Source organism: Ranitomeya variabilis, chromosome 1 (assembly GCF_051348905.1).
Source record: "Ranitomeya variabilis isolate aRanVar5 chromosome 1, aRanVar5.hap1, whole genome shotgun sequence".
NCBI classification, from domain to species: Eukaryota; Metazoa; Chordata; class Amphibia; order Anura; family Dendrobatidae; genus Ranitomeya; species Ranitomeya variabilis.
The window spans coordinates 521,127,476-521,199,564 of record NC_135232.1 but is presented as its reverse complement, the minus strand read 5'-3'; positions in this window follow the sequence as shown (position 1 = coordinate 521,199,564).

The following is a 72,089-nucleotide window of genomic DNA, read 5'->3' as shown; positions in this document are numbered from 1 at the left end:
GCCTAACATAATAAAATGGGCTGGCCGTAGTCACTTTATAATTGGTTCCAGGGGGACTCGGGCAGCAGTGGTCTGGTCATTGGAGGCCTAGTGGAAGGAGGGACCGCAGACAGGCTTCCAAGGCCTAACATAATAAAATGAGCTGGCTGTAGGCACTTTATAATTGGTTCCAGGGGTACACGGGCAGCAGTGGTCTGGTCATTGGAGGCCTAGTGGAAGGAGGGACCGCAGACAGGCTTCCAAGGCCTAACATAATAAAATGGGCTGGCTGTAGGCACTTTATAATTGGTTCCAGGGGTACACGGGCAGCAGTGGTCTGGTCATTGGAGGCCTAGTGGAAGGAGGGACCGCAGAAAGGCTTCCAAGGCCTAACATAATAAAATGGGCTGGCTGTAGGCACTTTATAATTGGTTCCAGGGGTACACGGGCAGCAGTGGTCTGGTCATTGGAGGCCTAGTGGAAGGAGGGACCGCAGACAGGCTTCGAAGGCCTAACATAATAAAATGGGCTGGCTGTAGGCACTTTATAATTGGTTCCAGGGGGACACGGGCAGCAGTGGTCAGGTCAGTGGAGGCCTAGTGGAAGGAGGGACCGCAGACAGGCTTCCAAGGCCTAACATAATAAAATGGGCTGGCTGTAGGCACTTTATAATTGGTTCCAGGGGGACACGGGCAGCAGTGGTCTGGTCATTGGAGGCCTAGTGGAAGGAGGGACCGCAGACAGGCTTCGAAGGCCTAACATAATAAAATGGGCTGGCTGTAGGCACTTTATAATTGGTTCCAGGGGGACACGGGCAGCAGTGGTCAGGTCAGTGGAGGCCTAGTGGAAGGAGGGACCGCAGACAGGCTTCCAAGGCCTAACATAATAAAATGGGCTGGCTGTAGGCACTTTATAATTGGTTCCAGGGGGACACGGGCAGCAGTGGTCTGGTCATTGGAGGCCTAGTGGAAGGAGGGACCGCAGACAGGCTTCCAAGGCCTAACATAATAAAATGGGCTGGCTGTAGGCACTTTATAATTGGTTCCAGGGGTACACGGGCAGCAGTGGTCTGGTCATTGGAGGCCTAGTGGAAGGAGGGACCGCAGACAGGCTTCCAAGGCCTAACATAATAAAATGGGCTGGCTGTAGGCACTTTATAATTGGTTCCAGGGGTACACGGGCAGCAGTGGTCTGGTCATTGGAGGCCTAGTGGAAGGAGGGACCGCAGACAGGCTTCCAAGGCCTAACATAATAAAATGGGCTGGCTGTAGGCACTTTATAATTGGTTCCAGGGGTACACGGGCAGCAGTGGTCTGGTCAACGGAGGCCGATTGTAATGAGTGTCTGCCAGTTAGTAGTCCAAAACAACAAATAAATGTGAATGTCTCGCATTAAAACAAAACAAAAACACTAAAGGGTGCAATCATTAGGTTCAGGGGTGGGATCCTCTGCGTTGTTTCAGACCTACTAATTTAGCGCAAAGTATTTACTGTGGTAAATAGAGGACACTGCCCCTGACTATGTTAAGTACCATCATACATGTCAACACAATGGTATTGTCAGTGGCAGGTATGGAAGGATGTCAGCGCATAGACTAAACATTGGTGGAAGTGTGAGAGATAACTGTGGAAGTGGTAGAGCAATGTTTGACCTGGGGGTGGGTGAACTCTCTTGTGGCCGGCGGTACAGGCCCAGGGCCCCTCATGTTACAACAGTGTGTCTGACGTTGGGTGCGCACCACCACCGCCAGAGACACTTTATTGTACTATGAGGGACCCAGTAGCAATGCCGTCGACCAAAAGCGAGCACACCCACCTCTTCAGACAAACAGCAGTCTCACGGGTGCTTGCGCCAAGTCGCGATACCACGGCCCCGTGTGGGGAGTTTGGCCATTTAGGGAGGTGTAAACATGTCGCATGCTGGACAATCAGCTGCAGCAAATTAGACATTAGAAAAGTAATTCACAGTAGTCCACAGGCAAGAGCTTTTCATAGGAAAGCTAGGTGTCGGCCGGGCAAGGTGGGGCAAAAGATTTCGAAATCCAGTTGTGGTTCATTTTAATGAATGTTAGATCATCAACATTTTGGGTAGCCAGACGAGTCCTTTTTTCGGTTAATATTGAACCTGCAGCACTGAATACTCTTTCTGATAGGACACTAGCTGCCGGGCAAGCAAGCTCCTGCAATGCATATTCTGCCAATTCTGGCCAGGTGTCTAATTTTGATGCCCAGTAATCAAATGGGAATGACGGTTGACCGAGAACATCGATAAGGGATGAAAAATAGTTAGTAACCATACTGGACAAATGTTGTGTCCTGTCACTTTCAATTGATGCAGCAGTACCTGTCCTGTCTGCGGTCATAGCAAAATCAGTCCACAACCTGGTCAGAAAACCCCTCTGTCCAACGCCAGTTCTGATGTGTGCACCCCTAACACTCCTAGTCTGCTGGCCCCTGGAGCTCGTGTGAGAACGATCATGTGCGCTGTGTGCTGGGAATGCCTGAAGCAAACGGTCAACAAGAGTTGATTGTTTGGTTGCTAATATTAGTTCCAAGTTCTCATGTGGCATAATATTTTGCAATTTGCCTTTATAGCGTGGATCAAGGAGGCAGGCCAACCAGTAATCGTCATCGTTCATCATTTTCGTAATGCGTGTGTCCCTTTTTAGGATACGTAAGGCATAATCCGCCATGTGGGCCAAAGTTCCAGTTGACAAATCTCCGGTTGTGATTGGTTGAGGGGCAGTTTCAGGCAAATCTACGTCCCTTGTGTCCCTCAAAAAACCAGAACCCGGCCTTGCCACGCAACCAATTTCCAGTGCCCCCGGGAAAGCTTCCTCATTAAAAATAAACTCATCCCCATCATCCTCGTCATCCTCCACCTCCTCTTCGCCCGCTACCTCGTCCTGTACACTGCCCTGACCAGACAATGGCTAACTGTCATCAAGGCTTTCCTCTTCCTCTGGTGCAGATGCCTGATCCTTTATGTGCGTCAAACTTTGCATCAGAAGACACACTAGGGGGATGCTCATGCTTATTATGGCGTTGTCTGCACTAACCAGCCGTGTGCATTCCTCAAAACACTGAAGGACTTGACACATGTCTTGTATCTTCGACCACTGCACACCAGACAACTCCATGTCTGCCATCCTACTGCCTGCCCGTGTATGTGTATCCTCCCACAAAAACATAACAGCCCGCCTCTGTTGGCACAGTCTCTGAAGCATGTGCAGTGTTGAGTTCCACCTTGTTGCAACGTCTATGATTAGGCGATGCTGGGGAAGGTTCAAAGACCGCTGATAGGTCTGCATACGGCTGGAGTGTACAGGCGAACGTCGGATATGTGAGCAAAGTCCACGCACTTTGAGGAGCAGGTCGGAGAACCCAGGATAAGTTTTCAATAAGCACTGCACCACCAGGTTTAAGGTGTGAGCCAGGCAAGGAATGTGTTTCAGTTGGGAAAGGGAGCTGGCAGCCATGAAATTCCTTCCGTTATCACTCACTACCTTGCCTGCCTCAAGATCTACTGTGCCCAGCCACGACTGCGTTTCTTGTTGAAAGAACTCGGACAGAACTTCCGCGGTGTGTCTGTTGTCGCCCAAACACTTCATAGCCAATACAGCCTGCTGACGCTTGCCAGTAGCTGGCCCATAATGGGACAACTGGTGTGCAACAGTGTCATCTGCCGATGGAGTGGTTGGCCGACTGCGGTCTGTGGAAGAGCTGTCGCTTCTGCAGGAGGACGAGGAGGAGGAGGAGGGGGTGCGACCGCCTACAGCCAACTGTTTCCTAGACCGTGGGCTAGGCACAACTGTCCCGAAATTGATGTCCCCTGTGGACCCTGCATCCACCACATTCACCCAGTGTGCCGTGATGGACACATAACGTCCCTGGCCATGCCTACTGGTCCATGTATCTGTAGTCAGATGCACCTTTGTACTCACAGATTGCCTGAGTGCATGGACGATGCGCTGTTTAACATGCTGGTGCAGGGCTGGGATGGCTTTTCTGGAAAAAAAGTGTCGACTGGGTAGCTCGTATCGTGGTTCAGCGTACTCCATCAGGGCTATGAAAGCTTCGCTTTCAACTAAACGGTAGGGCATCATCTCTAACGAGATTAATCTAGCTATGTGGGCGTTAAAACCCTGTGTACGCGGATGCGAGGATAAGTACTTCCTTTTTCTAACCAGAGTCTCATGTAGGGTGAGCTGGACTGGAGAGCTGGAGATCGTGGAACTTTCGGGTGTGCCGGTGGACATGGCAGACTGAGAGACGGTTGGAGACGGTATTGTTTCCGCCGGTGCCCTAGATGCAATATTTCCTCCTACAAAACTGGTGATTCCCTGACCCTGACTGCTTTTGGCTGGCAAAGAAACCTGCACAGATACTGCCGGTGGTGCGGAAAATGGTGGCCTTACAGTGACGGAAGGGATGTTGCGTTGCTGACTAGCTTCATTGGCCGAGGGTGCTACAACCTTAAGGGACGTTTGGTAGTTAGTCCAGGCTTGAAAATGCATGGTGGTTAAGTGTCTATGCATGCAACTAGTATTGAGACTTTTCAGATTCTGACCTCTGCTTAAGCTAGTTGAACATTTTTGACAGATGACTTTGCGCTGATCAATTGGATGTTGTTTAAAAAAATGCCAGACTGCACTCTTCCTAGCATCGGATCCCTTTTCAGGGATTGCAGACTGAGCTTGAACCGGATGGCCACGCTGTCCTCCAACAGGTTTTGGCTTTGACACGCGTTTTGGCCCAGATACGGGCCCGGCAGATGGAACCTGTTGCAATGTTGATGCCTGCTGCGGCCCCTCCTCCACCTCCGCTTCTGAACTACTGCCGCCTGCACCCTGTTCCCCCAATGGCTGCCAATCGGGGTCAACAACTGGGTCATCTATTACCTCCTCTTCGAGCTCGTGTGCAACTTCGTCTGTGTCACCGTGTCGGTCGGTGGTATAGCGTTCGTGGCGTGGCAACATAGTCTCATCAGGGTCTGATTGTGGATCAGTACCCTGAGAGGGCAATGTTGTGGTCTGAGTCAAAGGAGCCGCATAGTACTCTGGCTGTGGCTGTGCATCAGTGCACTCCATGTCAGAATCTACTTGTAATGGGCATGGCCTGTTAAGTGTTTCACTTTGTAAGCCAGGGACGGTATGTGTAAAGAGCTCCATGGAGTAACCCGTTGTGTCGCCTGCTGCATCCTTCTCTCTTGTTGTTGTTTTTGCTGAAGAGGACAAGGAAGCGACTTGTCCCTGACCGTGAACATCCACAAGCGACGCGCTGTTTTTACATTTACCAGCTTCAGAAGAGGAGGCAAAAGAGCTAGAGGCTGAGTCTGCAAGGTAAGCCAAAACTTGCTGTTGCTGCTCCGGCTTTAAAAGCGGTTTTCCTACTCCCAGAAAAGAGAGCGTTCGAGGCCTTGTGTAGCCAGACAACGAACCTGGCTCCACAGCTCCAGACTTAGGTGGAATATTTTTATCCCCACGACCACCTGATGCTCCACTACCACTACCATCATTACCAGCTGACAATGAACGCCCACGGCCACGACCTCTTGCACAAGACTTCCTCATTGTTTTAAAAACTTAACCAAAGTAACTTTATTTGTTGCTGTCAAACAACTTACACGGTGAGCTATAACTTCAGTATGATTTCAATATCCCTTCACAGGTTGGTGAGACCACAAGGAAAATCAGGCCCAATGTTACACACTCTGTTTTCTGTGGCACCAAATCACAGAGATGCCACACACGCAGGACTGTCACTCAAGCACAAATGTCAATATTAATCTCCCACTGTTTTAATTTTTTTTTTTTTTTCAGGGAGACTTTAGAAACCAAATAATATAAAATGATTTTTTCAGGGACAATTTAGAAACCAAATAATAATAAAAAAAGGCTTTCTATGGCCCACTGAGTGAGAGATGGCACACACAGGAGTCAGGAGTGGCACACAAGCCCTGAGGCCAATATTTTTCTCCCACTGATTGATGTAGTGATTTTTTTTCAGGTTTATTTTAGAACCCAAATCAAGCAAAAAAAAATAATAGGCTTTCTATGGCCCACTGAGTGAGAGATGGCACACACAGGAGTCAGGAGTGGCACACAAGCCCTAAGGCCAATATTTTTCTCCCACTGATTGATGTAGTGATTTTTTTTCAGGTAGATTTTAGAAACAAAATCAAGCAAAAAAAAATTAATAGGCTTTCTATGGCCCACTGAGTGAGAGATGGCACACACAGGAGTCAGGAGTGGCAAACAAGCCCTGAGGCCAATATTTTTCTCCCACTGATTGATGTAGTGATTTTTTTTCAGGTAGATTTTAGAACCCAAATCAAGCAAAAAAATGTATAGGCTTTCTATGGCCCACTGAGTGAGAGATGGCACACACAGGAGTCAGTAGTGGCACACAAGCCCTGAGGCCAATATTTTTCTCCCACTGATTGATTAAGTGATTTTTTTTCAGGTAGATTTTAGAACCCAAATCAAGCAAAAAAATTAATAGGCTTTCTATGGCCCACTGAGAGAGATGGCACACACAGGGATGGCACTCTAGCAGAAATGCCAATCTTAATCTCCCACAAAAAGAAAAAAAAACAGGGACTGTCCTACAATTACTATCTCCCTGCAGTAATCTCAGCCAGGTATGGCAGGCAGCAATAAGGAGTGGACTGATGCACAAATTAAATAAAAAGTGTGGACAAACAAAAAAGATAGCTGTGCAGAAAGGAAGGAACAAGAGGATTTGTGCTTTGAAAAAAGCAGTTGGTTTGCACAGTGGCGTACACACAGCAATGCAGCTATCAGGGAGCCTTCTAGGGCAGCCCAATGAGCTACAGCGCTGAGGAAAAAAAAAAAATGTAGCTTCCACTGTCCCTGCACACCGAAGGTGGTGTTGGACAGTGGAAATCGCTACAGCACAAGCGGTTTGGTGGTTAATGGACCCTGCCTAACGCTATCCCTGCTTCTGACGAAGCGGCAGCAACCTCTCCCTAAGCTCAGATCAGCAGCAGTGAGATGGCGGTCGGCGGGAACGCCCCTTTATAGCCCCTGTGACGCTGCAGACAGCAAGCCAATCACTGCAATGCCCTTCTCTAAGATGGTGGGGACCAGGACCTATGTCATCACGCTGCCCACACTCTGCGTTCACCTTCATTGGCTGAGAAATGGCGCTTTTCGCGTCATTGAAACGCGACTTTGGCGCGAAAGTCGCGTACCGCATGGCCGACCCCGCACAGGGGTCGGATCGGGTTTCATGAAACCCGACTTTGCCAAAAGTCGGTGACTTTTGAAAATGAACGACCCGTTTCGCTCAACCCTAATGACAACATCTGAACATACAGACTATGCTGCTAATGTTAATATCAAAACATGAACTGTATTTTTAGAGGCTGGGTTTGTAGTGGTTTATCGGTGGTAAGGATTAATGCATGTGGGGTTTAGACAGATAACCAGTGACTCGCATTTACATGTTTAGTATATAGAGTGACTTGCATTTTTTCTTATTTATATATTGGTTGGGAAACAATTTTTATAATATGTTTAGGTATCAAGTCAATGGATTTATTGGTATAATAATATTATGGAGTCATGAGTAAGTTATGTTTGAAAGGCACCTGATATATGGGTGAGTTTATTCACCCCTATTTTTGGGTAATAATTTTTAGTATGGTTCAATAGTAGAGTGGAAGTCATGATGTATATATAATTATTTAGTATATGGTCTTATTAAAAATATCACTATATGATATGCACTTTAACCTGTGGTTTACTGGTCACATTTTTTATTTATTTTTTTACTTTTATTCCTTACATATATTCTTTCACTATTGTAGTACAACCCTAGATCATACAAGGGGCCATTTGCCTCTATCCTGCAGGGGAGGTAGCGGTGGCTCTTCACTATCAGTTTTGATCTGGTGTTGGTAATAGTTTACTAATTTCACATATAATTTCATGCACTTATATTCTTATATAATTCAATATGCATTCATTATTTTTGATATCCCACTTTTGTCATTGGTTACAGTGGCATTTTCATAAGCACTTCCAAAATAATGGCACTTTTAGCTTTAGAATTTTGGAATATTTATTTCACTGATATTCATCACTTTTTTACTGTGACCTTATTATGGGTCAATGACACATTACACTTATATGAGTATCTATCTGTAAGATTTCTATAGGACTATATGTATCCTTGTGTTTGTTGCAGGTCGGTATCCCTTAAACCTATCACAGGTTTTTTCTGCTATGAATTAAGTCGTATGGCAGAGATTGGTTCCCCATTAGGATTATATGTTTCACTTAGATTGCAGCGGTATGTATGTTGTGAGGCTGTGGCCTCTGATACAGCTAGGGGGCGTTGGTTGATCTCCCCAGAATGTGCATGCAGACGGATGAAGTCCATAGGTGTGCATGAGAGTCACAGATTTCCGGTCCGGGTTTTCCATGTGGCTGAAGGCCACAGGTTTGTGTGTTTTTAAAAACCTTGCAGTAAGGGGTATGGGTGTGTCATGCCATGTCAGGTCGTGTCAGGTGTGCTAGGTGCACGTCAGTGTCAGTCTGGTGTGTGCTGGTCTGCAGAGTGCATGGAGGCAGAGGCCAGCAGAGCCAGCACCCAGGGCAGCTGAATAGCCTGGCACCCGCAGCGTACACAGAGATACAAGTCATCCATGGTACTGGTCTCAGATGTGGACAGTCCTGTGCCCGGAGGTGGATGTCCTGTGGATTGTGGATTATCCTGTATAACTAATTAGTTATGTGCGACGTGATTGGGATATTGAGGCATTGATATATGTTTTGCACTTTAAAATGTAAATTTAACTCACCCAATAGGGAATTCCGGTATAAATGTTAAGGATTTGTGAGAGTCTATTATGTATATCTTTTCCTGAATGTCCCAACCAGCATTTGCACATTTTTTTTTTTTAAGGAGCAAAAGGGGAGTTTATAAAATTTGTCTGTGTATTTGGATAATTTTCATCTATATTCTGTAGCTGGCCTCTTGTACACAATTGCTCTTGGTTAGAGGCACTATTTTAACTCTATGTATATAGTTTATGTATGTTTAAATAAAGTTGTATTTTTATAAAAAAAATACACTTTTTTGATTCGGAATAGTTTAATAACTATCTGGTCAGTATGTTTAAATACTTAGTGGAGTGTTGCCCACCCTTGGTGTAGGAGAATGGGCTTGGGTTGTATTATCACCATTTATAGTATTTTGAGTAGATATTCCAACATGTCTAAGATAAGAAGATCCATGTAACTCCTGTATAATGCAGTTAATTGTGACAGCAACTCCTTTAAGAAGTAGCTCTATGAGGCCTTGCTTTGTATGGAAAAGATTGTAGATTTTTAGGCACGAGCAGAGGAACATATACAAACATATGTAGTGCATAGAATCTATTGTTTAAAACAAATGATAGTAAAGAGTGCGGGACTGGAATTGTGGTCATGTTTGACGCAGATGACTTCTATTGAGTGAGAAATGAATTTTCTAAGGTAATTGCCTAATTGTAGAATGGCTCATTTTCTTATAAAATAGAATGGGATGTGTAAATTGGCCTGCACTTATAAACCTTGTCTTTATAAACACTTTTGTTAACAAGGATGTTTGCAGTTTTGTAAATTGCAAAGAGGGATTAATGAGGAAAGCAATGGGAGTGGAAAGAGTGCATGAACCATGGTTTAGAAGCTTTGACATTGGAGTAAACTGTATACGGTGCACTAATTATTACAGATACGAAAAGCTAACTTTAGCCCCAACCCTAGCCCTAACCCTAATTTTAGCCCCAACCCTAACCCTAACTTTAGCACCAACCCTAACCCTAGCCCTAACCCTAACTTTAGCCCTAACCCTAACTTTAGCACCAACCCTAAACCTAGCCCTAGCCCTAACTTTAGCCCCAACCCTAAACCTAACCTTAACCCTAACTATAGCCCCAACCCTAGCCCTAACTTTAGCAGCAACCCTAACCCTAACCGGAAAATAGAAATACATACATTTTTTTATTTTATCATTTTTCCTAACTAAAGGGGTGATAAAGGGGGGGTTATTTACATTTTTTTTTATTTTGATCACTGTAATAGGATCTCACAGTGACCAAAATAAAACAAGAGGAAGAATCTTCCTCTGCCGGCTGGCACATCACGGCGGGCGCCCGCCATTTTCTTCCCGGAGGAAGAAGCCGGCAGCCAGGAGGGGACGGAGGAGAACCCAGAGACACCGGTAAGTATGATAGGGTACCCGAATCCCCCTATTTCTCTGTCCTCTGTTCTCTGTCCTTTTTGTGGTCACCGGTAAACGGTTATTTACCAGCGATCACAAAACAGGGGTCAGTAAAAACCGCCCCCATTCATGTTCTTTGGGGTCTCGGGTACCCCCGGCAGCCGAGACCCCAAAGATCTTCCGGGTGCCGGCCGGCGGGCGCACTGCACATGCGCCCACCGTTTTTTTCCTGGAAAAAGATGGCAGCACCCATCGGGTGCCACGAGGAGCATCGGGGGAGATGGGTGAGTATCAAGGGGCCATCGAGGAAATCGAAAATCGCGTGTTTTTTTTTTGTTGCGGCCGCCGGTAAATGGTCATTTACCGGCGATCACAACTTGGGGGTCGGTAAAAACCAAACCAAATCATATTCTCTGGGATCTCGGCAACCCCCGGCAACCGAGACCCCAGAAAAATTCTGACTCAGGGGGCGCTATACACTTTTTCCACAGTGCCGTTAATTAACGGCGCAGTGGTTTAAGTACCTTTAACTGCCGCCGTTAAAAGGCCTATCAGCGGTCATTAACCCCTTCCCGACCTTTGACGCCACGTAGGCGTCATGAAAACCCGTGCCAATCTGACCCATGACGCCTATGTGGCGTCATGGAAAGATGGCGTCCCTGCAGATTGGGTGAAAGGGTTAACTCCATTTTCACCCGATCTGCAGAGACAGGGGGAGTGGTACTTCAGCCCAGGGGGGGTGGCTTCACCCCCCTGTGGCTACGATCGCTCTGATTGGCTGTTGAAAGTGAAACAGCCAATCAGAGCGATTTGTAATATTTCACCTATGAAAATGGTGAAATATTACAATCCAGCCATGGCCGATGCTGCAATAGCATCTGCCATGGCTGGAGACCCCGAACTAGGTTAGAACTAGGGTTAGAACTAGGGGTAGGGTTAGGGTTAGGGGTAGGGTTAGGGTTAGGGTTATGGCATGTGCACACAGTGCGGATTTGGCTGCGGATCCGCAGCGGATTGGCAGCAGATCCACAGCGGATTGGCCGCTGATCAGCAGCGGATTGGGCGCGGATCCGCAGCGGATCGGCAGTGGATCCGCAGCAGATCGGCCGCGGATCCGCAGGGGATCGGCAGCGGATCCGCAGCGGATCGGCCGCAGATCCGCAGCGGATCGGCCGCGGATCCGCAGCGGATCGCCCGCGGATCCGCAGCGGATCTGCCGCGGATCCGCAGCGGATCTGCCGCGGATCCGCAGCGGATCTCCCGCGGATCCGCAGCGGATTGGCGGCTGTGAATTCGAAGCAGTTTTCCATCAGGTTTACAGTACCATGTACACCTATGGAGAAACCAAATCCGCTGTGCCCATGGTGCGGAAAATTCCGTGCAGAAACGCTGCGTTGTATTTTCCGCAGCATGTCAATTCTTTGTGCGGATTCCGCAGCGTTTTACACCTGTTCCTCAATAGGAATCCGTAGGTGAAATCCGCACAAAAACACTGGAAATCTGCTGTAAATCCGCAGGTAAAACGCAGTGCCTTTTACCTGCAGATTTTTCAAAAATCGTGCGGAAAAATCTCACACAAATCCGCAACGTGGGCACATAGCCTTAGGGTTAGGGTTGGAATTAGGGCTAGGGTTTGAAATAGGGTTAAGATTAGGCTTGTGGTTAGGGTTACGGATAGGGTTAGGGGTGTGTTGGGGTTACAGTTGTGATTAGGGTTGGGATTAGGGTTACGGTTGGGATTAGGGTTAGGATTAGGGTTAGGGTTGGAATTAGGGTTACGGGTGTGTTGCGGTTAGGATTGTGGTTAGGGGTGTGTTGGGGTTAGGGTTGTGATTAGGGTTATGGCTACAGTTGGGATTAGGATTAGGGTGTTGGGGTTAGTGTTGAAGTTAGAATTGAGGGGTTTCCACTGTTTAGGCACATCAGGGGTCTCCAAACGCAACATGGCGCCACCATTGATTCCAGCCAATCTTGCGTTCAAAAAGTCAAATGGTGCTCCCTCCCTTCCAAGCCCCGACGTGCGCCCAAACAGTGGTTTACCCCCACCTTTGGGGTACCAGCGTACTCAGGACAAACTGGGCAACAACTGTTGGGGTCCAATTTCTCCTGTTACCCTTGCAAAAATAAAAAATTACTTGCTAAAACATAATTTTTGAGGAAAGAACAATTTTTTTTTATTTTCACGGCTCTGCGTTATAAACTTCTGTGAAGCACTTGGGCATTCAAAGTTCTCACCACATATCTAGATAAGTTCCTTCGGGGGTCTAGTTTCCAAAATGGGGTCACTTGTGGGGTGTTTCTACTGTTTAGGCACATCAGGGGCTCTGCAAATGCAATGTGACGCCCGCAGACCATTCCATCAAAGTCTGCATTTCAAATGTCACTACTTCCCTTCCGAGCCCCGGCATGTGCCCAAACAGTGGTTTACCCCCACATATGGGGTATCAGCGTACTCAGGAGAAACTGGACAACAACTTTTGGGGTCCAATTTCTCCTGTTACCCTTGGGAAAATAAAAAATTGTGGGCTAAAAAATCATTTTTGAGAAAAGAAAAATTATTTTTTATTTTCATGGCTCTGCGTTATAAACTTCTGTGAAGCACTTGGGGTTCAAAGTGCTCACCACACATCTAGATTAGTTCCTTGGGAGGTCTAGTTTCCAAAATGGGGTCACTTGTGCGGGATCTCCAATGTTTAGGCACACAGGGGCTCTCCAAACGCGACATGGTGTCCGCTAATGATTGGAGCTACTTTTCCATTCAAAAAGCCAAATGGCGTGCCTTCCCTTCCGAGCCCTGCCGTGCGCCCAAACAGTGGTTTACCCCCACATATGGGGTATCATCGTACTCAGGACAAACTGGACAACAACATTTGGGGTCCAATTTCTCCTATTACCCTTGGGAAAATAAAAAATTCTGGGCTAAAAATCATTTTTGAGGAAAGAAAAATTATTTTTTATTTTCACGGCTCTGCGTTATAAACTTCTGTGAAGCACCTGGGGGTTATAAGTGCTCACTATGCATTTAGATAAGTTCCTTGGGGGGTCTAGTTTCCAAAATGGGGTCACTTGTAGGGGAGCTCCAATGTGTAGGCACACAGGGGCTCTCCAAACGCGACATGGTGTCCGCTAACGATTGGAGCTAATTTTCCATTCAAAAAGTCAAATGGCACGCCTCCCCTTCCGAGCCTTGCCGTGCACCCAAACAGTGGTTTACCCCCACATATGAGGTATCGGCGTACTCAGGAGAAATTTCCCAACAAATTTTAGCATCAATTTTATCCTGTTGCCCATGTGAAAATGAAAGAATTGAGGCTAAAAGAAATTTTGTGTGAAAAAAAAGTACTTTTTCATTTTTGCGGATCAATTTGTGAAGCACTTGGGGGTTTAAAGTGCTCACTATGCCTCTAGATGAGTTCCTTGGGGGGTCTAGTTTCCAAAATGGGGTCACTTGTGGAGGAGCTCCAATGTTTAGGCACACAGGGGCTTTCCAAACGCGACATGGTGTCCGCTAACGATGGAGATAATTTTTCATTCAAAAAGTCAAATGGCGCTCCTTCCCTTCCGAGCCTTACCATGTGCCCAAACAGTGGTTTACCCCCACATGTGAGGTATTGGTGTACTCAGGAGAAATTGCCCAATAAAATTTAGGATCCATTTTATCCTGTTGCCCATGTGAAAATGAAAAAATTGAGGCTAAAATAATTTTTTTGTGAAAAAAAAGTACTTTTTCATTTTTACGGATCAATTTGTGAAGCACCTGGGGGTTTAAAGTGCTCACTATGCTTCTAGATAAGTTCCTTGGGGGGTCTAGTTTCCAAAATGGGGTTACTTGTGGGGGAGCTCCAATGTTTAGGCACACCGGGGCTCTCCAAACGCGACATGGTGTCCGCTAAAGATTGGAGCGTATTTTTCATTCAAAAAGTCAAATGGCGCTCCTTCCATTCCGAGCCCTGCCGTGCGCCCAAACAGTGGTTTACCCCCAAATATGAGGTAACAGCGTACTCAGGACAAATTGGACAACAACGCCCGTGGTCCAGTTTCTCCTTTTACCCTTGGGAAAATAAAAAAATTGTTGCTAAAAGATCATTTTTGTGACTAAAAAGTTAAATGTTCATTTTTTACTTCCATGTTGCTTCTGCTGCTGTGAAACACCTGAAGGGTTAATAAACTTCTAGAATGTGGTTTTGAGCACCTTGAGGGGTGCAGTTTTTAGAATGGTGTCACTTTTGGGTATTTTCAGCCATATAGAACCCTCAAAATGACTTCAAATGTGAGGTGGTCCCTAAAAAAAATGGTTTTGTAAATTTGAGAAATCACTGGTCAAATTTTAACCCTTATAACTTCCTAGCAAAAAAAAAAAATTGTTTCCAAAATTGAGCTGATGTAAAGTAGACATGTGGGAAACGTTATTTATTAACTATTTTGTGTCACATAACTCTCTGGTTTAATAGAATAAAAATTCAAAATGTGAAAATTGCGAAATTTTCAAAATTTTTGCCAAATTTCCATTTTTTTCACAAATAATCTCAGAAATTATCGACCTAAATTTACCACTAACATGAAGCCCAATATGTCACGAAAAAACAATCTCAGAATCGCTAGGATCCGTTGAAGCGTTCCTGAGTTATTACCTCATAAAGGGACACTGGTCAGAATTGCAAAAAACGGCACGGTCATTAAGGCCAAAATAGGCTGGGTCATGAAGGGGTTAAGGGGTTAATTATTGTTTTTTGTAGGATATGACATAGTTTACAACAATACGATACTTGTGGCCACTAAGGAGGATTTTATCAGTCATCTGGATAACGGTGGATGGCGGATGATTGAAGAGGAGATAGCTGGAGCCTTTCGGTTGTTTCTTCCGTTTGGGATGGGAGCCACAGGATTTTGAAATCATTGATGACAACATCTGAACATACAGACTATGCTGCTAATGTTAATATCAAAACATGAACTGTATTTTTAGAGGCTGGGTTTGTAGTGGTTAATCGGTGGTAGGGATTAATGCATGTGGGGTTTAGACAGATAACCAGTGACTCGCATTTACATGTTTAGTATATAGAGTGACTTGCATTTTTTCTTATTTATATATTGGTTGGGAAACAATTTTTATAATATGTTTAGGTATCAAGTCAATGGATTTATTGGTATAATAATATTATGGAGTCATGAGTAAGTTATGTTTGAAAGGCACCTTATATATGGGTGAGTTTATTCACCCCTATTTTTGTGTAATAATTTTTAGTATGGTTCAATAGTAGAGTGGAAGTCATGATGTATATATAATTATTTAGTATATGGTCTTATTAAAAATATCACTATATGATATGCACTTTAACCTGTGGTTTACTGGTCACATTTTTTATTTATTTTTTACTTTTATTCCTTACATATATTCTTTCACTATTGTAGTACAACCCTAGATCATACAAGGGGTGATGGTAGCGGCCATTTGCCTCTATCCTGCAGGGGAGGTATTGGTGGCTCCTCACTATCAGTTTTGATCTGGTGTTGGTAATAGTTTACTAATTTCACATATAATTTCATGCACTTTTATTCTTATATAATTCAATATGCATTCATTATTTTTGATATCCCACTTTTGTCATTGGTTACAGTGGCATTTTCATAAGCACTTCCAAAATATTGGCACTTTTAGCTTTAGAATTCTGGAATATTTATTTCACTGATATTCATCACTTTTTTACTGTGACCTTATTATGGGTCAATGACACATTACACTTATATGAGTATCTATCTGTAAGATTTCTATAGGACTATATGTATCCTTGTGTTTGTTGCAGGTCGGTATCCCTTAAACCTATCACAGGTTTTTTCTGCTATGAATTAAGTCGTATGGCAGAGATTGGTTCCCCATTAGGATTATATGTTTCACTTAGATTGCAGCGGTATGTATGTTGTGAGGCTGTGGCCTCTGATACAGCTAGGGGGCGTTGTTTGATCTCCCCAGAATGTGCATGCAGACGGATGAAGTCCATAGGTGTGCATGAGAGTCACAGATTTCCGGTCCGGGTTTTCCATGTGGCTGAAGGCCACAGGTTTGTGTGTTTTTAAAAACCTTGCAGTAAGGGGTATGGGTGTGTCATGCCATGTCAGGTCGTGTCAGGTGTGCTAGGTGCACGTCAGTGTCAGTCTGGTGTGTGCTGGTCTGCAGAGTGCATGGAGGCAGAGGCCAGCAGAGCCAGCACCCAGGGCAGCTGAATAGCCTGGCACCCGCAGCGTACACAGAGATACAAGTCGTCCATGGTACTGGTCTCAGATGTGGACAGTCCTGTGCCCAGAGGAGGATGTCCTGTGGATTGTGGATTATCCTGTATAACTAATTAGTTATGTGCGACGTGATTGGGATATTGAGGCATTGATATATGTTTTGCACTTTAAAATGTAAATTTAACTCACCCAATAGGGAATTCCGGTATAAATTTTAAGGATTTGTGAGAGTCTATTATGTGTATCTTTTCCTGAATGTCCCAACCAGCATTTGCACATTTTTTTGTTTTAAGGAGCAAAAGGGGAGTTTATAAAATTTGTCTGTGTATTTGGATAATTTTCATCTATATTCTGTAGCTGGCCTCTTGTACACAATTGCTCTTGGTTAGAGGCACTATTTTAACTCTATGTATATAGTTTATGTATGTTTAAATAAAGTTGTATTTTTATAAAAAAAATACACTTTTTTGATTCGGAATAGTTTAATAACTATCTGGTCAGTATGTTTAAATACTTAGTGGAGTGTTGCCCACCCTTGGTGTAGGAGAATGGGCTTGGGTTGTATTATCACCATTTATAGTATTTTGAGTAGATATTCCAATATGTCTAAGATAAGAAGATCCATGTAACTCCTGTATAATGCAGTTAATTGTGACAGCAACTCCTTTAAGAAGTAGCTCTATGAGTCCTTGCTTTGTATGGAAAAGATTGTAGATTTTTAGGCACGACCAGAGGAACATATACAAACATATGTAGTGCATAGAATCTATTGTTTAAAACAAACGATAGTAAAGAGTGCGGGACTGGAATTGTGGTCATGTTTGACGCAGATGACTTCTATTGAGTGAGAAATGAATTTTCTAAGGTAATTGCCTAATTGTAGAATGGCTCATTTTCTTATAAAATAGAATGGGATGTGTAAATTGGCCTGCACTTATAAACCTTGTCTTTATAAACACTTTTGTTAACAAGGATGTTTGGCAGGTTTCCAAGCTGTTTGCAGTTTTGTAAATTGCAAAGAGGGATTAATGAGGAAAGCAATGGGAGTGGAAAGAGTGCTTGAACCATGGTTTAGAAGCTTTGACATTGGAGTAAACTGTATACGGTGCACTAATTATTACAGATACGAAAAATGACATTAAAATGTTACATATTCTATATAGATGATGTTTGTAATTAACTTAATAATGATCGTTTAATGTATTGTATAGTAACTCAATAAAATTCTACTTTCCACTATGATTACATTATAATTACTAGTGATGAGCGAGCGAGTATACTCGTTGCTCGGGTGACCGAGTATTTGTTACTGCTCTGAGATATAGTTTTCATAGCCTCAGTTGCATGATTTACCACTGCTGGACAGGCTGAATGCATGTGGGAATTCCCTAACAAACAGGCATTCCCCACATGTATTCAGCGTATCTGGAAGCCGTAAATCATGCAACTGAAGGGATGAAAACTATATCTCTGAGCAATAACAAATACTAGGAGGTCACCCGAGCGTGCTGGGGAAAACCCGAGCAACTAGTATACTTGCTCATCACTAAGGGTATGTGCACACGCTGCGGCTTTTGCTGCGGATCCACAGCGGATCCGCAGCTGTGGGTCCGCAGCAGTTTCCCATGCGTTTACAGTATAATGTAAACCTATGAGAAACGAAATCCGCAGTGCACATGCTGCGGAAAAAACGCGCGGAAACGCAGTGGTTTACATTCCGCAGCATGGCAATTCTTTGTGCGGATTCCGCTCCGGGTTTACTCCTGCTCCAATAGAAAACTACTGGTGTAAACCCACAGCGGAATCTGCAATAGAAACCACCATAAATCTGCAGGAAAAAACACAGCGGTTTTGCCCTGCGGATTAATCAAATCCGCTGCGGAAAAATACGCAGCCCTCACAGATACGTGTGCACATACCCTAATAATTACGCTTTTGCTACTCAATTTAATGTCAGAATGCTGGAGATTAGAGCATAGTTAATATCTTATAAAAATGTATCTGATAACAATTAAAAGGATTTAAATATCATTAGGAAAACATGGCAGCTGTCTTACAAGCACAGTGCCATTTTTATCTATGACAAGGTACAGACCAAATTTTTTTTAGCTAAATTGTTTTAATGAATTAATGTTTTAAACTGAAAATAAATATATAAATATAATATAATCTAATAATAATATAGTCCATGCCCTCATCATCTCTCGCCTTGACTACTGCAACCTCCTGCTCTGTGGCCTCCCCTCAAACACTCTCGCACCCCTCCAATCGATTCTAAACTCTGCTGCCCGACTAATCCACCTGTCCCCCCGCTATTCTCCGGCCTCTCCCCTCTGTCAATCCCTTCACTGGCTCCCCATTGCCCAGAGACTCCAGTACAAAACCCTAACCATGACATACAAAGCCATCCACAGCCTGTCTCCTCCATACATCTGTGACCTCATCTCCCGGTACTTTCCTACACGCAACCTCCGATCCTCACAAGATCTCCTTCTCTACTCCCCTCTTACTTCCTCTTCCCACAATCGTATACAAGATTTCTCTCGCGTATCACCCCTACTCTGGAACCCTCTACCACAACACATCAGACTCTCGCCCACCATCGAAACCTTCAAAAAGAGCCTGAAGACCCACCTCTTCCGACAAGCCTACAACCTGCAGTAACCACCGATCAACCAACCGCTGCACGATCAGCTCTATCCTCACCTACTGTATTCTCACCCATCCCTTGTAGATTGTGAGCCTTCGCGGGCAGGGTCCTCTCCTACTGTACCAGTTATGACTTGTATTGTTCAAGATTATTGTACTTGTTTTTATTATGTATACCCCTCCTCACTTGTAAAGCGCCATGGAATAAATGGCGCTATAACAATAAATAATAATAATAATAATAATAATATTTTTTTATATAAAATGTACTTTAAAGTTCATGTTTGTTAAAAAGCATAAAGATAGTGAGAGAAGTTTAAGAGTATTTGTGCCTTTATACTTTTAGCTATTGCTCTTTGAATACAGCAGATAAACTTGGTTGATTTAGAAGTTTAATTAATGGTACAAGTACCAGTCCTTTAAAATCATTGTAATACATCAAAAAGTGCTGGTAGCCTGGGAAAGAGGAATTTAGACTTCACAAATATACATTCACACTGTTTTTCCACCCTATAACTGGCACAAACTATGAAAAATTCTAATAATATAAAGTATAATGTGCCTGAATACTATCATTAGTTATCCCCTTCCCAACATTTGATGTACATGCACACCATGATCAGGAAGGTGTTCCTGCAAATTGACGCATTATTAAATTATGGTAGATATGTGGGCTCACTCGCTGTACCCACTCAGTCAACGCCAGGAACTCAGCTTAATTGACGGTTTGGTCGATCGGTGGTTACTGCAGGTTGTAGGCTTGCCGGAAGTGGTGGGTCTTCAGGTTCTTTTTGAAGGTTTCGATGGTAGGTGAGAGTGTGATATGTTGTGGTAGAGAGTTCCAGAGTATGGGTGATGCGCGAGAGAAATCTTTTATGCGATTGTGGGAAGAGGAGATAAGAGGGGAGTAGAGAAGGAGATCTTGTGAGGATCAGAGGTTGCATGCAGGAAAGTACCGGGAGACGAGGTCACAGATGTATGGAGGAGACAGGATGTGGATGGCTTTGTATGTCATGGTTAGGCTTTTGTACTGGAGTCTCTGGGTAATCGGGAGCCAGTGAAGGGATTGACAGAGGGGAGAGGCCGGGGAATAGTAGGGGGACAGGGGGATTCATTGGGCAGCAGAGTTTAGAATAGATTGAAGGGGTGCGAGAGTGTTAGAGGGGAGGCCACAGAGCAGGAGTTTACAGTAGTCGAGGCGGGAGATGATGAGGGCATGGACTAGGGTTTTTGCAGATTCTTGGTTTAGGAATGTACGGATCCGTGAAATATTTTTGAGTTGAAGGCGGCAGGAAGTGGAAAGAACTTGGATATGCGGTTTGAAAGAGAGACCAGTGTCAAGGATTACCCCGAGACAGCGAGCTTGTGGGACTGGGGAGAGTGGCAGCCGTTTACTGTAATGGATAGGTTCATTGGGGGGGTCAAGTGAGATGGGGGAAAGACAATGAGTTCTGTTTTGTCCATGTTAAGTTTTAGAAATCTAGCGGAGAAGAAGGATGAAATAGCGGATAGACATTGAGGGATTCTGGTTAGTAGGGTGGTGATATCTGGTCCAGAGATGTAGATCTGTGTGTCATCAGCATAGAGATGATACTGAAAACCATGAGATTCTATGAGCTGTCCCAGGCCAAAAGTGTAAATGGACTCCGACGGATAGGGGGCGAGGTGAGGAGGTGGTGTGTGAATGGGAGATGCTGAATGTTCGGTCAGTTAGGTATGATGAGATCCAGGATAGGGCCAAGTCTGTGATGCCAAGGGATGAGAGGGCCTGTAGTAATAGGGAATGGTCCACTGTGTCAAAGGCAGAGGACAGGTCCAAAGGAGGAGAATAGAGTAGTGTCGCTTGCTCTTGGCGGTTAATAGGTCATTGGTGACCTTAGGTAGGGCAGTTTCAGTCGAGTGGTGTGACCGGACGCCTGATTGCAAGCAGTCGAAAAGGGAGCAGGAAGATAGATGGGAGGACAGTTCAAGATGGACGCGTTGTTCCAGTAGTTTTAAAGCATAGGGGAGAAGTGATAAAGGGCGATAGCTAGATACAGAGGATGGGTCAAGAGAGGGCTTCTTGAGGATAGGTGTTACATAGTTACATAGTTATTAAGGTTGAAGGAAGACTTTAAGTCCATCTAGTTCAACCCATAGCCTAACATGCCCTAACATGTTGATCCAGGGGAAGGCAAAAAAAAATGTGGTAAGAGTAAGCTCCACCATGGGGAAAAAAATTCCTTCCCGACCCCACATACGGCAATCAGACTAGTTCCCTGGATCAACGCCCTATCAAAGAATCTAATATATATACCCTGTAACATTATACTTTTCCAGAAAGGTATCCAGTCCCCTCTTAAATTTAAGTAATGACTCACTCATTACAACATCATACGGCAGAGAGTTCCATAGTCTCACTGCTCTTACGGTAAAGAATCCGCGTCTGTTATTATGCTTAAACCTTTTTTCCTCCAGACGTAGAGGATGCCCCCTTGTCCCTGTCACCGGTCTATGAAGGTCTTTGTACTGTCCCCTCATATATTTATACATTAACATAAGATCACCCCTTAGCCTTCGTTTTTCCAAACTAAATAGCCCCAAGTGTAATAACCTATCTTGGTATTGCAGACCCCCCAGTCCTCTAATAACCTTGGTCGCTCTTCTCTGCACCCGCTTCAGTTCAGCTATGTCTTTCTTATACACCGGAGACCAGAACTGTGCACAGTATTCTAAGTGTGGTCGAACTAGTGACTTGTATAGAGGTAAAATTATGTTCTCCTCATGAGCATCTATTCCTCTTGTAATGCATCCCATTATTTTATTTGCCTTTGTAGCAGCTGCCTGACACTGGCCACTGAATATGAGTTTGTCATCCACCCATACACCCAGGTCTTTTTCATTGACGGTTTTGCCCAGAGTTTTAGAATTAAGCACATAGTTATACATCTTATTACTTCTACCCAAGTGCATGACCTTACATTTATCCCCATTAAAGCTCATTTGCCATTTATCAGCCCAAGCTTCTAGTTTACATAAATCATCCTGTAATATAAAATTGTCCTCCTCTGTATTGATTACCCTGCAGAGTTTAGTGTCATCTGCAAATATTGAAATTCTACTCTGAATGCCCCCTACAAAGTCATTAATAAATATGTTAAAAAGAAGAGGGCCTAATACTGACCCCTGTGGTACCCCACTGCTAACCGCAACCCAGTCCGAATGTGCTCCATTAATAACCACCCTTTGTTTCCTATCCCTGAGCCAGCTCTCAATCCACTTACACATATTTTCCCCTATCCCCATTATTCTTATTTTATGTATCAACCTTTTGTGTGGCACCGTATCAAAAGCTTTTGAAAAGTTCATATACACTACATCCACTGGGCTCCCTTGGTCCAGTCCGGAACATACCTCTTCATAGAAGCTGATCAAATTAGTCTGACATGAACGGTCCCTAGTAAACCCGTGCTGATACTGGGTCATGAGGTTATTCCTCTTCAGAAACTCCAGTATAGCATCCCTTAGAATGCCCTCCAGGATTTTACCCACAGTAGAGGTTAAACTTACTGGCCTATAATTTCCGAGTTCAGTTTTTGTCCCCTTTTTGAATATTGGCACCACATTTGCTATACGCCAGTCCTGTGGTACAGACCCTGTTATTATGGACTCTTTAAAGATTAAAAATAATGGTCTATCAATGACTGTACTTAATTCCTGCAGTACTCGGGGGTGTATCCCATCCGGGCCCGGAGATTTGTCAATTTTAGTGATTTTTAGATGCCGCCGTACTTCCTGCTGGGTTAAGCAGGTAACCGTTAATTGGGAATTTTTATCACTAGTCATATTGGCTGCCATGGGATTTGTAAATACTGATGAAAAAAAAGTCATTTAGCATATTGGCTTTTTCCTCATCCTCATCCACCATTTCACCTAGACTATTTTTAAGGGGGCCAACACTATCATTTTTTAGTTTCTTACTATTTATGTAGTTAACCCCTTAGGGTACCGTCTCACATAACGATTTACCAACGATCACGACCAGCGATACGACCTGGCTGTGATCGTTGGTAAGTGGTTGTGTGGTCGCTGGGGAGCTGTCACACAGACCGCTCTCCAGCGACCAACGATGCCGAGGTTCGCTGGTAAACATCGGGTTACTAAGCGCAGGGCCGCGCTTAATAACCCGATGTTTACCGTGGTTACCAGCGTAAAAGTAAAAAACAAACCGTACATACTCACCATCTGATGTCCGTCAGGTCCCTTGCCGTCTGCTTCCCGCTCTGACTGAGATCCGGCCGTACAGTGAGAGCAGAGCACAGCGGTGACGTCACCGCTGTGATCTGCTCTCACTTTCCGGCCGGCAGACAGTCAGAGCGGGAAGCAGACGGCGAGGGACCTGACGGACATCAGATGGTGAGTATGTACGGTTTTTTTTTTTTACTTTTACGCTGGTAACCACGGTAAACATCGGGTTACTAAGCGCGGCCCTGCGCTTAGTAACCCGATGTTTACCCTGGTTACAAGCGAATGCATCGCTGGATCGCTGTCACACACAACGATCCAGCGATAACAGCGGGAGATCCAGCAACGAAAGAAAGTTTCAAACGATCTGCTACGACGTACGATTCTCAGCAGGGTCCCTGATCGCTGCTGCGTGTCAGACACTGCGAGATCGTAACTATATCGCTAGAACCTCACGAATCATGCCGTCGTAGCGATAAAAATGCCACTGTGTGACAGTACCCTTAGTGACAGAGCCAATTTGGTACTTAATGACCGAGCCAATTTTTACAATTCTGACCAGTGTCACTTTAAGAGGTTATAACTCTGGAACGCTTTATCGGATCACGCTGATTCTCAGATTGTTTTTTCGAGACATGTTGTACTTCAAGATAGTGGTAACATTTCTTCGATATTACTTGCGATTATTTATGAAAAAAATGGAAATATGGCGAAAATTTTAAAAATTTTGCAATTTTCAAACTTTGTATTTTTATGCCCTTAAATCAGAGAGATATGTCACAAAAAATAGTTAATAAATAACATTTATCACATGTCTACTTTACATCAGCACAATTTTGGAAACAATTTTTTTTTTGTTAGGGAGTTATAAGGGTTAAAAGTTGACCAGCAATTTCTCATTTTTACAACACCATGTTTTTTTTAGGGACCACATCACCTTTGAAGTGATTTTGAGGGGTCTATATGATAGAAAATAACCAAGTGTGACACCAGTCTAAAAAATGCACCCTGCAAGCTGCTCAAAACCACATTCAAGAAGTTTATTAACCCTTTACGTACTTCACAGGAACTAAAACAATGTGGAAGAAAAAAATGAACATTTAACTTTTTTTTGCAAACATTTTACTTCAGAACCATTTTTTTTAATTTTCACAAGTGTAAAAACAGAAATTTAACCACAAATTTTGTTGTGCAATTTTTCCTGAGTACGCCGATACCCCATATGTGGAGGTAAACCACTGTTTGGGCGCACCGCAGAGCTTGGAAGTGAAGGAGCACCGTTTGACTGTTTCAATGCAGAATTGGCTGGAATTGAGATCGGACGCCATGTCGCATTTGGAGAGCCCCTAATGTGCCTAAACAGTGGAAACCCCCCACAAGTGACACCATTTTGGAAACTAGACCCCTTAAGGAACTTATCTAGATGTGTGGTGAGCACTTTGAACCCCCAAGTGCTTCACAGAAGTTTATAACGTAGAGCCATGAAAATAAAAAATCGCATTTGTTTTCACAAAAATGATTTTTCGCCCACAAATTCTTATTTTCACAAGGGTAACAGGAGAAATTAGACCACAAAAGTTGTTGTGCAATTTCTCCTGAGTACGTTGATACCCCATATGTGGAGGTAAAACACTGTTTGGGCGCATTGCAGAGCTTGGAAGTGAAGGAGCACCGTTTGACTTTTTCAATGCAGAATTGGCTGGAATTGAGATCGGATGCCATGTCGCGTTTGGAGAGTCCCTGATGTGCCTAAACAGTGGAAACCCCCCACAAGTGATACCATTTTGGAAACTAGACCCCTTAAGGAACTAATCTAGATGTGTGGTGAGCACTTTGAACCCCAAAGTGCTTCACAGAAGTTTATAACGTAGAGCCGTGAAAATAAAAAATCTCATTTTTTCTACAAAAATGATCTTTTTGCCCCCAAATTTTTATTTTCACAAGGGTAACAGGAGGAATTAGACCACAAAAGCTGTTGTGCAATTTCTCCTGAGTACGTCGATACCCCATATGTGGGGGTAAACCACTGTTTGGGCGCACCGCAGAGCTTGGAATAGAAGGAGTGTCGTTTTACTTTTTCAATGTAGAATTGGCTGGAATTGAGATCGGACGCCATGTCACGTTTGGAGAGCCGCTGATGTGCCTAAACAGTGGAGACCCCCCACATATGACACCATTTTGGAAACTAGACCCCTTAAGGAACTTATCTAGATGTGTGGTGAGCACTTTAAACCCCCAGGTGCTTCACAGAAGTTTATAACGTAGAGCCGTGAAAATAAAAAAAATCGCATTTTTTCTACAAAAATGATTTTTTGCCTCCAAATTTTTATTTTACCAAGGGTAACAGGAGAAAATGGACCCCAGAAGTTGTTGTACAATTTGTCTTGAGTACGCCGACACCCCATATGTGGGGGTAAACCACTGTTTGGGCACATGGCTGAGCTTGGAAGCAAAGGAGCGCCATTTGACTTTTCAATGCAAAATTGACTGGAATTGAGATCGGACGCCATGTCGCGTTTGGAGAGCCCCTGATGTGCCTAAACAGTAGAAACCCCCGAAAAGTGACCCCATTTTGGAAACTAGATCCCCCATGGAACTTATCTAGATGTGTAGTGAGAACTTTGAATGCCCAAGTGCATCACAGAAGTTTATAATGCAGAGTCGTTAAAATAAAAAATATATATTTTTTAACAAAGATTTTAGCCCCCAAGTTTTTATTTTCACAAGGGTAACAAGAGAAATTGGACCCCAAAAGTTGTTGTACAATTTGTCCTGAGTATGCTGGTACCCCATATGTGGGGGTAAACCACTGTTTGGGCGCACGGCAGAACTCGGAAGGGAAGGAGCGCCATTTTGAAATGCAGGCTTTGATAGAATGGTCTGCGGGCGTTATGTTGCGTTTGCAGAGCCACTGATGTACCTAAACAGTAGAAACCCCCCACTAGTGACCCAATTTTGAAAACTAGACCCCCCACGGAACTTATCTAGATATGTGGTGAGAACTTTGAATGCCCAAGTGCTTCACAGAAGTTTATAATGCAGAGTAGTGAAAATAAAAAATAAAAAAATTTTCCCACAAAAAAGATTTTTAGCCCCCAAGTTTTTATTTTCACAAGGGTAACAGGAGAAATTGGACCCCAAAAGTTGTTGTCCAATTTATCCCGAGTACACTGATGCCCCATATGTGGGGGTAAACCACTGTTTGGGCGCACGGCAGAGCTCAGAAGGGAGGGAGCACCATTTGACTTTTTTAGCGCAAAATTGGCTGTCGTGTTTGGAGACCCCCTGATGTACCTAAACAGTGGAAACCCCAAATTATAACTCCAACCCTAACTCCAACACACCCCTAACCCTAATCTCAACCCGATCCATAATCCTAATCACAACCCTAACAATAATCACAACCCTAACCCCAAAACAGCCCTAATCTCAACCCTAACCATAACCCTAATCAAAACCCTAAATCCAACACACCCCTAACCCTAATCCCAACCCTAACCCTAATCCAAACCCTAATCCCAAACGTAACCCTAATCCCAAACGTAACCCTAATCCCAACCCTAATCCAAACCCTAACCCTAATCCCAACTCTAACCCTAACTTTAGCCCCAACCCTAACTTTAGCCCCAACCCTAACCATAACTTTAGCCCCCGTCGTCACAAAAAAGTTCAATGTAACCTTTTTTTTGTACGTCGCGTCCGCCATTTCCACGCATACGTGGCCGTAACTCTGCCCCCTCCTCCCCAGGACATAGACTGGGCAGCGGATGCGTTGAAAAACTGCATCCGCTGCCCACGTTGTGCACAATTTTCACAACGTGCGTCGGTACGTCAGGCCGATGCATTGCGACCGCCCCGTACCTACGCAAGTGTGAAAGAACCCTAAGGCTACTTTCACACTAGCGTCGTACTCGGCCCATCGCAGTGTGTCGGGCCGACGTACCGACGCTAGCGTTGTAAGCGCCGCACAACGGATGCAGCGGATGCTGTTTTTTTAACGCATCCGCTGCCCCATTGTGAGGTGCGGGGAGGCGGGGGTGGAGTTCCGGCCGCGCATGCGCGGTCGGAAATGGCGGACACGTCGCTCAAAAAAGTTACATGTAGCTTTTTTTGTGCCTACGGTCCGCCAAAGCACGACGGATGCAACGTGTGGCAATCCGTCGCAATGCGTCGCTAATGCAAGCCAATGGAGAAAAAACGCATCCTGCAAGCACTTTTGCAGGATACGTTTTTTCTCCAACGACTCATTGCGACGGAAGTCAAAAAACGCTAGTGTGAAAGTAGCCTAACCCTAGCCCTAACCCTAACCCTAAATTTAGCCCCAACCCTAACCCTAGCCCTAACCCTAACCCTAAATTTAGCCCCAACCCTAACCCTAAATTTAGCCCCAACCCTAACCCTAACCCTAACTCTAATTTTAGCCCCAACTCGTTTCTCCTGCCGGCCGGCAGATGGCAGCAGATGGCGGGCGCACTGCGCATGCGCCTGCCATGAGGAAAAAGCCGGCCGGCAGGAGAAGACAGAAGAGGACCCAGGGACACCGGGTGAGTATGTTAAGGTCCCCGAATCCCCCTATTTCTCTGTCCTCTGATGTGCGATCACATTAGAGGACAGAGAATTACAGATCGCTTTTTTTTTTTTTTTTTTTTTTGCGGTCGCCGGTAAAATGTTAATTACCGGCGATCGCAAAACAGGGGTTGGTGCAAACCGACCCCGATCATGTTCTTTGGGGTCTCGGCTACCCCCGGCAGCTGAGACCCCAAAGATCTTCCGGGTTCCTGGAAAAAAGATGGCGGCGCCCATCGGGAGCCACGAGGAGCACCAGGGGAGATAGGTGAGTATTGGGGGGCTATTGGGGGCCATCGGGGACACTTTCTCTGTCCTCCGATGTGCGATCACATCGGAGGACAGAGAAATTAAAAGGCAAATCGCGTTTTTTTTTTTTTTCTTGCGACCGCCGGTAAACGGTTAATTACCGGCGATCGCAACTCGGGGGTCGGTAAAAAGCCCCCGAATCATGTTCTCTGGGGTCTCGGCTACCCTCGGCAACCGAGACCCCAGAGAAAATCCGACTCTGGGGGGCGCTATTCACTTTTTCCACAGCGCCGTTAATTAACGGCGCTGTGGTTTAAGTACCCTTAGCGGCCGCCGTTAAAAGGCGTATCGGCGGTAGTTAAGGGGTTAAAGAATATTTTGGGATTATTTTTGCTCTCTCTGGCAATGAGTCTCTCTGTCTCAATCTTTGCTGCCTTGATTTGCTTTTTACAGAATTTATTAAATTTTTTGTATTTACTTAATGCCTCCTCACTACCTACTTCCTTTCTTCCTTTAATTCTCTAAATGCTTTCTTTTTGTCACTTATTGCGCCCCTTACAGCTCTATTTAGCCATATTGGTTTCCTCCTATTTCTAGTATGTTTATTCCCATACGGTATATACTGTGCACAGGTCCTATCCAGGATGCTAATAAACGTCTCCCATTTTCTTTGTGTACTTTTATGCCTCAGGATATCGTCCCAGTTAATTGCACCAAGATCCTCTCTCATCCGTTGGAAATTTGCCCTCCTGAAGTTTAGCGTCCTTGTCACCCCTCTACTACACATCTTATTAAAGGAGACATGAAAACTTATTATTTTGTGATCACTATTCCCCAAGTGACCCCCAACCCTTATATTTGATATGCGGTCTGGCCTGTTGGTTAATATTAGGTCTAGCAGTGCACCCCCTCCTTGTTGGGTCCTGAACCAGTTGTGAAAGGTAATTGTCTCTCATAGTTGTCAAAAACCGATTACCTTTACTGGAACTGCAGGTTTCTGTTCCCCAATCTATTTCAGGGTAGTTGAAGTCCCCCATAATAATGACTTCTCCTTGAGTCGCAGCTTCATCTATTTGCTTTACGAGGATATTCTCCATTGCTTTCATTATTTTTGGAGATTTATAACAAACCCCTATCAGTAATTTATTATTTTTTCCCCCTCCCCTTATCTCCACCCACAGGGACTCTACATTTTCATTAGATTCACCTATATTATCACGCAGGATGGGTTTTAAGGTCGATTTTACATACAGACACACCCCACCCCCTTGCTTATCTGTACGGTCATTTCTGAAAAGGCTATAGCCCTGCAAGTTAACAGCCCAGTCATGGCTCTCATCCAGCCATGTTTCAGATATCCCCACCATGTCATAATTATGCTCCAACAACATTAATTAATTCGTCTATTTTGTTGGCGAGGCTTCTGGCATTAGTATACATGCACTTGATGTTCCTCTCTGTACCTCTATTCTTTCTTAAATTACTAACTGTTCTAACCCCACCCCCACTTCCTTATTTGTGCCCAGGTCTCTATCTGCACTATCTTCCCCTCCTATAAAATGAATACCCTCCCCCCCAATCCCTAGTTTAAACACTCCTCCAACCTTCTAGCCATTTTCTCCCCCAGCACAGCTGCACCTTCCCCACTGAGGTGTAGCCCGTCCCTAGCGTAGAGCCTGTAGCCAACTGAGAAGTCGGCCCAGTTCTGCAGGAACCCAAACCCCTCCTTCCTACACCAATTCTTGAGCCACTTATTAACCTCCCTAATCTCCCGTTACCTCTCTGGCGTGTGATTGAGGCATGTTTAAAGCTTGAGGGGAAAACACCAGTTGTTAGTGATAGGTTGAAGAGATGGGGTTAGAGTTGGGATGAAGACAGTGGCGAGGTTTGGGATGAAGTGTGAAGGGATCGGGTCAAGAGCACAGGTGGTGAGATGCGATCTTGAGAGTAGAGTGGAGAGTCGATCTTCTGTAATGGAGGAGAAGTTGGTTTTCAAGGTGGAGGGCTGGGTAGTTGGGAGGAATGGCTCTGGGGGTTGTCGACTAAAACTGTCTCTGATGATCTCAATCTTCTGCTTGAAAAATGAGGCAAAGTCTTCAGCTGAGATGAGTGGGGAGGGAGGAGGTGCTGGTGGACGGAGGAGAGAGTTGAAGGTGTTGAATAACTGTTTAGGGTTGTGAGACAGGGAGGATATGAGAGACGAGAAGTAGGTTTGTTTAGCTGTGGCGAGTGTGGTCTTGAAAGTAGTGAGGGACTGTTTGAATGCGATAAAGTGCTCATTGGAGTGGGATCTTTTCCATCTTTGCTATGCAGCCCTGGAAGCTTGCCTCAGCTCTTTGGTCAGGCTGGTGTGCCAGGACTGTCTGTTGATTTTGCGAGCTTTGGTATGTGTGAGAGGGGCAAGAGATTCCAAAGCTGCAGCTATTGTGGTGTTATATAGAGCGGCAGCGTCATCCGCATTATGTAGGGAACTTATGTCTGTGAGAGAGAGGAGGGATTCAGAGAGTGAATGTTGATCAAGGTGTTTAAGATTTCTGCAAGGGTGTTCAAGTTTGTGGGGTGGGGATTGTAGACAAGGAGTGGAGAGGGAAGAGAATGTGAGTAGATTGTGGTCAGAAAGAGGAAGAGGTGAGTTAGAGAGGTTAGACAGGGAACAGAGGCGGGTGAAGATGAGGTCCAATGTGTGACCATCTTTGTGAGTAGCTGCAGAAGACCATTGAGTGAGGCCAAAGGAGGCAGTGAAAGATAGAAGTTTAGTGGCAGCTGAGAGGGAAGTATTAATGGGGATGTTGACGTCGCCCATGATGATAGTGGGGATGTCCGCAGAAAGGAAATGAAGTAGCCAGGTGGTGAAGTGGTCAAAGAAGGTGGTGGCTGGCCCTGGGGGGTGGTAAATGACAGCCAGTTGGAGGTTGGTGGGGGCATAGATGCGCACAGAGTGCACCTCAAAGGAAGGGAGGGCAACAGAGGGGGGCGGTAGGATTGGGGTGAAGGAGCAGTTATCTGACAGGAGAAAACCAACTCCTCCACCATGCTTGCTGCTGGGTCAGGGTGTGTGAGAAAGGTGGAAGCCACCATAGGAAAGTGCAGCAGGAGAGGCTGTGTCAGAAAGGGTGAGCCAGGTTTCAGTGATGGTGAGGAAGGAAAGTTTGGTATTAACAAAAAGATCGTAGATGTAGGAAAGCTTGTTGCAGACAGAGCGAGTGTTCCACAGAGCTCCTGTTAGTGGGACTGGGGAAGTGGGGGCTGGGCGAATGGGTATAAGGTTAGAGAGGTTGCGGAAATTTGTGATGGAGCGTGGGTGGGAGGTAGAACTGACTGTGGGGATGTGGTGAAGAGGACCAGGATTTGGAGAGATATCACCAGCAGTGACAAGGAGCAGAGAAAGTGTTAGCAGGTGGGAGCAGGAGAGGGCATGAGGTGGCTGTCTGTGCTTGGAGACAGAGGATTGTATGTTAAGGAACAGTTCTGAGGAGGTGAGATGGATGGGGGGGATTGAAGAGGAGATGAACAGTTCTTTACTAGGAGTAGGGATTAGGGGAGTTTGCAGAAAGTGAAGAATTATAGGGGTGAAAGTGAAAACAAACAGAAACATTGTTTACAGTGACTGGCCAGTTACATTCAGTTCCCTTCTGGTTCAATTCTGGTTTTAATTCTAAAAATGAATCTTCACACTTCTAGGACACACTTATAGGAATCACACAGCAGACTAAAGTCATTGCAGACTTGTGCTATGCAATATATGTACAACTAAGTGCATTCAGGTGTGAAGCAGAGAGGAGTGGTCTCTGCTCATCTTGGTCAGAGAATTAAGGGTGGACCAGAAGCATACAATCAAGCACCGAGTAAACAAGGTCATAAATAACACTGGGGTAAGCTGGAGTTAGCTGAGAGGCATACCATGTGAATGCTAGGAGCAGAGGAAAGTCTGTGTGGAAAGTTGGGTGATGCACTATGTGCACTTCATAGACAGACAAGGCAGGAGAGCAGGCTGGAGAGCTGGGTGCATGAACATACCATGTGAATGCTAGGAGCAGAGGAAAGTCTGTGTGGAAAGTTGGGTGATGTACTATGTGCACTTCATAGACAGACAAGGCAGGAGAGCAGGCTGGAGAGCTGGGTGCATGAACATACCTGTAGGAAGAATAGACATGCTGGTTAGATGGATAGCGGCAGATAGCAGGTTTTAATTCTAAAATTAATCTTCACACTTCAAGGACACACTTAAAGGAATCACACAGCAAGTGCCTTCATACTGGCAACAACTAGAAAAGCTATTACTGTAACTGGCAACTATTCAAACATCATTCCTACATATATAAATGTCCAAAAGAAGGCAAGCATGAAAACATATTAGGAAATATGTTAGAATGCTAGTTACTTTTTACTATAGTTTGTTATTTTTTTATTACCCATTGTGGTAATTTGTCTGGACACCTTAGCAAATGCTGGCCTTAAATAAAACATGGGATTTTAAAGTATGAAAAAGCAAGCCTGAAGTAAGAATAAGGCTAAGGACACAGACATAGCCCAGGAATTGATGAGCTAACCGACATACATTTACAGAATATGAGAAAAGTGTCTGATAGATGCAGTAACCATCATTATGACTTTTGCCTATGCCTTGCTTTGCTACTTCCAAAAGTCTCATAGAAGTGGATGAAGAGTGACACTCATATGTGAAGTCAACTGTCCATTCAAAAAAAAAAGAGAAGCCAGCACTGCTTATGGTCAGAACGCAATACAAAAGGTGCACATGCACATGCTGAATTCTAACTGTATTTCAAATATGAGACATTTAGCAAATAATTGATCAATTCTTTGAGCTACCCCGCCACTTCACGGCAATCTCATAATGGGGCAGTCCAACTCTACGTATTTTATTAACATTGTGCCATTACGGCCTCCTAAATGTATAAAGAGTATAAAAAGAAAGACACCATTACATTACTATATATATATATACATTACTCCTCTTTTTTGTTTTTACATTGGTATGTGGCTGACCACTACTGTTGGCGCGCACGCTGGGTTAGGTACGCCTTTCTTTCTGTGTTCATTGTGATTGATAGGCTGCTGTTCACACACACAGCAGCCCTGCCCTGCCTCAGGCTCTAGTTATTTGTGCACCTGTGTCTCAGCCTGTCTCACCCTTTAACTTTGGTGCTGGTTTGGCAGTGTGGAAGCCAGATCTGAAATGTTTGCACAGGACCTGATCAGCCTTTACCTGCGCTTGCCCTTCCCGGCACCAAGGGAGTGATTCTGAAATGCTCCAGGTACAGCTTGCATGTTATGGTAATATTATTTAATGTGGTCTTTCCCTTTTTTTTTACTCTTAATACACTATGTTCCAAATTATTATGCAAATTACATTTTTATCAGATTTTCCTAAATGGTTGGTGCAAATGACAGTCAGTCTAATAAAAGTCATCACCCGTTAGATTATACATCGAATTTTATTGAAGAAACCTCCCAATGATAACAGTATAATCTCCAAAATGAATAAAAACTCAAAATGCACTGTTCCAAATTATTATGCACAGTAGAATTTCTAAACATTTTATATGTTTTAAAGAACTGAAAATGCTCATTTGTGGAATTTGCAGCCTTAGGAGGTCACATTCATTGAACAAAAAAGCTATATAACGCCAAAACATCCCAACAGGCCAAGTTACATGTTAACATAGGACCCTTCTTTGATGTCACCTTCACAATTCTTGCATCCATTGAACTTGTGAGATTTTGGAGAGTTTCTGCTTGTATTCCTTTGCATGAAGTTGGAATAGCCTCCCAGAGCTGCTGTTTGGATGTGAACTGCCTCCCACCCTCATAGATCTTTTGCTTGATGATCCTCTAAAGGTTCTCTATAGGGATGAGGTCAAGGGAAGATGGTGGCCACACCATGAGTTTATCTCCTTTTATGCCCATAGCAGCCAATGACTCAGAGGTTTTCTTTGCAGCATGAGATGGGGCATTGTCAGCATGAAGATTATTTTGCTCCTGAAGGCACGTGTCTGCTTTTTAGACCATAGAAGAAAGTTGTCAGTCAGAAACTTTATATACTTTGCAGAGGTCATTTTCACACCTTCAGGAACCTTAAAGGGCCTCACCAGCTGTTTCCCATGATTCCGGCCCAAAACATGACTCCTCCACCTCCTCGCTGATGTTGCAGCCTTGCTGGGACATGGTGGCCATCCACCAACCATCCACTACTCCATCCATCTGGACCATCCAGGGTTGCTCAACACTTATCAGTAAACAAGACTGTTTGGAAATTAGTCTTCATGTATGTGTGGGCCCAATACAACCATTTCTGCTTGTGAACACTGTTTAAGGGTGGCCGAATAGTAGGTTTATGCACCACAGCAAGCCTTTGAAGGAGCTTACACCTTGAGGTTTGAGGGACTCCAGAGGCACCAGCAGCTTCAAATATCTGTTTGCTGCTTTGTAATGGCTTTTTAGCAGCTGCTCTCTTAATCTGATGAACTTGCCTGGCAGAAATCTTCCTCATTATGCCTTTATCAGCACAAACACATTTGTGCTCAGATACAGCCACAAATCTCTTAACAGTACGATGATCACGCTTATGTTTTTGGAAAATTTCTAATGTTTTCATCCCTTCACCAAGGCATTGCACTATTTGATGCTTTTCAGCAGCAGAGAGATCCTTTTTCTTTCCCATGTTACTTGAAAACTGTAACCTGCTTATTAATGTGGATCATCATTTTTAAGTAGTTTTCCTTTAATTAGAAGCACCTGGAAAACCAATTATCACATGTGTTTAAGATTGATTTCAGTGATCCATTGAGCCCTGAGACACAATACCATCCACGAGTTTATTTGAAAAACAAAACAATTAAATCTTTATGACACTTAAATCCAATTTGCATAATAATTTGGAACACCGTGTATATTTAGGAGGCTGTAATGGCACAATGTAAATAAAATTCGTAGAGTAGGACAGCCCCATTATGAGAATGCCGTGAAGTGGCGGGGTAGCTCAAAGAATTGATCAATTGTTTGCTAAATGTCTCATATTTGAAGTACAGATAGAATTTAGTATGTGCATGTGCACCTTATGTATTGTGTCCTGACCATAAGCAGTGCTGGCTTCTCCTCTTTTTTGTTTTTACATTGGTATGTGGCTGACCACCACTGTTGCCGCGCACGCTGGGTTAGGTACGCCTTTCTTTCTGTGTTCATTGTGATTGATAGGCTGCTGTTCACACACACAGCAGCCCTGCCTGTCATGAATCCCAATGGCTAGGGATAGCACAGGACAAGCAAAGTACAAATAAATAACGGACGAGCTCTAGGGTGATGGAACCTGGGCTGACCGCTGCCCTACGCCTGACAAACGCAACTAGAGATAGCCAGGGAGCGTGCCTACGTTGGTTCTAGACGCCACGCACCAGCCTAAGAGCTAACTAGTACTGCAGAGAAAATAAAGACCTCACTTGCCTCCAGAGGAATGAACCCCAAAAGATATAGATGCCCCCCACATGTATTGACGGTGAAATGAGAGGAAGGCACACACATAGAGATGATATATATAGTTTTAGCAAATTGAGGCCCGCTGTAAACTAGAAAGCAGAACGATACAAAAGGGGACTGAGCGGTCAGCAAAAAACCCTAATCAAAAAAACCATCCTGAGATTACAAGAACCCATGTGCCAACTCATGGCACATGGGGAGAACCTCAGTCCACTAGAGCTACCAGCTAGCATAGAGACATAATAAGCAAGCTGGACAAAAAACCAAACAACTGAAAATCAGCACTTAGCTTATCCTGAAAGATCTGGGAGCAGGTAGGCAGGAACCAAACAGAGCACATCTGAATACATTGATAGCCGGCAAGGGAATGACAGAAAGGCCAGGTAAAATAGGAAACACCCAGCCTCTGATGGACAGGTGGAAACCAAAGGCCGCAACCCACCAAAGTCACCCAGTACCAGCAGTAACCACCAGAGGGAGCCCACAAACAGAATCCACAACAGTACCCCCCCCTTGAGGAGGGGTCACCGAACCCTCACGAGAACCCCCAGGGCGATCAGGGTGAGCTCTATGGAAGGCGCGGACCAAATCAGTCGCATGAACATCGGAGGCAACCACCCAGGAATTATCCTCCTGACCATAACCCTTCCACTTAACCAAATACTGGAGTTTGCGTCTGGAAACACGAGAATCCAAGATCTTCTCAACAACATACTCCAATTCTCCCTCCACCAGCACCGGAGCAGGAGGCTCAACCGAAGGAACAACGGGCACCTCATACCTCCGCAACAACGACCGATGGAACACATTATGAATAGCAAACGATGCTGGGAGATCCAAACGAAAAGATACAGGGTTAAGAATCTCCGAGATCCTATAAGGACCGATGAACCAAGGCTTGAACTTAGGAGAAGAGACCTTCATAGGGACAAAACGAGAAGACAACCACACCAAATCCCCAACAAGAAGTCGGGGACCCACGCGGCGACGGCGATTAGCAAACTGCTGAGTCTTCTCCTGAGATAACTTCAAATTGTCCACCACCTGATTCCAAATCTGATGTAGCCTGTCCACCACCACGTCCACTCCAGGACAATCCGAAGGCTCCACCTGACCAGAGGAAAAACGAGGATGAAACCCCGAATTACAAAAAAAAGGAGAGACCAACGTGGCAGAACTAGCCCGATTATTAAGAGCAAATTCGGCCAGTGGCAAAAAAGCAACCCAGTCATCTTGATCAGCAGAAACAAAACACCTCAAATAAGTTTCCAAGGTCTGATTAGTTCGCTCCGTCTGGCCATTCATCTGAGGATGGAATGCAGACGAGAAAGACAAATCAATGCCCATCTTGGCACAAAACGTCCGCCAAAATCTAGACACAAACTGGGATCCCCTATCAGAAACGATATTCTCCGGAATCCCATGCAAACGAACCACGTTCTGAAAAAATAAAGGGACCAACTCAGAGGAGGAAGGCAACTTAGGCAAGGGCACCAAATGAACCATCTTAGAAAAGCGGTCACACACAACCCAGATAACGGACATTTTCTGTGAAACCGGGAGATCAGAAATAAAATCCATGGAAATGTGCGTCCAAGGCCTCTTCGGGATGGGCAAGGATAACAACAACCCACTGGCCCGAGAACAGCAAGGCTTAGCTCGAGCACACACTTCACAAGACTGCACAAAGGTACGCACATCCCTAGACAAGGTAGGCCACCAAAAAGACCTGGCCACCAAGTCTCTAGTACCAAATATTCCAGGATGACCAGCCAACACAGAAGAATGGACCTCGGAGATGACTCTACTGGTCCAATCATCCGGAACAAACAGTCTTTCTGGTGGACAACGATCCGGTTTATCCACCTGAAACTCCTGCAATGCACGTCGCAAGTCTGGGGATACGGCGGACAATATTACCCCATCCCTAAGGATACCAGTAGGCCCAGAGTCTCCAGGAGAGTCAGGCACAAAACTCCTGGAAAGAGCATCTGCCTTCACATTCTTTGAACCTGGCAGGTATGAAACCACGAAATTGAAACGAGAAAAAAACAACGACCAACGAGCCTGTCTAGGATTCAAACGCCTGGCAGACTCAAGGTAAATGAGATTCTTGTTATCAGTCAAGACCACCACACGATGTTTAGCACCCTCAAGCCAATGACGCCACTCCTCAAATGCCCACTTCATGGCCAAAAGCTCCCGATTACCCACATCATAATTGCGCTCGGCGGGCGAGAATTTTCTAGAGAAGAATGCACATGGCTTCATCACCGAGCCATTAGAACTTCTCTGTGACAAAACCGCCCCCGCTCCAATCTCGGAAGCATCAACCTCAACCTGAAAAGGAAGTGAAACATCTGGTTGACACAACACAGGAGCAGAAGAAAACCGGCGCTTAAGTTCCTGAAAGGCCTCCACGGCCGCAGGAGACCAATCAGCAACATCAGCACCCTTTTTAGTCAAATCAGTCAAAGGTTTAACAATACTGGAAAAATTAGCAATGAACTGACGATAAAAATTAGCAAACCCCAAGAACTTCTGAAGGCTCTTAACAGATGTAGGTTGTGTCCAGTCACAAATCGCCTGAACCTTGACGGGATCCATCTCAATAGTAGAAGGAGAAAAAATGTACCCCAAAAAATAAATCTTCTGGACTCCGAAGAGACACTTTGAGCCCTTCACAAACAGAGAATTGGCCCGCAGAACCTGAAACACCTTCCTGACCTGTAGAACATGAGACTCCCAGTCATCAGAAAACACCAAAATATCATCCAAATACACAATCATAAACTTATCCAGATATTCACGGAAAATATTGTGCATAAAGGACTGAAAGACTGACGGAGCATTGGAGAGTCCAAAAGGCATTACCAAATACTCAAAATGGCCCTCAGGCGTATTAAATGCGGTTTTCCACTCATCACCCTGTTTTATCCGCACCAGATTATACGCACCGCGAAGATCTATCTTAGTGAACCACCTAGCCCCCTTAATGCGAGCAAACAAATCAGTCAATAATGGTAATGGATACTGATATTTGACTGTAATCTTATTCAGAAGGCGATAATCTATACAAGGCCTCAGGGAACCATCCTTTTTTGCCACGAAAAAAAAAACCTGCTCCCAGAGGGGACGAAGATGGACGAATATGTCCCTTTTCCAAGGACTCCTTAATATAATTCCGCATAGCAGTATGCTCTGGCAGTGACAGATTAAATAAACGACCCTTAGGGAACTTACTGCCAGGAATCAATTCTATAGCACAGTCACAATCTCTATGAGGAGGGAGCGAATTGAGCTTAGGCTCCTCAAAAACATCCCTATAGTCAGACAAAAACGCAGGGATCTCAGAAGGAGTAGATGAAGCGATTGAAATCGGAGGTGCATCATCATGAACCCCCTGACATCCCCAGCTTAACACAGACATTGTTTTCCAGTCCAGGACAGGATTATGAGTTTGTAACCATGGCAGACCAAGCACTAGTACATCATGTAAATTATACAGTACAAGGAAGCGAATCACCTCTTGATGAACGGGAGTCATGCGCATGGTCACTTGTGTCCAATACTGCGGTTTATTCATAGCCAATGGTGTAGAGTCAATTCCCTTCAGAGGAATAGGAACTTCCAGAGGTTCCAGACTAAAACCGCAGCGTTTAGCAAATGACCAATCCATAAGACTCAGGGCAGCATCCGAATCCACATAGGCATCGACGGAAATGGAAGACAGTGAAAAAATCAGAGTCACAGACAAAATGAACTTAGGCTGCAGAGTACCAATGGCAAAAGATTTATCAACCCTTTTTGTGCGTTTAGAGCATGCTGATATAACATGAGCTGAATCACCACAATAAAAACACAATCCATTTTTCCGCCTATAATTTTGCCGTTCACTTCTGGACTGAATTCTATCACATTGCATAGTCTCAGGTGCCTGTTCAGAAGACACCGCCAACTGGTGCACGGGTTTGCGCTCCCGTAAACGCCGATCAATCTGAATGGCCATAGCCATAGACTCATTCAGACCTGTAGGCGTAGGGAACCCCACCATAATATCCTTAATGGCCTCAGAAAGACCATTTCTGAAGTTTGCAGCCAGGGCGCACTCATTCCACTGAGTAAGCACCGACCATTTCCGAAATTTTTGACAATATATTTCCGCTTCATCATGCCCCTGAGAGAGGGCTAATAAAGCCTTTTCAGCCTGAATCTCCAGGTTAGGTTCCTCATAGAGCAATCCCAATGCCAGAAAAAACGCATCCACACTGAGCAATGCAGGATCCCCTGGTGCCAATGCAAATGCCTAATTCTGAGGGTCGCCCCGCAGGAAAGATATTACAATCTTGACATGTTGAGCAGGGTCTCCAGAGGAGCGAGATTTTAAGGAAAGAAACAATTTACAATTGTTCCTGAAATTCAGGAAGGTAGATCTATCTCCAGAAAAGAACTCTGGAATAGGAATTCTAGGTTCAGACATGGGAGTGTGAACAACAAAATCCTGTATGTTTTGAACTTTTGCCGCGAGATTACTCAGGCTGGAAGCCAAACTCTGGACATCCATGTTAAACAGCTAAGATCAGAGCCATTCAAGGGTTAAGAGGAGGTAAGAAGCAGCTAGACAGCAATTAAGGGCTAGGCAGCAAAACTCTGAAGGGAAAAAAAAAAAAAAAAATTCCCTTAAACACTTCTTTTTCTCCTGCTTCAGCCCAAACAATTAACACTTTGTGGGCCGGCTATACTGTCATGAATCCCAATGGCTAGGGATAGCACAGGACAAGCAAAGTACAAATAAATAACGGACGAGCTCTAGGGTGATGGAACCTGGGCTGACCGCTGCCCTACGCCTGACAAACGCAACTAGAGATAGCCAGGGAGCGTGCCTACGTTGGTTCTAGACGCCACGCACCAGCCTAAGAGCTAACTAGCACTGCAGAGAAAATAAAGACCTCACTTGCCTCCAGAGGAATGAACCCCAAAAGATATAGATGCCCCCCACATGTATTGACGGTGAAATGAGAGGAAGGCACACACATAGAGATGATATATATATAGTTTTAGCAAATTGAGGCCCGCTGTAAACTAGAAAGCAGAACGATACAAAAGGGGACTGAGCGGTCAGCAAAAAACCCTAAACAAAAAAACCATCCTGAGATTACAAGAACCCATGTGCCAACTCATGGCACATGGGGAGAACCTCAGTCCACTAGAGCTACCAGCTAGCATAGAGACATAATAAGCAAGCTGGACAAAAAACCAAACAACTGAAAATCAGCACTTAGCTTATCCTGAAAGATCTGGGAGCAGGTAGGCAGGAACCAAACAGAGCACATCTGAATACATTGATAGCCGGCAAGGGAATGACAGAAAGGCCAGGTAAAATAGGAAACACCCAGCCTCTGATGGACAGGTGGAAACCAAAGGCCGCAACCCACCAAAGTCACCCAGTACCAGCAGTAACCACCAGAGGGAGCCCACAAACAGAATCCACAACACCTGCCATGTCTCAGGCTCTAGTTAATTGTGCACCTGTGTCTCAGCCTGTCTCACCCTTTAACTTTGGTGCTGGTTTGGCAGTGTGGAAGCCAGATCTGAAATGTCCACACAGGACCTGATCGGCCTTTACCTGCGCTTGCCCTTCCCGGCACCAAGGGAGTGATTCTGAAATGCTCCAGGTACAGCTTGCATGTTATGGTAATATTATTTAATGTGGTCTTTCCCTTTTTTTTACTCTTAATACATTTAGGAGGCCGTAATGGCACAATGTAAATAAAATACGTAGAGTAGGACTGCCCCATTATAAGAATGCCGAGAAGTGGCTGGGTAGCTCAAAGAATTGATCAATTGTTTGCTAAATGTCTCATATTTGAAATACAGATAGAATTTAGTATGTGCATGTGCACCTTATGTATTGTGTCCTGACCATAAGCAGTGCTGGCTTCTCCTCTTTTTTGTTTCAACTGTCCATTCATCTGCTGTCTGGATGGATGGGAGATAGAAACTGCACCTATCAGACATTTATACTATTTTAACACATTGGCCAGATAGTTATTAAACTATACCAAATCAAAAAAGTGTCTTTGTTGTTTTTGAATAAATTAATTATACAGGATAATCCACAATATCACATATAGGAGCATATGTCCAAAATACAGGTGCATGTTATACAAGCCTCAATGACTAACAGCTGAATCATGTGGAAAACATCCACAAAACTCCAAATGGCAGCACCATTATCCATATATATATATATATATATATATCATTAGTTGACATTAATGAGGAGTGGTAACCCATGATAAACACATATTACCTGAATCTAAATGGCGCTCTTCAAATTTTAATGCCAAGTGGTGCGCGGTGCCTCTGAAAAAACTCAGACGCGTTTCACGTCTGCTTCCTCCTGGGGGCGTGTCTATGGCTGGGCTTCGCAGGATTTCATATTCTAAACTGACCAATAGGATTTTAGCTGGGCGAGGCTAGTAACAGCACGTCACACACTGACAGTGCATACAGCTGCAATCTATCCACCGTTACAAAGTAACCAATAAGGTTGTAACGAGGCAGAGGTATCACGGACACATCATATCGTAAACATACATACCGCTGCAATCTAAGTGAAACATATAATCCTAATGAAAAATCAATGAATCCAGCAGGAATGTAGTAAAATCAGTAAATTTATTTCTTCATTTTTTTAAAAAAGGAAAGGGTTGTATCCTATGGTACACCACTTGGTGCACCATGATTAAGACGTTAGTCGAAACGAGTCGGAAGAACGCTGCCATGTGTGCATAATGCTGTAAGAAATTATAACTTATTTACAAGTGGTGTACCATAGGATACAACCCTTTCCTTTTTTAAAAAAAATGAAGAAATAAATTTACTGATTTTACTACATTCCTGCTGGATTCATTGATTTTTCTGTGGACTGAGTGCTCAACTTTTCCGTGCAGGAACAGGTGTGGAATAGCCGATATTCAGGTGAGCTGACTATCTTTTGTTTTTTGTGGATATATAATCCTAATTAGTGTTGAGTGATACCGTCCGATACTTGAAAGTATCGGTATCGGATAGTATCGGCCGATACCCGAAAAGTATCGGATATCGCCGATACCGATACTCGATACCAATACAAGTCAATGGGACACCAAGTATCGGAAGGTATCCTGATGGTTCCCAGGGTCTGAAGGAGAGGAAACTCTCCTTCAGGCCCTGGGATCCATATGAATGTGTAAAATAAAGAATTAAAATAAAAAATATTGATATACTCACCTCTCCGACGCAGCCTGGACCTTACCGCTGTGAACCGGCAGCCTTCTTTGCTTAAAATGAGCGCGTTCAGTACCTTCCATGATGTCACGGCTTCTGATTGGTCGCGTGCCGCTCATGTGACTGCCACGCGACCAATCAGAAGCCGTGATGTCATCCCTCAGGTCCTAAATTCCTAGAAGGGAATTTAGGACCTGAGGGATGACATCGCGGCTTGTGATTGGTCGCGTGGCGGTCACATGAGCGGCACGCGACCAATCAGAAGCCGTGACGTCATGGAAGGTGCTGAACACGCTCATTTTAAGCAAAGAAGGCTGCCGGTTACTACCAGGGCGCATCCGAGGGTGAGTATATCCCTATTTTTTATTTTAATTCTTTATTTTTTACATGGATATGGATCCCAGGGCCTGAAGGAGAGTTTACTCTCCTTCAGACCCTGGGAACCATACACTGGGAACTTCCGATTCCGATTCCCGATACCACAAAAGTATCGGATCTCGGTATCGGAATTCCGATACAGCAAATATCGGCCGATACCCGATACTTGCGGTATCGGAATGCTCAACACTAATCCTAATGGGGAAACCAATCTCTGCCATATGACTTAATTCATAGCAGAAAAAACCTGTGATAGGTTTAAGGGATACCGACCCGCAACAAACACAAGGATACATATAGTCCTTTCCAAATCCTACAGAAACCCATATAAGTGTAACGTGTCATTGACCCATAATAAGGTCACAGTAAAATAGTGATGAATATCATTGAAATAAATATTCCAGAATTCCAAAGCTAAAAGTGCCATTATTTTGGAAGTGCTTATGAAAATCCCACTGTAACCAATGATAAAAGTGTGATATAAAAAGAGTGAATACATATTGAATTATATAAGAATAAAAGTGCATGGAATTATACTTGAAATTAATAAGCTATTACCAACACCAGATCAAAACTGATAGTGAGGAGCCACCAATACCTCCCCTGCAGGATAGAGGCAAATGGCCGCTACCATCACCCCTTGTATGATCTAGAGTTGTACTACAATAGTGAAAGAATATATGTAAGGAATAAAAGTGACCAGTACACCACAAGTGAAAGTGCATATCATATAGTGATATTTTTAATAAGACCATATACTAAATAATTATATATACATCATAATTTCCACTATACTATTGAACCATACTAAAATGTATTACCCAAAAATAGGGGTGAATAAAATCACCCATATATAAGGTGCCTTTTAAACATAACTTACTCATGACTCCATAATATTATTATGCCAATAAATCCATTAACTTGATACCTAAACATATTATAAAAATTGTTTCCGAACCAATATATAAATAAGAATAAATGCAAGTCACCATATATACTAAACATGTAAATACGAGTCACTGGTTATCTGTCTAAACCCCACCTGTATTAATCCCTACCACTGATTAACCACTACAAACCCAGCCTCTAAAAATACAGTTCATGTTTTGATATTATTAACATTATCAGCATAGTCCGTATGTTCAAATGTTGTCATCGATGATTTCAAAATCCTGTGGCTCCCACCTCAAGTGGAAGAAACAACAGAATTGCTTCAGCTATCTCCACTTCAACCATCCGGCATCCACTGTTATCCAGATCACTGATAAAATCCTCCTTAGTGGCCACAAGCATCTTATCGTTGTAAGCTATGTTATATCCTACAAAAAACAAATAATAAATAAAACAGAACATGCACAATAACAACTAAAACCGTAGGAAAAAAACACCAAAACAAGACACGTTAAAAACTGATGAAACAAAAGCAAAGAAAAGATCCAAATATTTGCAAAAATGCTCCAAACCAAGGTTTTCATTAAGCCCTTGAGGGACCAGGGTGCCCAGCTCTCAAATTGAGCCAAGGCTTTTTCCCCACCCCTAGGGCCCTTATTCGCAATATCTATGCCCTTTACCTTCATAAGATGGGGTTGCAATTATGGGATCTTTTATAATGTCTTGGCATTGTCTTCAGGCTCAATTTATCATCCATTGTTTTGGCTTTCTCAATGTCAAAATAATGCTCACGGACACGGACCTTTAACTCTCTTGTGGTAAGGCCTATATACACTTTGCCACATGGACGAGTAGAGTTATACAGTATATGACTCCTTTTGACATACAAGTGATGAATTTTTGAATCTCATATTTTTGATCCATCAAAATTGGTGAATCTTTTAGCCTTCACACAGTTTGACAGGCCTTACACCAACCACAAGGAAAAAAGCCATTCATATCCTTATCAATTTTCTTTGTCTTTTTTACAGGCTCATAGTGGCTATGTATCAAACTGTCTTGAAGGTTTCTCGACCTTTTTGCAACTATAGATGGTTTAGAGGGCAGAATTTGCTTCAGAATCGGGTCAGTGTGTAAAATAGACCAGTGTTTCTCTAAAATTTGTCTATACTGATACCGTTTATTATGGTACCCCGTAATAAATCGTACCTGGTTGTCGGTATTTTTGGTCATTCTTATGTTGTTATTGTACAGAAGCGCATTTCTTGACACATTTTTGCCTCTTAAAAAACCCTCCGTATTGTTTTCTGATTGTGTCCCAGTTCTGAAAATCTTTCTGCCAATTCTCTTGAATGAGCCTCAAAGTCGGTGTCTCTCGAACATATACGCCTAACCCGAAGAAACTGAAATATGGGTATACCTCTAATTGTGGATTGCGAGTGTGCGGATTGAGCATGAAGCAGTGAATTTGTAGCTGTGACTTTGGATAAAAGATTAGTAACTATGCTGCCATCGGGCAGGGCACGCATCTGCAGATCCAAAAAGTCAACCGACCTCCCAAATTTGAAGGTGAACTTAATGTTGAGATCATTCTGATTAAGGGTGTCCATCAGAATATTCAAATCATCACTGCTACCCTCTGATACAAACCAAATATCGTCAATATATCTCATCCATTCCTCGTTTGCATAAGAGGGGGCACAGCAAGCTCCCATAGCGGTGCCTTGTAACTGCAGATACGTGCCCGCCCCAAAACAAACACATTATGAGAAAGTACAAACTCCAAAAATGTCAATTGTCCATGTGGCAAAGTGTATATAGGCCTTACCACAAGAGAGTTAAAGGTCCGTGTCAGTGAGCATTTTTTGGACATTGAGAAAGCCAAAACAGTGGATGATATCTTGAGCCTGAAGACAATTCCAAGACATTATAAAAGATCCCATAATTGCAACCTCCATCTTATGAAGGTAAAGAGCATAGATATTGTGAATATGGGCCCTACGGGTGGGGATCTAGGAAAAGCCTTAGCTCAAGTTGAGAGTGGAGTGCCCCCACGTTAAGGGCAATGGGGTACTCGGTCTCTCTGTCTCGACTCTGGGGATGTCACGGTGGGCCGACCCAGTCCGTGGCCCTTCTGAGGGACGTCCAATGAAAGGTGTAGTTTGTACGGTGTTTGTGACGCCACCTGTGGTGTTCGGTCAGGGTGACCGACGCTGCTAGGGGTCCACTGGGGTGATGGAATGGCAGCTAGATGGTGTACCTTCCCACAGGTGAGGTATGTCCCCAGGGCTTCCCTGATGTGTAGGTAGTGATGGTGGACGTTGTCAGGCGCAATGAATAACGAGGACACAAAGGTTGCAGTCTCTTTACCTTTTACTGAAGACTTCAGCATCCACAGTCCAGAGTACCGTTCACAGAGCAGGCAGAGTCCGGCCAGTCCGAAGGCACATCCAGAGTTCCCTTATCCAGGTGGAAATCAGTAGCCTTCCTACTAGCGCCTGTGTGTTGTAGTACCTCCCTGCTGAGCACCACGAGATAGTCCTCACAACTTTCATGAATGTTTCTGATGTTCTCTCTCTCTGTCCCCCAGATGGTATGGATAGGACAACCCGCATGACGGGGTAGGCCTGGAGCTTATTTATAGGGACCTTAGAGACACCCCTCTCCTACAATTTGCCTCCGTGTCTTCTTAGGTATTAAGGTCGGGCAGCCAACTTTGAATTAACTGCCGGTCTCTGAAGTAATGCGTAGAGCCAATTACTCCCTCGGTGTTCCAGCCACCGGCTACGTGCCTCGGAAGGAGGCTGCCGATCTCGGGGCAGGACTCCTCCCGGTATTATCTCCTTGTGCTGTGACTTCGTTGCTCACTCTCCACAATATACTTCGCTTCGTGTCCTTTCTTAAGATGCTGCCACAATGGAGTGCAGGCGCAGCTCTGTAATGTTCTATCTCGTGCTTGACCTCTGTCTGCAGCTCAGATGTTCCTCCTCCTTTCTCTGTCTGCCTGACAGGTTCCCTCTGGGTCTAAGCCTGGTAGCTCCCGACTCGATGTTATCGGGTCGAAGACCAGTCTGCTTCTCCCTCACTTCCTATCCAACCCAACAGTTTTACCCATGTGTGAGGAGTGCCCTGATAGAAGCAAGGCTCCCCCTGGTGGACCGGTGTTATGGACCTGGTGGTTAGGAGCACCCGAAATGACCTGGTGGTTAAAACCGAAAACCTGGGACAAGCTCTGAGGAGGTGGAAACTCTACTGACCGCAATCCCTACTCCTATCACAAACACTAGAAACAGACGTGGAGCGTGCCTAACTCTCCCTAGACGCCTCTTCACAGCCTAAGAGCTAACTACCCCTAAAGATAGAAATAGCAGCCTACCTTGCCTCAGGGAATTTCCCCAAAGTAAAGGTAGCCCCCCACAAATATTGACTGTGAGTTAAGAGGGAAGTAACAAACACAGGATTGAAACAGCTTTTAGCAAGGGAGGCCGAATCTTCTCTAGAAAGACAGAGGATAGGAAAGGGAACTATGCGGTCAGTATTAAAAACTACAAAAACCATGCAGAGTGTTCAAAAAGACCTCCACACTGACTCACGGTGTGGAGGTGCAACTCTGCACCCCCAGAGCTTCCAGCTAGCAAGGAAATATCATAATAGCAAGCTGGACAAGAAAAATAGCAGGTACTGAGAAATATATTCAAAAACCAATAAACAGCAAATGAACTAGCAGGGACTTAGCTTCTGCTGGAGTAGACAGGTCATCTGAGAAATCCAAGAGAGATCTGAACCAGTACTGAGACATTGACAGCTGGCATGAACTAACGACCTGGGCAGAGTTAAATAGGGAAGCCAGCAGCAGCAATAAGCGAGGGCAGCTGAGAAAGCCAACCTCAAAGATCTGCAGTTCCACTCCAAGCCACCAGAGGGTGTCCAAGAACAGAACTCACCAAAGTACCATTCACGACCACAGGAGGGAGTCCGAGAACGGAATTCACAACAGACCGGAGTGTGAAGTGTAGTGTGTGACTGTGATACCTGGCAAGGTGAACTCCTTTAGTACCATCAGACGTAATATCACTCCCCCTGGTGGAAGAGCGACATTACTGCTACGACCAGGACTCTGGGGCGATGCAAGAGCAGCTGGATTTAACGGCTGGGCACCCTTGCCCTCAAGGGCTTAATGAAAACCTTGGGTTTGAAACATTTTTGTAAATATTTGGATCTTTTCTTTGCTTTTGTTTCATCAGTTTTTAACATGTCTTGTTTTGGTGTTTTTTCCTACAGTTTTAGTTGTTATTGTCTATGTTCTGCTTTAACCCCTTAGTGACAGAGCCAATTTGGTACTTAATGACTGAGCCAATCTTTAGAATTCTGACCACTGTCAATTTATGAGGTTATAACTCTGGAACACTGTAACGGATCCCGCTGATTCTGAGATTGTTTTTTTCGTGACATATTTTACTTCATGTTAGTGGTAACATTTCTTCGATATTACTTGCGATTATTTATGAAAAAAACATTAATATGGCGAAAATTTTTTAAAGTTAGCAATTTTCAAACTTTGAATTTTTATGCCCTTAAATCAGAGAAATATGTCATACAAAATAATTAATAAATAACTTTTCCCACAAATTTTTTTTGTTAGGAAGTTATAAGGGTTAAAAGTTGACCAGCGATTTCTCATTTTTACAACAAAATTTACAAAACCATTGTTTCTAGGGACCATCTCACATTTAAAGTCACTTTGAGGGGTGTACATGACAGAAAATACACAAACTTGAAACAATTCTAAAAACTACACCCCTCAAGGTGCTCAAAACCACATTCAAGAAGTTTATTAACCCTTGACGTGCTTCACAGCAACTGAAACAATGTGGAAGGAAAAAATGAACATTTAGCATTTTTTTGCAAACATATTACTTCAGAACCATTTTTTTTTATTTTCACAAGTGTAAAAAGAGAAAATGAACCACAAAATTTGTTGTGCAATCTCTCCTGACTTCGAAGATACCCCATATGTGGGGGTAAACCACTGGGCGCATGGCAGGGCTTGTAATAGAAAAAGCGCCGTTTGACTTTTTCAATGCAGAATTGGCTGGAATTGAGATCGGACGCTATGTCACGTTTGGAGAGCCCCTGATGTGCCTAAACAGTGGAAACGCCCCACAAGTGACACCATTTTGGAAACTAGACCCCCTAAGAATCTTATCTAGATGTGTGGTGGGCACTTTGACCCACCAAGTGCTTCACAAAAGTTTATAATGCAGAGCGGTGAAAATAAAAAAAAAAAAAATCGCATTTTTTACACAGAAATGATATTTTCGCCCACAAATTCTTATTTTCACAAGGATAACAAGATAAATTAGACCATGAATGTTGTTGTGCAATTTCTCCTGAGTACGTCGATACCACATAAGTGGGGGTAAACTGCTGTTTGAGCGCACGGCAGAGCTTGGAAGAGAAGGAGCACCATTTGACTTTTTCAATGCAGAATTGGCTGGAATTGAGATTGGATGCCATGTCGTGTTTGGAGAGCCCGTGATGTGCCTAAACAGTAAACCCCCCTGTTGTGAACTCTGTTTTCGGGCTCCCTCTTGTGGTCACACGTGGTATTGTGTGAGTTTTGTTTTTGGGCTCCCACCGGTGGCTTTGTTTGTTATCCTGCGGATCTGTGACTGAATCAGCTGCCTCGTTATGCACTAGGGAGTTTCCTATTTAGCTCTGCTTCACCTCCACTTGTTGCCGGCTGTCGATGTATTCAGTGCTATTCTGATCTCCCCTGATTATCTTCCTTTTCAGTCTCTTCTGGAGAAGCTAAGTTTCTGTTTGATTATTTTTTGCTCATCAGTCTGCAATATGATTTCAGTGTATTATGAGTTTAGTCCAGCTTGCTAATATGTGAGTTCTTGCGGCTGGTAAGCTCTGGGGTACGGAGTTGCTTCCCCCGCACCGTTAGTTGGTGCGGGGGCTCAAGAAATCTCTGCGTGGATATTTTGCTTAGGGTTTTCTATTGACCGCACAGCTCCCTTCCTATTTTCTGCTATCTAGTGTTAGCGGGCCTCATTTGCTAAATCTATTTCATCTCTGCGTTTGTGCTTTCCCCTTAACTCACCGTTAATATTTGTGGGGGCTTTTCTATATCTTTGGGGTCATTTCTCTGAGGCAAGTAAGGACTTTACTTTCCCTCTAGTAATAGGTAGTTTCTCAGGCCGTGAAGAGACGTCTAGGATTTTCAGGTAACGTTCCACGGCTGCCTATAGTTGTTTGCGGATAGGATCAGGTTGCGGTCAATCCAGATACCACTTCCCAGAGCTGGTCGTCGGTTTAGTTACTTAGCTAGTCAAACTTGCGATCCTTGCCACTAGGATCATAACACCCCCCACAAGTGACACCGTTTTGGAAACTAGACTGTTGTGAAATTGGATTTTGGGCTCCCCCGGTGGCCACTGGTGGAATTGAACTGGTGTGCATCATCCCCTCTGTTCACCTGCTTCCATCAGGATGTGGGAGTCGCTATTTAACCTTGCTCCTCTTTCACTTCCATGCCGGTCAACATTGTAATCAGAAGCATTTCTGTGCATGTTCCTGCTGCTAGACAACTCCCAGATAAGTTGGACTTTAGTCCTCGTTTGTTTTTGCATTTTGTTCCAGTTCACAGCTGTAGTTTCGTTTCTGTGTCTGGAAAGCTCTTGTGATCTGAAATTGCCACTCTGATGTTATGAGTTAATACTAGAGTCTTAAAGTAATTTCAGGATGGTATTTTTGATAGGGTTTTCAGCTGACCATGAAAGTGCCCTTTCTGTCTTCCTGCTATCTAGTAAGCGGACCTCAATTTTGCTAAACCTATTTTCATACTACGTTTGTCATTTCATCTAAAATCACCGCCAATATATGTGGGGGCCTCTGTCTGCCTATCGGGGAAATTTCTCTAGAGGTGAGCCAGGACTATATTTTCCTCTGCCAGGATTAGTTAGTCCTCCGGCCGGCGCTGGGCGTCTAGGGATAAAAAACGTAGGCAACGCTACCCGGCTACTGTTAGTTGTGCGGCAGGTTTAGTTCATGGTCAGTTTAGTTTCCATCCTTCCAAGAGCTAGTACTTATGTTTGCTGGGCTATGTTCTCTTGCCATTGAGAACCATAACAGTTTGACCGGCCAAAAAAGGGTTAAATTAATTGACAGAGAAAGGAGAGAAAAGAGAAGTCTGCTGAAGATTTTTTTTTTTTTTCCTTCCCTTCAGTTCTGAGTGTGCTTGTAATTGAATCTCTTGCAAGTCTGCCTATATTGCAGCCTTTCTCTCTCTCTCTCTCCTTCTAATCCTGGAATGGCTCTGTGTTCACCTGTTTAAAATGGATATTCAGAGTTTAGCTGCAGGTTTGAATAATCTCACCACGAAAGTTCAAAATTTACAAGATTTTGTTGTTCATGTTCCTATATCTGAACCTAGAATTCCTTTGCCTGAATTTTTCTCGGGAAATAGATCTTGCTTTCAAAATTTCAAAAATAATTGCAAGTTGTTTTTGTCCCTGAAATCTCGCTCTGCTGGAGATCCTGCTCAGCAGGTCAGGATTGTGATTTCCTTGCTCCGGGGCGACCCTCAGGATTGGGCTTTTGCATTGGCTCCAGGGGATCCTGCGTTGCTCAATGTGGATGCGTTTTTTCTGGCCTTGGGGTTGCTTTATGAGGAACCTCAGTTAGAGCTTCAGGCGGAAAAGGCCTTGATGTCCCTATCTCAGGGGCAAGACGAAGCTGAAATATACTGCCAGAAATTCCGTAAATGGGCTGTGCTTACTCAGTGGAATGAGTGCGCCCTGGCGGCGAATTTCAGAGAGGGTCTCTCTGATGCCATTAAGGATGTTATGGTGGGGTTCCCTGTGCCTGCGGGTCTGAATGAGTCCATGACAATGGCTATCCAGATCGATAGGCGTCTGCGGGAGCGCAAACCTGTGCACCATTTGGCGGTGTCTACTGAGAAGACGCCAGAGAATATGCAATGTGATAGAATTCTGTCCAGAAGTGAACGGCAGAATTTAAGACGAAAAAATGGGTTGTGCTTCTATTGCGGTGATTCAACTCATGTTATATCAGCATGCTCTAAGCGTACTAAGAAGCTTGATAAGTCTGTTTCAATTGGCACTTTACAGTCTAAGTTTATTCTATCTGTGACCCTGATTTGTTCTTTATCATCTATTACCGCGGATGCCTATGTCGACTCTGGCGCCGCTTTGAGTCTTATGGATTGGTCCTTTGCCAAACGCTGTGGGTATGATTTGGAGCCTCTTGAAACTCCTATACCCCTGAAGGGGATTGAGTCCACCCCATTGGCTAGTAATAAACCACAATACTGGACACAAGTAACTATGCGGATTAATCCGGATCATCAGGAGATTATTCGCTTTCTTGTGCTGTATAACCTACATGATGTGTTGGTGCTTGGATTACCATGGCTGCAATCTCATAACCCGGTCCTTGACTGGAAAGCTATGTCTGTGTTAAGCTGGGGATGTAAGGGGACGCATGGGGACGTACCTGTGGTTTCCATTTCATCATCTATTCCCTCTGAGATTCCTGAATTCTTGACTGAATATCGTGACGTTTTTGAAGAACCTAAGCTTGGTTCATTACCTCCGCACCGGGAGTGCGATTGTGCCATAGATTTGATTCCGGGTAGTAAATACCCTAAGGGTCGTTTATTTAATCTGTCTGTGCCTGAACATGCTGCTATGCGAGAATATATAAAGGAGTCCTTGGAAAAGGGACATATTCGTCCTTCGTCATCTCCCTTAGGAGCCGGTTTTTTCTTTGTGGCTAAGAAAGATGGCTCTTTGAGACCGTGTATTGATTATCGGCTTTTGAATAAAATCACGGTTAAATATCAATATCCGTTGCCACTGCTGACTGATTTGTTTGCTCGCATAAAGGGGGCCAAGTGGTTCTCTAAGATAGATCTCCGTGGGGCGTATAATTTGGTGCAAATTAAGCAGGGGGATGAGTGGAAGACCGCATTTAATACGCCCGAGGGCCACTTTGAGTATTTGGTGATGCCTTTTGGTCTTTCAAATGCCCCTTCAGTCTTTCAGTCCTTTATGCATGACATTTTCCGTGATTATTTGGATAAATTTATGATTGTGTATCTGGATGATATTTTGATTTTTTCGGATGACTGGGACTCTCATGTCCAGCAGGTCAGGAGGGTTTTTCAGGTTTTGCGGTCTAATTCCTTGTGTGTGAAGGGTTCTAAGTGCATTTTTGGGGTTCAAAAGATTTCCTTTTTGGGATATATTTTTTTCCCCTCTTCCATCGAGATGGATCCTGTCAAGGTTCAGGCTATTTGTGATTGGACGCAACCCTCTTCTCTTAAGAGTCTTCAGAAATTTTTGGGCTTTGCTAACTTTTATCGTCGATTTATTACTGGTTTTTCTGATGTTGTTAAACCATTGACTGATTTGACTAAGAAGGGTGCTGATGTTGCTGATTGGTCCCCTGCTGCTGTGGAGGCCTTTCGGGAGCTTAAGCGCCGCTTTTCTTCCGCCCCTGTGTTGCGTCAGCCTGATGTTGCTCTTCCTTTTCAGGTTGAGGTCGACGCTTCTGAGATCGGAGCTGGGGCGGTTTTGTCGCAGAGAAGTTCCGATTGTTCCGTGATGAGACCTTGTGCCTTTTTCTCGCGTAAATTTTCGCCCGCCGAGCGGAATTATGATGTTGGGAATCGGGAGCTTTTGGCCATGAAGTGGGCTTTTGAGGAGTGGCGTCATTGGCTTGAGGGGGCTAGACATCAGGTGGTGGTATTGACTGACCACAAAAATCTAATTTATCTTGAGTCCGCCAGACGCCTGAATCCTAGACAGGCGCGCTGGTCGTTGTTTTTCTCTCGGTTTAATTTTGTGGTGTCCTACCTGCCGGGTTCTAAGAATGTTAAGGCGGATGCCCTTTCTAGGAGTTTTGAGCCTGACTCCCCTGGTAACTCTGAACCTACAGGTATCCTTAAGGATGGAGTGATATTGTCTGCCGTTTCTCCAGACCTGCGGCGGGCCTTGCAGGAGTTTCAGGCGGATAGACCTGATCGTTGCCCACCTGGTAGACTGTTTGTTCCTGATGATTGGACCAGTAAAGTCATTTCTGAGGTTCATTCTTCTGCGTTGACAGGTCATCCTGGAATCTTTGGTACCAGGGATTTGGTGGCAAGGTCCTTCTGGTGGCCTTCCCTGTCTCGAGATGTGCGAGGCTTTGTGCAGTCTTGTGACGTTTGTGCTCGGGCCAAGCCTTGTTGTTCTCGGGCTAGTGGATTGTTGTTGCCCTTGCCTATCCCGAAGAGGCCCTGGACGCACATCTCGATGGATTTTATTTCGGATCTGCCTGTTTCTCAGAAGATGTCTGTCATCTGGGTGGTGTGTGACCGTTTCTCTAAGATGGTCCATTTGGTTCCCCTGCCTAAGTTGCCTTCTTCTTCTGAGTTGGTTCCTCTGTTTTTTCAAAATGTGGTCCGTTTGCATGGTATTCCGGAGAATATCGTTTCTGACAGAGGAACCCAATTCGTGTCTAGATTTTGGCGAGCATTCTGTGCTAGGATGGGCATAGATTTGTCTTTCTCGTCTGCTTTCCATCCTCAGACTAATGGCCAGACCGAGCGGACGAATCAGACCTTGGAGACATATTTGAGGTGTTTTGTGTCTGCAGATCAGGATGATTGGGTTGCTTTTTTGCCTTTAGCGGAGTTTGCCCTCAATAATCGGGCCAGCTCTGCCACCTTGGTGTCTCCTTTTTTCTGTAATTCGGGGTTTCATCCTCGATTTTCTTCTGGTCAGGTGGAATCTTCGGATTGTCCTGGAGTGGATGCTGTGGTGGAGAGGTTGCATCAGATTTGGGGGCAGGTAGTGGACAATTTGAAGTTGTCCCAGGAGAAGACTCAGCTTTTTGCCAACCGCCGGCGTCGGGTTGGTCCCCGGCTTTGTGTTGGGGACTTGGTGTGGTTGTCTTCTCGTTTTGTCCCTATGAGGGTTTCTTCTCCTAAGTTTAAGCCTCGGTTCATCGGCCCGTACAAGATATTGGAGATTCTTAACCCTGTGTCCTTCCGTTTGGACCTCCCTGCATCTTTTTCTATTCATAATGTTTTTCATCGGTCATTGTTGCGCAGGTATGAGGTACCGGTTGTGCCTTCCGTTGAGCCTCCTGCTCCGGTGTTGGTTGAGGGCGAGTTGGAGTACGTGGTGGAAAAAATCTTGGACTCCCGTGTTTCCAGACGGAAACTCCAGTATCTGGTCAAATGGAAGGGATACGGTCAGGAGGATAATTCTTGGGTGACTGCCTCTGATGTTCATGCCTCCGATCTGGTCCGTGCCTTTCATAGGGCTCATCCTGATCGCCCTGGTGGTTCTGGTGAGGGTTCGGTGCCCCCTCCTTGAGGGGGGGGTACTGTTGTGAAATTGGATTTTGGGCTCCCCCGGTGGCCACTGGTGGAATTGAACTGGTGTGCATCATCCCCTCTGTTCACCTGCTTCCATCAGGATGTGGGAGTCGCTATTTAACCTTGCTCCTCTTTCACTTCCATGCCGGTCAACATTGTAATCAGAAGCATTTCTGTGCATGTTCCTGCTGCTAGACAACTCCCAGATAAGTTGGACTTTAGTGCTCGTTTGTTTTTGCATTTTGTTCCAGTTCACAGCTGTAGTTTCGTTTCTGTGTCTGGAAAGCTCTTGTGATCTGAAATTGCCACTCTGATGTTATGAGTTAATACTAGAGTCTTAAAGTAATTTCAGGATGGTATTTTTGATAGGGTTTTCAGCTGACCATGAAAGTGCCCTTTCTGTCTTCCTGCTATCTAGTAAGCGGACCTCAATTTTGCTAAACCTATTTTCATACTACGTTTGTCATTTCATCTAAAATCACCGCCAATATATGTGGGGGCCTCTGTCTGCCTATCGGGGAAATTTCTCTAGAGGTGAGCCAGGACTATATTTTCCTCTGCCAGGATTAGTTAGTCCTCCGGCCGGCGCTGGGCGTCTAGGGATAAAAAACGTAGGCAACGCTACCCGGCTACTGTTAGTTGTGCGGCAGGTTTAGTTCATGGTCAGTTTAGTTTCCATCCTTCCAAGAGCTAGTACTTATGTTTGCTGGGCTATGTTCTCTTGCCATTGAGAACCATAACACTAGACCCTTTAAGGAACTTGTCTAGATGTGTGGTGAGCACTTTAAACCCCCAGGTGCTTCACAGAAGTAAATAACGTAGAGCCGTGAAAATAAAAAAAATCACATTTTTTCTACAAAAATGATCTTTTCGAACCCAAATTTTTATTTTCACAAGGGTAACAGGAGAAATTAGACCCCAAAAGTTGTTGTGCAATTTGTCCTGAGTACGTCAATACCCCATATGCGGGGGTAAACCGTGAAAGCCGCAAAATAAAAAATCCTTTTTCTTTTCCTCAAAAATGATTTTTTAGGTCCCGATTTTTTATTTTCTCAAGGCTAACAGGAGAAATTGGACCTCAAAATGTGTTGTCCAGTCATGTTGCATTTGCAGAGCTCCTGATGTACCTAAACAGTAGAAAACAAAAATGATTATTTAGCCCCCAATTTTTTTTTTATTTTCGCAAGAGTAACAGGAGAAACTGGACCCCAAATGTTGTTGTCCAATCAGTCCTGAGTACGCTGATATCCTATATGTGGGGGTAAACCACTGTTTGGGTGCACAGCAGAGCTCAGAAGGGAGGGAGCACCAATTGACTTTTTGAACGCAAAATTGGCTGTCGCGTTTGCAGACCCCCTGATGTACCTAAACAGTGGAAACCCCCCAATTCTAACTCCAACCCTAACCCCAACACACTGTTAATGCTAATCCCAACCCTAACCATAACCCTAATCAGAACCCTAATGCCAAAGAACCCCTAATCCCAACCCTAACTCGTATCAAATCCCTAAGCCAAACACACCCCTAATCATAATCTCAACCCTAACCTCAAACCTAACCCCAAACGTAACCTTAATGCCAACCCTAACCCTAACTTTAGCCCCAACCCTATGTTAGGGCTAGCGGAATGCACCGAGTAAATATAGATGTTTATTATTATTGGTGCGTTCGCAGCCCGAAGTCCACCGTGCAGGAGGAACCTGCTGCTAATGAATGGTGGCACTATTTGGCGGTATTAGCTAGCTCTGTAACTTCACAGAGTAGCCGTGAAAGGAAAGCACTTCGCCCTGTTAGACTCACAGGAGCACAAGCTAACTGCCGAACTGGTAGCAGTCAGTGGTCATGCAAACACCCAATCTCCTCACCGGAGGTGCCGGTATTCTAGGGGCTTATTTCAGCCGGGTCCCTGAATACAATCACACATAACCACACTGGCGCAAAGCACATAACTTAGATTGATACTAGCGCATGGCCGTGTGGTCATGCGCACCTTTTACAGCTGCAGCAAGTTCAAGACCTTCCCAGAAGGACCAATGGGAGGTTGCCACAGAAGTCGAGCACCTTCAGGACCTTCCTAGAGGACCAATGGGGTTTGCTGCAATATCTAAGCATGTAATGCTTGATCTCCAAAGAGAGATCTTACCCTGGGCATGCTCAGAAGGGGAGAAGTAGGACTTAGTCCCAAAGACATCTGCTCGCCGCTGCCCAGTACTGGCTACAATGGCAGAAGCTGAAAAGGCAGCAGTAACCCTTTGCACAGAGTCAGACTGAGTGAGATCTACCCCCACAAGTTTTACTCCATCCCAAAATCCTGCCTGTGGACCACTCAATATGAGGAGAGTGGTACCGTAGCCAAAGTATCCCTAACAGGACCTCATCAATTCGCTCAGGAATGATGAGCAGAGATATTATCTCCTGATGAGATGGCGACATGGATAGAGTAAATGGGATGGTCTGGTGTGTAATCTGTGAGGGCAGTGTCGACCCATTCACCACTCGTACCGTCACTGGTTGGGCGAGCATCACCAGAGGTATTGCGTGTCATTGGGTGAAGGCAGAAGACATAAAATTGCCCTCCGCCCCGGAGTCCATGCAAAGCTCTACCGAATGAGTTGGTGGGCCAATGGTAATTGTCCCCTTAAAGGACAATTTGGAGGCAAACGTCGCCGTGTCTAGTGAACCTCCACCCACTACCACTAGACGCTGACGTTTCCCTGACCACTGAGGACATCTGGTGGCAAAATGTCCTGACTGCGGGCAAACATGACAGACCCTAAGTGCACGAGCGGTCCGGGACTTAGGTCCCGTTCGTTGCAACTCTATGGCCTCATGTGACTCGATTACCTGAACCAGAGATTCCAAAGCTTTGGCGAAGGTGGGAGCCAGCCGTAACCTCTGCCTACACTAGGCTCGCTCTAATCTCCGCTCGTGAAAACGGAGGTCAATACGAGTAGATACAGCTATTAACTCCTCCAGTGTGGCGGGAATCTCCCTAGTGGCCAGAGCGTCCTTAACATGGTCAGCCAGCCCCCTCCAAAATATAGGGATGAGGGCTTTATCCGACCACTCCAGCTCAGATGCTAAGGTGCGGAAGTGGACGGCAAAATGGCTGACCAAGGACGAGCCCTGAGTCAATGCCAACAGTTGGAGCGCCGTATCATGGGTGACTCGAGGTCCTAAAAAGACCTGTTTCAGAGTGCTCAGAAACAGCGGAGCACTCTGCACCACATGATCACCACGCTCCCACAGCGGCGTAGCCCACTCCAACGCCCTGTCCGACAGGAGGGACATAATGAATCCCACCTTTGCCTGCTCTGTAGGGAAACATGCAGCCAGAAGCTCGAGGCGTATTGAGCACTGACTCATGAAACCCCTACAAGATTTGCCATCACCAGAGAATTTTTCTGGCAGCGGGAGGCGAGATAGGGTCGGAACAGGAGTGGCAGTGGACAAAGTTGCTGCAGCCACGCTAGCAGCCTGAACAGCTACTGCGGTAACATCCACAGCTGAGGTTGTGCGCTCGAGAGCCGCCAACCTACCCTCCAGCTGCAGGATGTACCGCAAAGATTGCTGTTTGTCCGCCATTGCTAGCCAAACCCTGGCGCTAGTATTATGTTAGGGCTAGCGGAACGCACCGAGTAAATATAGATGTTATTATTGGTGCGTTCGCAGCCCGGGGTCCACCGTGCAGGAGGAACCTGCTGCTAGCAAATGACGGCACTATATGGCGGTTTAAGCGACCTCTGTTACTTCACAGAGTCACACGGAAACAAGACGCTGTGCCCTGTTAACCCCACAGGAGTTCACAGCTAACTGCCGAGCTGAAGGCAGTCTGTGGTCACACACACATACAATCTCCTCACCGGAGAAGCCGGTATTCTAGGGGTTATTTCAGCCGGGGCCCTAGATCCACACACACAATCTCCTCACCGGAGGTGCCAGTATTCTAGGGGCTTATTTCAGCCGAGTCCCTGAACATACACATAAATGTGACCACACTGGCGCATGCACAAAACTGATTCAATACTAGCACATGGCCGTGCGGCCATGCGAGCCTTAAATAGTTGCAGCACGTACAGGACCTTCCTAGAAGGACCAATGAGAGGCTGGTACAGAGCCTAAGCACCTACAGGACCTTCCTAGAAGGACCAATAGATTTGGCTGCAGTATCTGAACACGTGACCCTCGATCTCCACTGAGAGATCTTACTCTGGGCATGCTCAGAACGAGAAAAGCAGGACTTAGTCCCAGAAGCATCTGCTCGCCGCTGCCCAGTACTGGCTTTAATGGCAGAAGCTGGAAAAGCAGCAGTAACCCTTTGGACAGAGTCAAACTTGTCAGGTCGCCATTATCACCGCCGCGGCCCCTGCTTTCCGCTCATACTTACCGTTCCACGGCATCCCGCCGCGCTCCTGTTCTTCCTCCAGCGCCGTCTCCTCTGCTCGCTCTCCCGGCTCCTGCTTCCTGTCGGGCGCGCGCGCATTAGGTCTCTCTGCGCACGCGCACACTGTTCTTTTGTACAGGCGCTCCTTCCGCTGCTCTCTGTGGTCCTGGAGGACCATGACCCGGAAGGTACGCTGCCGCTCTGCATTTAAGGTCGCCTCTTCCTTTCACCTGTGCCTGTTTGTCATTTGTTCTTTTGCAAGTGTCTCTGGCCCTCTCGCTTCTCTGCGTACTCTGCGTTCTCTTCTCGTATTGTCTTACGTTCCTGATTTCTCGTTTCTGTGCCTAACCCTTGCCTTTTACGTGCTTCTTTTCAGCTCCAGTCCTCCTGTGTCTCCGTTTCCCTAGGTTCTCCTGTTCCGCAGTTTAGTCCTTCTGTCCGTGGTCCAGTGTCCTCATCTTGTCTACCGGTTTGTCTCCCATTCTCCTCCTGTTTAGTCTGTTTTCCGTTACCCGCTTCTCTTCATCTTTCTCGTTTCATTTTTCCTTGTCTTCCCTGCCTTGGTACCTGCTGCCATGCAGTAGTCTCCCCTGGGCCTGCTCCTAATGCTCCCTGTATAGGGGGTGGTCTACCTGGTCCACTCGTCCTGGGGAGGTTCGCTGTTTTGGTTCAGTGGGTTCACCTATCTTGTTCTCCTGGTCCCAAAAGCGTAACAAAACTGAGCAAGACGCTGGGACCGACGTCTCCGCTGAGCAGGCTCCACTGCGGCTGGAGAAGGATGGGAGACTGCAGCGGAGATGGCTCGAGATTCCCCCTGTGCAGAGGCGGGATCTCGACCCCTAACACTGAAGGCCACAGGTTTGTGTGTTTTAACCCTGCAGTAAGGGGTATGGGTGTTTCAGGCCGTGTCAGGTGTGCGAGGTGCACGTCAGTGTCAGTCTGGTGTGTGCTGGTCTGCAGAGTGCATGGAGGCAGAGGCCAGCAGAGCCAGCACCCAGGGCAGCTGAATAGCCTGGCACCCGCAGCGTACACAGAGATACAAGGGCTGCACCTCAATGGGGAAGGTGCAGCTGTGCTGGGGGAGAAAATGGTTAGAAGGTTGGAGGAGTGTTTAACCCCTTCACCCCCGGAGCTTTTTCCGTTTTTCCGTTTTCGTTTTTCGCTCCCCTCCTTCCCAGAGCCATAACTTTTTTATTTTTCCGTCAATTTGGCCATGTGAGGGCTTATTTTTTGCGGAACGAGTTGTACTTTTGAACGACATCATTGGTTTTAGCATGTCGTGTACTAGAAAACGGGAAAAAAATTCCAAGTGCAGTGAAATTGCAAAAAAAGTGCAATCCCACACTTGTTTTTTGCTTGCCTATTTTGCTAGGTTCACTAAATGCTAAAACTGACCTGCCATTATGATTCTCCAGGTCACTACGAGTTCATAGACACCTAATATGACTAGGTTATTTTTCACCTAAGTGGTGAAAAAAAATTCCAAACTTTGCAAAAAACAAAACAAAACAAAATTGCGCCATTTTCCGATACTCGTAGCGTCTCCATTTTTCGTGATCTGGGGTCAGGTGAGGGCTTATTTTTTGCGTGCCGAGCTGGCATTTTTAATGATAGCATTTTGGTGCAGATACGTTCTTTTGATCGCCCGTTATTGCATTTTAATGCAATGTCGTGGCGACCAAAAAAACGTAAATCTGGCGTTTCGAATTTTTTTCTCATTACGCTATTTAGCGATCAGGTTAATGCTTTTTTTTTATTGATAGATCGGGCGATTCTGAACGCGGCGATACCAAATATGTGTAGGTTGGGTTTTTTTTTTATTGATTTATTTTGATTGGGGCGAAAGGGGGGTGATTTAAACTTTTATGTTTTTTATATTTTTTTCACATTTTTAAAAACTTTTTTTTTTTACTTTTGCCATGCTTCTATAGCCTCCATGGGAGGCTAGAAGCAGGCACAGCCCGATCGGCTCTGCTACATAACAGCGATCATCAGATCGCTGTTATGTAGCTAAAATGCAGGTGTGCTGTGAGCGCCGACCACAGGGGGGCGCTCACAGCCACCGGCGATCAGTAACCATAGAGGTCTCAAGGACCTCTATGGTTACAATGGAGGAGCATCGCCGACCCCCGATCATGTGACGGGGGTCGGCGATGCGCTCATATCCGGCCGCACGGCCGGATGCGGTAGTTAAATGCCGCTGTCTGCGTTTGACAGCGGCATTTAACTAGTTAATAGCGGCGGGTGATCGCGATTTCACCCGCCGCTATTGCGCGCACATGTCAGCTGTAAAAAACAGCTGACATGTCGCGACTTTGATGTGCGCTCACCGCCGGAGCGCACATCAAAGCGGGGGTCCCGACATGTGACGTACTATTCCGTCACATGTCGGGAAGGGGTTAAACTAGGGAATGGGGGGGAGGGTATTCATTTTATAGGAGGGGAAGATAGTACAGATAGAGACCTGGGCACAAATAAGGAAGTTGGGGGTGGCGGTGGCATGGGGGGTGGGGTTAGAACAGTTAGTAATTTAAGAAAGAATAGAGGTACAGAGAGTAACATCAAGTGCATGTATACTAATGCCAGAAGCCTCGCCAACAAAATGGATGAATTAGAACTAATGTTGTTGGAGCATAATTATGACATGGTGGGGATATCTGAGACGTGGCTGGATGAGAGCCATGACTGGGCTGTTAACTTGCAGGGCTATAGCCTGTTCAGAAATGACCGTACAGATAAGCGAGGGGGAGGGGTGTGTCTATATGTAAAATCTTCCTTAAAACCCATCCTGCGTGATAATATAGGTGAATTTAATGAAAATGTAGAGTCCCTGTGGGTGGAGATAAGGGGAGGGGGAAAAAATAAATTACTGATAGGGGTTTGTTATAAATCTCCAAAACTAATGGAAGCAATGGAGAATATCCTCGTAAAGCAAATAGATGAAGCTGCGACTCAAGGAGAAGTCATTATTATGGGGGACTTCAACTACCCTGAAATAGATTGGGGAACAGAAACCTGCAGTTCCAGCAAAGGTAATCGGTTTTTGACAACTATGAGAGACAATTACCTTTCACAACTGGTTCAGGACCCAACAAGGAGGGGGGCACTGCTAGACCTAATATTAACCAACAGGCCAGACCGCATATCAAATATAAGGGTTGGGGGTCACTTGGGGAATAGTGATCACAAAATAATAAGTTTTCATGTAACCTTTAATAAGATGGGTAGTAGGGGGGTGACAAGGACACTAAACTTCAGGAGGGCAAATTTCCAACGGATGAGAGAGGATCTTGGTGCAATTAACTGGGACGATATCCTGAGACATAAAAATACACAAAGAAAATGGGAGACGTTTATTAGCATCCTGGATAGGACCTGTGCACAGTATATACCGTATGGGAATAAACATACTAGAAATAGGAGGAAACCAATATGGCTAAATAGAGCTGTAAGGGGCGCAATAAGGGACAAAAAGAAAGCATTTAGAGAATTAAAGGAAGTAGGTAGTGAGGAGGCATTAAATAAATACAGAAAATTAAATAAATTCTGTAAAAAGCAAATCAAGGCAGCAAAGATTGAGACAGAGAGACTCATTGCCAGAGAGAGTAAAAATAATCCCAAAATATTCTTTAACTATATAAATAGTAAGAAACTAAAAAATGACAGTGTTGGCCCCCTTAAAAATAGTCTGGGTGAAATGGTGGATGAGGATGAGGAAAAAGCCAATATGCTAAATGACTTTTTTTCATCAGTATTTACAAAAGAAAATCCCATGGCAGACAAAATGACTAGTGATAAAAATTCCCCATTAAATGTCACCTGCTTAACCCAGCAGGAAGTACAGCGGCATCTAAAAATAACTAAAATTGATAAATCTCCGGGCCCGGATGGGATACACCCCCGAGTACTGCAGGAACTAAGTACAGTCATTGATAGACCATTATTTTTAATCTTTAAAGACTCCATAATAACAGGGTCTGTACCACAGGACTGGCGTATAGCAAATGTGGTGCCAATATTCAAAAAAGGGGCAAAAACTGAACTCGGTAATTATAGGCCAGTAAGCTTAACCTCTACTGTGGGTAAAATCCTGGAGGGCATTCTAAGGGATGCTATGCTGGAGTATCTGAAGAGGAATAACCTCATGACCCAGTATCAGCACGGGTTTACTAGGGACCGTTCATGTCAGACTAATTTGATCAGCTTCTATGAAGAGGTAAGTTCCGGACTGGACCAAGGGAACCCAGTGGACGTAGTATATATGGACTTTTCCAAAGCTTTTGATACGGTGCCACACAAAAGGTTGTTACATAAAATGAGAGTAATGGGGATAGGGGAAAATATGTGTAAGTGGGTTGAGAGCTGGCTCAGGGATAGGAAACAAAGGGTGGTTATTAATGGAGCACACTCGGACTGGGTCACGGTTAGCAGTGGGGTACCACAGGGGTCAGTATTGGGCCCTCTTCTTTTTAACATATTTATTAATGACCTTGTAGGGGGCATTCAGAGTAGAATTTCAATATTTGCAGATGACACTAAACTCTGCAGGGTAATCAATACAGGGGAGGACAATTTTATATTACAGGATGATTTATGTAAACTAGAAGCTTGGGCTGATAAATGGCAAATGAGCTTTAATGGGGATAAATGTAAGGTCATGCACTTGGGTAGAAGTAATAAGATGTATAACTATGTGCTTAATTCTAAAACTCTGGGCAAAACCGTCAATGAAAAAGACCTGGGTGTATGGGTGGATGACAAACTCATATTCAGTGGCCAGTGTCAGGCAGCTGCTACAAAGGCAAATAAAATAATGGGATGTATTAAAAGAGGCATAGATGCTCATGAGGAGAACATAATTTTACCTCTATACAAGTCACTAGTTCGACCACACTTAGAATACTGTGCACAGTTCTGGTCTCCGGTGTATAAGAAAGACATAGCTGAACTGGAGCGGGTGCAGAGAAGAGCGACCAAGGTTATTAGAGGACTGGGGGGTCTGCAATACCAAGATAGGTTATTACACTTGGGGCTATTTAGTTTGGAAAAACGAAGACTAAGGGGTGATCTTATTTTAATGTATAAATATATGAGGGGACAGTACAAAGACCTTTCTGGTGATCTTTTTAATCATAGACCTGAGACAGGGACAAGGGGGCATTCTCTACGTCTGGAGGAAAGAAGGTTTAAGCATAATAACAGACGCGGATTCTTTACTGTAAGAGCAGTGAGACTATGGAACTCTCTGCCGTATGATGTTGTAATGAGTGATTCATTAATTAAATTTAAGAGGGGACTGGATACCTTTCTGGAAAAGTATAATGTTACAGGGTATATACACTAGATTCCTTGATAAGGCGTTGATCCAGGGAACTAGTCTGATTGCCGTATGTGGAGTCGGGAAGGAATTTTTTTCCCCATGGTGGAGTTACTCTTTGCCACATGGGGTTTTTTTGCCTTCCCCTGGATCAACATGTTAGGGCATGTTAGGTTAGGCTATGGGTTGAACTAGATGGACTTACAGTCTTCCTTCAACCTTAATAACTATGTAACTATGTAACTATGTAACTATGTAACAAGTCATCCATGGTACTGGTCTCGGATGTGGACAGTCCTGTGCCCGGAGGTGGATGTCCTGTGGATTGTGGATTATCCTGTATAACTAATTAGTTATGTGCGACGTGATTGGGATATTGAGGCATTGATATATTTTTTGCACTTTAAAATGTAAATTTAACTCACCCCATAGGGAATTCCGGTATAAATTTTAAGGATTTGGGAGAATCTATTATGTGCATCTTTTCCTGAATGTCCCAACCAGCATTTGCACATTTTTTTGTTTTAAGGAGCAAAAGGGGAGTTTATAAAATTTGTCTGTGTATTTGGATAATTTTCATCTATATTCTGTAGCTGGCCTCTTGTACACAATTGCTCTTGGTTAGAGGCACTATTTTAACTCTATGTATATAGTTTATGTATGTTTAAATAAAGTTGTATTTTTATTAAAAAAAATAAACTTTTTTGATTCGGTATAGTTTAATAACTATCTGGTCAGTATGTTTAAATACTTAGTGGAGTGTTGCCCACCCTTGGTGTAGGAGAATGGGCTTGGGTTGTATTATTACCATTTATAGTATTTTGAGTAGATATTCCAACATGTCAAGATAACAAGATAAGAAGATCCATGTAACTCCTTTATAAGGCAGTTAATTGTGACAGCAACTCCTTTAAGAAGTAGCTCTATGAGTCCTTGCTTTGTATGGAAAAGATTGTAGATTTTTAGGCACGACCAGAGGAACATATACAAACGTATGTAGTGCATAGAATCTATTGTTTAAAACAAATGATAGTAAAGAGTGCGGGACTGGAATTGTGGTCATGTTTGACGCAGATGAGTTCTATTGAGTGAGAAATGAATTTTCTAAGGTAATTGCCTAATTGTAGAATGGCTCATCTAATATATAAAGCTGAATGTGTGTATGTGTGTATGTGTGTATGTCCGGGATTGGCATCTGAACCGTCGCAGCTACAGCCACAAAATTTTGCACAGTCACACGTCTGGACCCCGAGAGCGTCAAAGCTATGTTGTGAGGTGAAATTTTAACCCCGCGCTTTCCAATTCACCAAACAATTTTGCCCCTATCTACATAATGGGGAAAAAATGAAAGGAAAAGTGTTGGAGGCAAATTAACAGCTGCCAGATGTGAACAAGGGGGACTTAAAGAATGAGAGCGATGGCGCCAAAGAGTATATACTGTACAGTTGCTAAGGTGGGGCCCCAACATGGGATAATCACCACACCACCACGGGGATATGAACACACACAAAATGCGCCACACACTACCACGTGCTCGAACACATATACCACCCTCAGCGCACATTTCACCACACATACACCAACCTCGCCACATAAAAGTCGAAACACAAAAGTCGCCGCTCAAAACTCGCCACGCGCAAAACTCTCCACATGCAAAACTCGCCACACGTGCAAAACTCATCTCATGTAAAACTCACCACACGCAAAACTTGCAAACGCGGAAAAATTGTCACATGCACAAAAGTTGCAACACATGCAAAAGTTGCCTCACACAAAACTTGCACATACTCAAAAGGCACCACACATAAAACTCGCCACGCGCAAAACTCGCCATGCGCAAAACTTGCTGCACACAACTTGCTACACTAACCTGTCACATGCAACTCGACACACAAAAAGTTGCTACACGCATGTCGCCACACAAAACTCATCTCACAAAAGTCGCTACATGCATGTCGCCACACGCAACTCAACACACACAACTTGACACACGAAACTCGCCCTAAAACACACACAATTCTGGTATTATCCTTCAAAAATAAAAATCTGATTAATAAGCAGACAAACTACAAGAGCAACAAATGTACCATATAGGAATCCGGCAGCTGTCAGTCACATGACCAGTCTATTATGTGTATGTGTGAGCTAATATATACTGCCAGGGGGTGGGCTTACTGTTGGCTGGGGATTTATCAGGCTGCCAATTTAGCTTACAAATAGTGAGGTAAAAATACTGACTAAATAACGTGTGAACGAGGTCTAATACAGGAGGAGATGACATACAGATATATACTATATACAGGAGGAGATGACACACAGGTATATACTATTTACAGGGGAGATGACACACAGGTATATACTACCGGTATATACAGGAGGAGATGACACATAGATATATACTATATACAGGAGAGATGACACACAGGTATATACTATATAGAGGAGGAGATGACATACAGGTACATACTACATACAGCAGGAGATGACATACAGGTATATACTATATACCTGAGGAGATGACACACAGGTATATACTATATACAGGAGGAGATTACCTACAGGTATATAGTATATACAGGAGGAGATGACATACAGGTATATGCTATGTATAGGAGGAGATGACATACAGGTATATACTATATACAGGAGGAGATGACACACAGATATATACTATATATAGGTGAGATGACACACAGGTATATACTATATACAGGAGGAGATTACATACAGGTATATACTATATATAGGAGGAGATGACATACAGGTATATACTATATACAGGGGACATGACACACAGCAGGTATATACTATATACAGGGGAGATGACATACAGGTATATACTATATACAGGAGATGACATACAGGTGTATACTATATATAAGGGAGATGACAAACATGTATATACTGAGGTGAAAATGAAAAGGTGTGAGTGCAAAATGAGAGGAGTGAGGGAAAATAGTGGAGTGATCGGAAAATGACAGATGTGAGGTCGAAATGACAAGTGTTAGGGGGGAATGAGAGGAGTGAGGGGGAAAATAAGAGGAGTGAGGGGGAAAATGAAAGATGTGATGGGGAAAATGAGAGGCATGATGGGAAAATAAGAGAAGTGAGGTGCTATAACTAACCACAGATATTTACTATGCCCAGGCAACGCCGGGCTCTTCAGCTAGTTTTCTTATAATATAGAATGGGATGTGTAAATTGGCCTGCACTTATAAACCTTGTCTTTATAAACACTTTTGTTAACAAGGATGTTTGGCAGGTTTCCAAGCTGTTTGCAGTTTTGTAAATTGCAAAGAGGGATTAATGAGGAAAGCAATGGGAGTGGAAAGAGTGCTTGAACCATGGTTTAGAAGCTTTGACACTGGAGTAAACTGTATACGGTGCACTAATCAGCAGAAACTGAAATTTCACTTTTAAAAACCCTACCCCGCCATTTTCGGTTATTTCATAACTGTAATCCAAAACACCTTCTTGTGAGAGGCATTGAACACGTTCAATGTGGTGTAAGGGGAGGAGACATCAAACGCCTCCTGGCCCAAAAAGAATGTAGGTGGATCTTCATCCTCGGCACAATGGTGCCGGATGGATTAAATGAAACCATGGGTTATTCCTTTTTTTTATAAACCTTATATACCCTTGCCCCCTCCTTTCTGGTGGTTGGACCCTTCTCTAGATATGCCATCTCCTGTCAGTTTTGGTTTCATTTTTAAGTTATGTTTTAACCCCTTCACCCCCAAGGGTGGTTTGCAGGTTAATGACCAGGCCAATTTTTAAAATTCTGACCACTGTCCCTTTATGAGGTTATAACTCTGGAACGCTTCAACAGATCTTGGCGATTCTGACAATATTTTCTTGTGACATATTGTAATTCATGATAGTGGTAAAATTTCTTCGATATAACTTGCGTTTATTTGTTAAAAAAACAGATATTTGGCAAAAATTTTGAAAATTTCGCAATTTTCCAAATTTGAATTTTTATGCCTTTAAATCACAGACATATGTCACGCAAAATATTTAATAAGTAACATTTCCCACATGTCTACTTTACATCAGCACAATTTTGGAACCAAATTTTTTTTTTTGTTATTGAGTTATAAGGGTTAAAAATTGACCAGCAATTTCTCATTTTTACAACACCATTTTTTTTCAGGGACCACATCTCATTTGAAGTCATTTTGAGGGGTCTATATGACAGAAAATACCCAAGTGTGACACCATTCTAAAAACTGCACCCCTCAAGGTGCTCAAAACCACATTCAAGAAATTTATTAACCCTTCAGGTGTTTCACAGGAATTTTTGGAATGTTTGAAAAAAAGTTAAATGTTCATTTTTTTTTTTACACAAAATTTATTTCAGCTCCAATTTGTTTTATTTTACCAAGGGTAACAGGAGAAAATGGACCCCAAAAGTTGTTGTACAATTTGTCCTGAGTACGCTAATACACCATATGTGGGGGTAAACCACTGTTTGGGCGCATGGCAGAGCTCGGAAGGAAAGGAGCGCCATTTGACTTTTCAATGCAAAATTGACTGGAATTGACATGGGACACCATGTTGCGTTTGGAGAGCCCTGATGTGCCTAAACATTGAAACCCCCCACAACTGACACCATTTTGGAAAGTAGACCCCCTATGGAACTTATCTAGATGTGTGGTGAGCACTTTGACCCAACAAGTGTTTCACAGAAATTTATAATGCAGAACCGTAAAAATAAAAAATCATATTTTTTCACAAAAATGATCTTTTCGCCCCCATTTTTTTATTTTCCCAAGGGTAAGAGAAGAAATTAGACCACAAAAGTTGTTGTGCAATTTGTCCTGAGTACAACGATACCCCATATGTGGGTGTAAACCATTGTTTGGGCGCAGGGCAGAACTCGGAAGGAAAGGAGCGCCATTTGACTATTCAATGCAAAATTGACTAGAATTGAGATGGGACGCCATGTTGCGTTTGGAGAGCCCCTGATGTGCCGAAACATTGAAACCCCCCACAAGTGACACCATTTTGGAAAGTAGACCCCTTAAGGAACTTATCTAGATGTGTGTTGAGTAGTGTTGAGCATTCCGATACTGCAAGTATCGGGTATCGGCCGATACTTGCTGTATCGGAATTCCGATACCGAGATCCGATATTTTTGTGGTATCGGGTATCGGTATCGAAACAACATTAATGTAAAAATGTGTGTAAAAATGTGTAAAAGAAAGAATTAAAATAAAAAATATCGCTATACTCACCTCTCCGACGCAGCCGGGACTTCAGCGAGGGAACCGGCAGCGTTGTTTGTTTAAAATTCGCGCTTTTACTTGGTTACGTGAAGTCCCGGCTTGTGATTGGTCAGGTCGGCCATGTTGCCGGGACGCGGACCAATCACAGCAAGCCGTGACGAAATTACGTCACGGCCTGCTGTGATTGGTCCGCGTCCCGGCAACATGGCCGCCATTAACCAATCACAAGCCGTGACGTCACGGGAGGCTGGACTTGCGCGTTTTTTAAAAAGTGCGCGTGTCCAGCCTCCAGTGACGTCCCGGCTTATGATTGGTCACGGCGCCATGTTGCCGGGACGCAGACCAATCACAGCAAGCCGTGACGAAATTACGTCACGGCTTGCTGTGATTGGTCCGCGTCCCGGCAACATGGCCGCCATTAACCAATCACAAGCCGTGACGTCACTGGAGGCTGGACACGCGCGCTTTTTAAAAGCGCGCGTGTCCAGCCTCCAGTGACGTCCCGGCTTATGATTGGTCACGGCGCCATGTTGCCGGGACGCGGACCAATCACAGCAAGCCGTGACGAAATTACGTCACGGCTTGCTGTGATTGGTCCGCGTCCCGGCAACATGGCCGCCATTAACCAATCACAAGCCGTGACGTCACTGGAGGCTGGACACGCGCGCTTTTAAAAAGCGCGCGTGTCCAGCCTCCAGTGACGTCCCGGCTTATGATTGGTCACGGCGCCATGTTGCCGGGACGCGGACCAATCACAGCAAGCCGTGACGTAATTTCGTCACGGCTTGCTGTGATTGGTCCGCGTCCCGGCAACATGGCCGACCTGACCAATCACAAGCCGGGACTTCACGTAACCAAGTAAAAGCGCGAATTTTAAACAAACAACGCTGCCGGTTCCCTCGCTGAAGTCCCGGCTGCGTCGGAGAGGTGAGTATAGCGATATTTTTTATTTTAATTCTTTCTTTTACACATTTATATGGTTCCCAGGGCCTGAAGGAGAGTTTCCTCTCCTTCAGACCCTGGGAACCATCAGGGATACCGTCCGATACATGAGTCCCATTGACTTGTATTGGTATCGGGTATCGGTATCGGATTGGATCCGATACTTTGCCGGTATCGGCCGATACTTTCCGATACCGATAATTTCAAGTATCGGACGGTATCGCTCAACACTAGTGTTGAGCACTTTGACCCAACAAGTGCTTCACAGAAGTTTATAATGCAGAGCTGTAAAAATAAAAAATCATATTTTTTCACAAAAATGAACTTTTCTCCCCCATTTTTTTTTCCCAAGGGTAAGAAAAGAAATTAGACCACAAAATTTGTTGTGCAATTTGTCCTGAGTAGGGTTGAGCGAAACGGGTCGTTCATTTTCAAAAGTCGCCGACTTTTGGCAAAGTCGGGTTTCATGAAACCCGATCCGACCCCTGTGCGTGGTCGGCCATGCGGTACGCGACTTTCGCGCCAAAGTCGCGTTTCAATGATGCGAAAAGCGCCATTTCTCAGCCAATGAAGGTGAACGCAGAGTGTGGGCAGCGTGATGACATAGGTCCTGGTCCCCACCATCTTAGAGAAGGGCATTGCAGTGATTGGCTTGCTT